Source organism: Ochotona curzoniae, unplaced genomic scaffold (assembly GCF_017591425.1).
Source record: "Ochotona curzoniae isolate NIBS_2020 unplaced genomic scaffold, NIBS_Ocur_1.0 contig_3037, whole genome shotgun sequence".
NCBI classification, from domain to species: domain Eukaryota; kingdom Metazoa; phylum Chordata; class Mammalia; order Lagomorpha; family Ochotonidae; genus Ochotona; species Ochotona curzoniae.
The window spans coordinates 5,712,710-5,783,066 of NW_024465699.1; the positions used below are offsets into that span (position 1 = coordinate 5,712,710).

The following is a 70,357-nucleotide window of genomic DNA, read 5'->3' on the forward strand; positions in this document are numbered from 1 at the left end:
TCCACTTCCTCAGCCCAGCCCGAGGACACTTCTCGCCAGCTTCCCTACATCACTCGGGTCCATGCCAATAGCCTCCTGTGTCTTTACACAGGCTGTTAAAGCATAGCATGGTTTCCAATGTTCTGTTTTAGGGCTCAAAATCATGATGAAGCCAGCACCCAAAGGGGCCCACACGAAACCCAGGTCCTCTCAGTCACCTCCCAAAGAGCCCTGTGCAGGTTTCTGAAGGTCAGTGCCTGTTTGTGAGAGTCTATACCAAATGCTCTCCTACAGGAAACAGGCTCTGCCCAGCTTCTCCAACAGCATCCCATGGTGTGGCTTGAGTTGTGCATTCTACTGCTGTGTCATGCTTTAGTTGTTGGCTTTGGAGCATTCCATGTGAGCTCACTGCAGTAGCACAGCTATGAAGATTGTGTGTGTGTGTGTATGTGTGTGTTCCTTCCTATTGGTGTCACAGTGATGCCACACAGCTCCACATTGTGGGATGTTAACTTGCTCATCTGCTATGCATCATCCAGGCAGCCCCCCAACTTGATGATGCCAATTAGCTGTTCCTTCTTCAGTGAGACAGGCCACATGACACCCTGTTTGCCCCCTCCCCCCAAACCCACTCCAGCTCAGATACCTGCAATTTTCACCTTAACTATCCGGGGTGGCTTCTGGCTTGCTTGTCTCGCTTGCCCTGTGAGAAGCACCCATCTTGATTGCCTTTGCCGGAAACTGCCCCAGGCAGCCTCCAGCAGCAACCTGTTCTGCCAGCCACTGCCATACCTTCTCTGGTAGTTGCTTTCTGGCCACTGGACCTGCCCAATCTGCAGCCACAGTCCCATTCTGGATCTTGCTTAGGTCATTGCCTCCCTGCTGTGTGAGTCTGTGTTCGGTGCCTGTGCGGGATGCAGGCAGGCCTCTCTTTCCTCAGGGACATTCTCTAATGATGTGGGTCCAGCAGCCCCTTTAGGTTACTTCCATGCCCAGTGTGTCTCATTCCGAATGCTACTGGCAGGTTCTGTCCACTGGGGCATCACTGCTTGCCGGTGCACACTGCTCAGAGCATGGCTGTCATGCTGGGATTTCTTGGGTCCTACTAATCATCATGAGATGGGATCTTCCACGGTGGTGTCGGACACCTTCAACCTCCTGCCCAGCCATACCTGGGGACCCAAACCTCAACAAATCTACCAGCCCAGGGAAGATTCTAAAGAAGCTCAACCAGGAGGTTGAGGATACACTGGAAACTTTATGATGTCAGCAGCAAAGGCACGGGTTGGGGACAATGCTGCACTATGGACTTGGTACAAAACCACAGGCTACACCTCCAAGCTGAACACCCAGCCAGTCCTGGCATGGAACCCAATACCCTGCCTTCTTCCTCTTTGGTGGGAAAGTGTGGGGAGTTGGAAGGCAGTTGTGCTGCTCCTTGGGGCTGCCCCGTGTGTTCTTGCCGGTCCAACAATGTTTAGGACAGGACTCTGTAGCTGGATTCTCTGTATCCTCCTGTGATCCCTGTATCTCTGGTCTCTATGTATTGTTCTTGGTGATCCTGACATTCACCCACATAGACAGGGGAGACACCTGATTGCTGTGTTGCCCACGCATACTTGCAAAGCAAAAAGAGTGGCCCCCCTATCCCTCCATGCTTCCAACTCCAATAACCCTGCTCTCTCTCTCACCCTCTCTCTTTCTCCCTCTCTCCCAGGGAGACACTGGGGGCCCCTTGGTCTGCTTCCTGAATGAGGCCTGGCACCTCGTGGGTGTCACCAGCTGGGGTTGGCACTGCCGCAGACCTGTCGGCTACAGCGTCTCTGTCAGGGTCACCTACTTTTCCAACTGGATCAAGGACAAGCAGCGGGTCACTCCAATACCCAACCCCTCTGCTGCCCCTCCTGAGGAGACGCCCCCTGCCATGACCAATGTCTACATTCCTGAAGAGGGCACAGCGTGCCTCAGGCCAAGAGTCTTCCTGGTGTTGCTGTCACCTGCAACCCTGCTGCTGCTGCTTCTCCTCCAGAGCCTGTGATGGGCTGACCCCACCTCCACACAGAGCCTCCACCCCAAGCCCGGACCCTCCACATGCAGCTCCATCTCATGGTCCTCCTGTCCAGCAGGGGTCAGCAGAAGTAAACCAAGTCAAGAAACTTCTCACTCCCGTGTCAGAGACCTCTGTCATTGCACTGATCCCACCAGGGCCAGCCAAACCCCAGCCAGGACTCTCCCTGGAAGGCAAAGCCAGGGCCGCCCGACATGGGCACCCTGATGTCCACTGTCCCAGACAGATGCTGCTCTCCTCTTTGGATGTGTACAGTGTCTCACTGCTGAGCCAGACCCTGGTGGCCAGACCCTGGTGGCCAGGAACCAGTCTCAGTCATTTAGCAGGGTCCCTGTAGTTGGAGAGGGGCTTCCATCCCTCTTGGGAGCAGGACCCTGGCAGACTAAGTTTTCCTAGGAGCTAAGGGTAAGTGACGAGATTGAAAGAGAGGCTATAGGCCAGACTCCCAGGCACTGGGACATCCAGGTTGGTGTGTAATGTGGACTTTGTGGAACATTGAGCTGCTGGACAATGGGGAGTTGGGCTTAGCTGAGCAAGCTCAGGTGTTACTTACTATGAGTCCTGAGCTATTTCCACACTCACTGTCAGTCTGCCCAGACCATATTTCTCTGCATCCCTGGCAGAGAACATTTCTACACATCATCATCATCATCATCTTGTCCATCAGTATTGCTGTCAGCCCTTCTGTATCATCATGAGTCTCACCTCCATCATCATCACTCACTTCCTCTGGATCTCCTCCTTCTCACAGGCGCTTCCACCTCCTCAGTGTCAGTGTCTCATTCAGCATCATATCATCCCCATGTTATCATATTGTTCCATTCATGACATTTGTCATCACATCATCATCACTGCCATCCTCCTCACTATCAACACAGTCCTCTCATCTCATCTTCCTATTTGCTGATATCATATTCTTCATCATCACAGTTTTCATCATCCTTGTCAGTTTCTCATTCTCCAACATGGTTGTCCTCATGTCATCTTCATGATCATCACATTGTTCTTCATCATCCTCCAACTCCTCCTCTTCCTCACAGTCACCTGCTCCAGAATCGTAACCAATATCCCTTCCTCCTGTCGGCATCTCTTTCCTCTGCCTCATTGTCATCACAACGCCCATGTGACTACCTCCCTGTCACATTTTCATTGGTATTCCCAACGTGATCATTCATGGCACCATCACCACCTGCATTCTCACCATCTTGTCCATACCATTATCTTACTATCAGCAGCAACCACAGCATAACTGTGGATATGTCCTTAGTCATCATTGGGATCATCACTGTCACCTTCAGTGTCAGCATCATCAGCCATTTCAAAATAACCAACATGGTGAACATCGCCATCCTCATTACCACAGTCATCATCATCCTTACCGTCATCATCATCATGACCCTCTTCATCATCAGCATCACCCACATCAGCACCATCCTCACCACCTCCCCATCATCAGGTGATGGACAGAAGAGTGCCTGCACACAGCTGACCCAAAGTCCCATTCTCCCTATGCCATTCCCCAGGGCCAGTTGTCCTGCACTGTCTTCAGGTGAGGCTGCCTTGGTCATCAGCCACACCTGGCTAGTGTGCCTAGCCCCCACCCAATGGAATCCAGATTTCTGTTACATCTCCCTGCCTCTAAAGGTTTTCATCCCAACCTGCTCTGTCCACTCAATCCAGCTTCCCTACAGAGTTCTCTTTCTATACCTCAGACCATGTGGAGAATGTACATGTAACTTGCTTTTAAGCTTTCACGTAAATTGAGGTAAAAGGTGCATAGTGTCAAGTTGACATTTTAGCCATAACTCTGTGTTCCTTTATGGGCAACAGTATCAGTTCCTTCCATTGCTGTGCAGACATCACCACCACCACCTAGCTCTGGAATGTTCTCCTCCTCCCATACTGATACCTGATGCTCAGGCCACATGAAGTCCCCTATTTTCCTTCTCTCTCTCTGTTCCCTGCCTCCTCCACCCCCATTCTGCTATGGCTTGCACACCATGGAGACAGACAGTCTTTGTTTTTCTGCAGTTGGCTGTTTCCCTTAGCATACCACCTTTGATGCTGAGCCATGCACTGCCACGTCACAACATTTCACTCCTTTCAAGAGAGAATATAAGGGCCAGTGTGTTGGCATAGTGAATTATGCCATGAACTGCAGCGTTGGCATCCCATAGGTGCAATGGTTCATGTCCAGCATATCCCAATACTGATCGTACTCCTTGCTGATGGACCTGGGAAAGCATCAGAAGATGGCTCAAGTGCCTAGACTCCTGTCCCCACGTGGGAGACCAAGAGACACTCCAGGCTGATGATGTAGCCCTGAAGCTTCAAATAGTCCTGACTGTTGTATCCATCTGGAGAGTGAGCCAGTTTGTGGAAGATCTTTCTCTCTCTCTTTCTCTCTCTTTGCTTCTGCCTCTCTGTAACTCTGCATTTCAAACAGAGAAATAGATCTTAAAAAAAAAAAACAGATTTATTTTACTCCCTGTTGAGTACCCATTTGTGCTTCCTACATAGCTGAGTGGCATGTACTTCCTGGTTATTATGAACAATTCATTGTGAATATACATGTGTAAACTTCTTTCTAGATCCTACATCCAATGCTCTGCCCTCTAAACTCCTGATTCCTGATTCCCCCGGACTTTTTGTGGGTTTTTTTTGGGGGGGGGGAAACACCATTTTTTTTCCCCAGAAACTATGTTTGTTCACTGTAAATTATATTAAATTTTTTAATGTTCTCCTGGCAGTTTTGAAGATTATCCATTTGAATCCCCAGAAGATGTTCTTTCTTTTTTTCCCTTTTTTTTTCTTTCTTTCCTGGACTGGGAAGGCCACACAGAAATAAAGCATGAACCTACTAAAACTAGCAAGCTGGTTGTTATGGGTCTGGAAAACAAATTGAAAAGATCCAAAGAGATGGCATAGCTGTTTGCTATGTACATCCCCAGGCACCTGTTACAGCTGCCCCAATGTCTAAGAAGCACCCCTGGCTGCCATGGCTCCTTCAGGCCAGACTGAAAGTTGAAGCCTGTGACCTATGCCCGGGGCATGTGGTACAGATGGTAATGAGAGCGGCCCACTCCTCACATATGCGCTGGGCTCCCTGTGGACCCCAGAGTAGTGTTCATCAACCTCCAACAAGAAGCCAGCTTTAGACATGGCTGGCTTTTTGACACCAAGACAGTTCCATGAATTTATTCAGTACTCACTCATGCCTGACCCTCTAGACTGCCAACCCTGTGGGACAGGGAGACACAAGATGCTGCTTGAGCCTCCTAAGTCCAATTAGGAAAGCAATGCTCAAGTCCCGCTCTTATTGAACTATGAGTGCATGACCTGGGAGATGCCAGGAGTTCCAGCGTGGCCTAGTTTTGTGCAGAAAAGACATTGGGAACTGGATCCAGACATGTGGCGTCTGAGTGGGGTGTCACATGAGCTGGACAGAGGCTTGGAGCCCAGAGACATGGAAACATTATGTCCATACGCTCTTCCATTTGCTTGACAAGAGCCTGAAGAGTGTCTATGCTCAGGCAAGGACAAGTGTGGGAGCAGAGGTAAGTGAGACCCCAGGAAGAGGGGGCAATAGCACAGTGCCCTCCATGGGGCTTCAAGGTTGGCTCACAGCTGGGGATAAGCTGAGTCTCTGACCCTTCCAGTCCTACACATGCCACCCTTCAACCCCCAAACTCCCACTCTAACCAGCAAATGTTTCTTTCTGGCAACAAGAATGCCTGTGGTGCTTATCTGGAGCTTGGTGGGAAAGACGTCATGGATGAAATATTTCCTCTCAGGACACATGTCCTATCTGAGGAGGGAGGAGACTGACACTGTGGCTTGCAGATCAAGTACTGGATATGTAAAGGGTAGACTAGGGAGGGGGTGGGGGTGGGGTAAACCAGAACTCAGAAGAGCACCGCATCTATAGGTCTCGAAGCTGAGCTAGGATACAACCAGTTCAACAATCCCAGCAATTCCAGCTGGCTGATTAGAGTTTGTTAACGTACAAGAAGAAGTGTCATGAAGCAAGGCCTTTCTTTTTTTTAAATATTTATTTTTATTATTTTTTATTGGAAAGGCGGATATACAGAGAGGAAGATCTTCCGTCCGATGATTCACTCCCCAAGTGAGCGCAACAGCCGATACTATGGCGATCCGAAGCCAGGAGCCTCTTCCAGGTCTCCCACGCGGGTGCAGGTTCCCAAAGCTTTGGGCCGTCCTCGACTGCCCTCCCGGGCCACAGACAGGGAGCTGGAAGGGAAGCGGGGCTGCCGGGATAGAACCGGCGCCCATATGGGATCCTGGGGCGTGCAAGGCGAGGACCTTAACCACTGTGCCACCGTGCCGGGCCCGAAGCAAGGTCTTTCTTAAGCCTGTACCTCTCTCCCACTTCTTCTTAGGAACACTCCCCTGTGAGCCTCAGGGTTGGGAACAGCACAAGGCAGTCGTTTGGTACAGGGGCCAGAAGGCACAGAATGAGTGGCAGCTGTAAGGGTGTATGCTGATGTGTGCTCCCCTGCTCCTGTGTACTGGGCTAAGTCTGTTCTCTGCAGCATTCTTACCAGGTAGCTGTGAACTGATTCCTGTTTCACTGAGTAGGAAGGAGGAGCATGATAGGAGGGTGGGGCTTATCACAGTCTGCTCACCTGAGGTTAAGCCACCCCCCTCTGATATGTCAGCACCCCAAAGCTACCCAGTATCTGTATCACACACCAAGCTGGATGTTCCAGTGCCTGGGAGTCTGGCCTATAGCCTCTCTCTTTCAATCTCATCACTTACCCTTAGCTCCTAGGAGAACTTAGTCTGCCAGGGTCCTGCTCCCAAGAGGGATGGAAGCCCCTCTCCAACTACAGGGACCCTGCTAAATGACTGAGACTGGTTCCTGGCCACCAGGGTCTGGCCACCAGGGTCTGGCTCAGCAGTGAGACACTGTACACATCCAAAGAGGAGAGCAGCATCTGTCTGGGACAGTGGACATCAGGGTGCCCATGTCGGGCGGCCCTGGCTTTGCCTTCCAGGGAGAGTCCTGGCTGGGGTTTGGCTGGCCCTGGTGGGATCAGTGCAATGACAGAGGTCTCTGACACGGGAGTGAGAAGTTTCTTGACTTGGTTTACTTCTGCTGACCCCTGCTGGACAGGAGGACCATGAGATGGAGCTGCATGTGGAGGGTCTGGGCTTGGGGTGGAGGCCCTGTGTGGAGGTGGGGTCAGCCCATCACAGGCTCTGGAGGAGAAGCAGCAGCAGCAGGGTTGCAGGTGACAGCAACACCAGGAAGACTCTTGGCCTGAGGATGGTGCCCTTGCCACCCATGGTAGTCAATGCGGGGGCCTTTTCTTCAGGAGGGGCGGTGGCAAGGTCAGCGTTGGGCGTGGCCGCCTGGGTGGATTTGATCCAGTTGGAGAAGTAGGAGATCCTGGTGAAGACGCTGGGCATGATGGGTGGAAAGCATGGAGCACTCCAGCTCGTTGCTCCCACCAAGAACCAGGAGTTGTTCAGGAAGCAGACCAGAGGACCCCCTGAATCTCCCTGGGCAGAGAAAACAGGGTTAGTAGGGGTAGAAGCAGCGATGAGCGACCTTAGGAATTTCCATCCTACTCTGGGTTGGTGTGCGGGCTACATGTTTCCTTTGTCCAGGTTGGTGTGCATGCAGACCAGCTGGCGGGAACAACGACAAAAAACAAAACAAAACAAAACAAAACAAAAAACTCCTGACATACACAGACCTCTTCTTTAAAATATGAGTCAGGCCCTGAGAGTCCCATGGTACAGAGAGCTGCTGAGGAGAAACTTGCCACCTACGGGGACACAGAGGGGAGCCCCAGGAAGCAACAGCGCTGCTCTCCATCCCTCACCGCCCTCCCCCATTGGGGAAGAAGACAAGACCTGGGACCCCACATTGTGGCCAGGTGGGTGGCCGGCTCGCATACTTGCCTTGTGACTTTGCATGAAATCCACTGCCCAGCACTGTCACTGGTAATAAATTTGCCAGCACTTCTCCACCACAAAACCAAAAGGTAACACAGAGCAGGAAGCAGACAGCCATATATCCGTGTCCATCAATGAGCTCACAGTCACAATCAAATACAGAGCTCTTGTGATTCCATGCAGAAATTGTATAATGGAGACTAGCATACCAGGAAATGAAGATATGTTGCAATAGGCATCTCTACTCTCACATAAAAGGACTCCTTCCCATGAAACAGTTAAATATATCTGGACACTAGGATATTAGATTTTCAACCTTTGTCTATACCTACAATGCCGTGATATGCTTAGATAGCACAATGTTAAACTTGTAACTGTTTCTAAAGGACTGCACTACTGTGATAATACGGGGCAAAATGGTGGGAGGGGAGAGTGGGGAGAGAAAATGAGGAATGAGGAGGGGGAGGACAGAAGCTTATACTGACAAAACTGTATCAAGGAAAACAATAATAATACTAAAAATAAAAATTAAAGCTGATGCCCACACATAAAAAAGATTGCACGCAGAACAGACACAGGCCCATGGTTGGAAACAAAACCCTGCACGTGGACACTTTCCAGAAAAGGCAATAAACACGTGACAAGGTGTTCATCCTCGCCAGTCACCGGAGGAACACACGCTAGAAGCCACACACAGTGGCTCCAGTAAAAACTGTGGATTTGTGAGCTGAGGGTAGCAGAGGACACACAGGACACTCTGAAGTCTCTCTCACTGACAGTGGGACTACAAATTGGCACGATTGAGCTGAGGGGTTGCCTGGGTGGTACATGAGAGATGAACAGGTGAACATTCCACAGCATGAAATTGCAGTCAACATGACCACGACCCCAACAGGAATGCCTGTGAACTAACACACACACACACACACACACACACACACACACACACACACACACACACACACACATATTTACAGGATGCTCATGGCAGGACTATTTGCAAAGCACTGGGCACGGAGCTTCTGAAACCTGGGCAGGGCTTCAGCAGGGCGTAACCAAAAAGATGCGAGCATGAGCAGTCCCTCTAGATGCTGTGTTCCTGAACATCCTAACATTCCCCTAAAAAGAGCGCATCAGAATTCACGTGACTCTATGCCTATGCCACGTTGTCAACAGCCTTTTTCTAAATAAACAAGGATGACACTGGGTGCAATGAACAGATGCTCTTAAAGGGATTTCAACCTCGGAGTCTTGACATTTCCCCCAAGAGTGTGCTTAGGATGAGCATCACAGGGTGCAGAGGGGATGGAGAGGGAAGGGAAGTGCCTGGAGTAGGGGCATGGCCCGGGGTATGAGGCATGTTCAACCCTGCCAGGACCCTGAGCCAGCTCACTTACTCTGCAGATGGACGGGGGATTCCGGAAGTCTGCAGCACAAATCATCTCTTCCTGGACTGTCACAATGTCAGAGGGGTCGGCATTCGGTGGAGGTGGGAAAAACGAACTACACATTTGGTTTTCCATGGTGAAGATCTTGGCCTGCTGCAACTGGAAGGGATGGGGTAGAAAAGCTGCAGGAAAAGGCACAGGTGTGAGAGCAGCTGGAGCCCTGCCTCTCAGCTCTGATGCCTGCATGCCAGTGGGAGGTGCCCACTACAGCACACAGAGCCACAGAAGGCTTCTCTGAAAATGTTCTGGGCCCAGGAGAAGAGATGATGGGGCTACCAGGATGAAGGGCGGGCCACAGGAGTGATGGGGACAGAAGTCAGGGTGACCACAAAGTAATGGAAATGGGAAGGGGATGAGGAAGAGGAGGCGTAGGACACTGGGTGACCTGGGCTGGCTGTAGCAGTGACAGGGCTGACAGGTGCCAGGTAGGCTTGGTAAGATGACAGGTGTGACTGGCCCTGTTAGAAACAGGTGGCCTGTGGATTGATATGGATCCCTTCTGAGGAGCACAGAGTGACAACGACAGCTCTTTCTTGCACAGGCTCTGCTGTGGGCAGGCTTCACAGTCGTCAGAGCCCAGACCTGGGTGCAGGGTCACAATCTTGGCCAAGGTAGGGAGAGGAGACAGAGAGGGACAACTGAAGGTCAAGTCTCTGCCTGCTGTCAGCTGCTCCCTGCCCAGGTGGCTTCTCCATCCGTGACCCCACTTGGAGCATAGCCTATGCCCATCCTCCCTTGTCTTGTCCAAGCTCTCTATACCTAATAAAACGCCACCACATTACCAAGGTAGAAAGGACACACAAATATTTATACATGTCTGGCATGCAACAACTTTTTTTTTTCTGAGTATTCTGCTGTAGAGGCCAAGGATGCAGCATCATCAACCCAGCATGTGTACAGAGCAGGAAGATGTGAATGAAAGGGAGGGAACTGCCACAGGTTGATGGCATGGGCCATAAGGCAGCTGTCTGGGTTGCTGTAATTTCCTCATGGTCTCCAGGCACCTGTCATGGCTGGGGAAGCTGGAACCCTGGACAGAGCTGGCTGTCACAGCAGGAACTCCCTCTCTGCTCACCGCCTTGGGCTGCTCACCATCCTCAGTGATCATCCCCCAGCCACTGATCCAGCAGGCAGTATCAACATAGAGATGTAGGTTGGCCTCTGGGACGCAGGCAGGGAGGATGTGCGAGTTGAAGGCTGCCTGCCGGTGCAGCTGCAACAAGGCGATGTCGCTCCCGAAGCGGTGCCTCTTGTCATACTCTGGGTGGACGAAGACCTTACTGACGGACATCTTCCGGCTGAAGTTGGTGGGCTTGCTGAGCTGGTTGTACCCCAGCAGGATGTGGTAGTCTTTTGGATTTTTAGACCTGTATACAGGGTGCTCCTCTGAGTCTTGGGCTACCCATGTGCAATACCTTTACTGTCTTCCCTCCCCACAGCAAGGGCCCGGCCCCCAAGTCTAGGTGTGTCTCCTTTCTCCCTTGGATTGGATATATGTCCTGTAAGGGCAGTTTCTGTAACTGCCTTTCCTGATGGAACGAGAAGCTTCAAGGAGCATCTTGTGTCTCCACGCCCACCCTCTACTCCCATAGTCAGCCTTCCATGGTGCCGGGCATGGGTGGGTACTGAATGAATGCATGGACCCAACATAGTGTCTAAAAGCCATCCAGGCTTGATGTTATTGTTTCCCATGTTGGAGGCTGATGGGCTTCCCACTCTAGGCACACAGGAAGCCCTGGATACACATGAGGACTGAGCTGGTCTCCTTGCCATCCGCCCCAGGTCACAGGCTGCTGGCTTCAACCCCCATTCTGGACTGACAAGGTCATGATGCCCAGTTGTGTTCCTAGATATGGAATTCTGCAGGAGGAGCAGGAAAAGCCTGCTGCTGCTCAGCTGTGTAGACTCAGGAAGCTTGTGTTGTGGCAGATGTCAGAGGTGGATGTAGGAGTGTGAGATGACAGGACCTGGTGGTCTCTAACCCAGCTCTGGAGCAAGCAAGATGCCTTGTCCCTATGAGCCTGCTCTCTGTCCTTGGAGGTGATCTCCTAGAACTGGCACTGTGACTTCCTGCCGGAAAACGAAGGTTTGTGTGTGATCAGGTTCATTGCCACCAGAAGTCACAGAGGCCCACTATCATCTTCCTGCTGGGAAGGGTGCAGACACTAAAGTGCATCCTAAAAGGAGCAGGGTTTATTCCTAGCATTCATAGAAGACAGAGCGGACTGAAATGAAACCACTTAGAGAGCCAAGTGGGTATTCTAGCAAGGATAATGAAAGCTACAGTGAATCAGATGATGGGTGAGATGTGACACAGACATGGGCATCAGATGATGTGCAGGGATGGCATTCAGCTAGGAACCTCTGGGGCCAAGGTGGGCAGTACCAGAATGCCTATTAGCAGCACTAAATCCCAAAGCCAGTCTCCAAGGACAAGGCTGCGGAACCTGCCATCCCTGGCTTCCTGCCACCCTTCCCAACAGTTGCTGGTCTGGGGTGAGGAAATGCACCTTTGGAAACAGTGAGCTGCAGATACCACCCAGTTGCTGGCGATGAGGGAGGCTCCACAGACGTGTTGGCCATTTAGAAGCAGACTGGCCTGCCATGGCCACCGTTCTGGCTCTGCCCTCGTACCTCCGTAGATTCTCCCAGTTTTTCCAGTCTTCCCGCATACTGTGGAAGGACAATGTGAGCCATGAGGTGCCTGCTTCCCAGACACCAGCCCTTATGTGCAAGGTAGGAACGGATGGTTTTCAAGCAGGGATATCATTGTGGTCCACCCTGCGTCATCAGTCCTATAGAGCCACCTGTCTGATGAAGAGGAGGTTGGGACGAGGGTGGTGGATGGTAGAATAAAAACTTCAGCTTTTGGCTTGAGTTTTTAGATCTGACTGGGAAGGGTACTCAGGGGCAGGGTAGTGCTGGAAGTAGTAGGAGGAGCAGAGAAAGATTAGACCAAGTCCTCTTTGGCCAGCTTCTTTCCCACCCTCCATGTAGTTAGTCCTCAGCGAGCCTAGATTGACACTTGGCCGGGCTCGGGTTCTCCAGGTTGATGTTCAGACACAGGTGGCAAACGCAGGAAGCAGGAGAGGCGAAGGGGACCCCTATAGCCCTCCTTCCATGGCCGCCCCTGTCCACTCACCTTCAGCCAGGTTTTGATTGGATGGCGTGGTCTGGGCGCTCAGCGGTGGGAGGCGCAGCCAGAGCAGGAGGGCAGCCAATGCGCAGGCCCCTTGCCAGCCCAGCCCTGAGCGCCCCTTCCTGCTGCCCCCCATCCCGCCTGTCCGCTTGTGCTTCCGCACCGGAGTGGATAGTGAGCTCGCGACCAACCGTGGATCGCGAAGAAACCGCTTCCATCTGTGGTTGTTCTGAGCACCCCAGCACCTCGAGGGACACAGGTCAGAAGGAACCAGGGAGATCCCAATGCTGATGGCAGAGGCAGGGTGTCTGATGCGCGGGGTCAACATGCTGGTGGTCAACTACAGGTTGCGGAGGTTGGAGCACCTAAGAGGAGCCGGAGAAGGTCGCCAGCCATGAAGAGGCAAGTGTGCCTGGAGACCCTGCTGGTGGGCGGTAGGTCTCAGGGATTCCTGGCTCCAAGGTTCCCAGGTTGGTGTTTGATGGGGGAGGGATCTGGCGTAGCAGAAGAGGGGAGTTGGGGCAGCTGTGGCAGGTGCTGGGTCAGCCAATGCTTATCTCATCTCGGATGTTTTCTGTTTATTTCCCTGGGCCCATTCACTCAATGGCAGCAGCGACTTAGCTAGCTTGGGCTGGGTCACGGTCAAACCTCACGTACTGACCCTCCCTCAACCCTACCCCCGGGCCATTTGGCATTTCTCACTCACCCAGGGAGAGACCTGCACACTCTCCATGGGACTAGGCCGTAGCTGTATCGCTGGCAGTGGTTCCAGATCTTGCCCACTCCAGCTGGTCCTCTAGTCTCCAGTGGCTCAGGTCCTTTCCGCATCCAAAACGTGTGTCTCCTCAGCTGCCTCACCACTCCAAACCCAGATGTGGGAAGTTCATCTTCTCCGTGGTGCAGTCTTGCTGTGTTCTGGGCCAGGCGTGGATGAGACTCCTGACTGCCCAGTTCTTCCCACTTCATGGATAGGAAAGCAGAAGCAATTGGAAGATAACAGGTATAGGGTTTTTTTGTTTGTTTGTTTTTTAACACAAAGAAGGGGCAATGCGACATGAAAAGAAGTTGCTCCTACTCTGATTCTCTACCTCACTTGGGCAAAATATGCCATTGGTTTTTAAAGCCTTGAGAGGAAGCAAGGAGTCCCTCTGAGCCCAGTGTTCCTGACCAGCCTGCCTTTTCTGTGCTAAGTTGCACCCGCTCATGTTATCATCAGAGTATTGCTAGCAGCCGGCTTCCTGCACAAAGAAGTTTATTATCGCACAATATTCAGGTGTGGGAGGCTGGCCTGGCTTGGTTAGTTGCCTGTCGAGGCTCATGGACAAAATTCCATTTCTGGCAGTGGTATGACTGGGATGCCCATTTGCTTTTTGGAGGCCACTCTCAATTTCCAGAGCCAATTTGGGTCTTTTTTCCTGCAGGTCCTCTCATCCCATCACAGTTTACTCCTGTGGAGCTCACAGTAGGATGTCCCATACCAAAGGACTTGTACCACCAAGTCACACTTGCTAAAAATAATAACCCTTTCTTAAACCATAACTTCACTCTGTATCTCTCGCTCTCTTTCTCTCTCACACACACATGTATGCCTTCATTTAGTGGGGTGGCTCCCATAAACTTATTTATCCTCAAACACCTACATTGGCCAGGACTAGATCGAGAACAGAAAAAAAAAAAAAAAAAAAAAAAAAAAAACAGGGACTTCCACATGGCTGGTGGGGATCCAGTGTCTAGCCAGCACCACTGCCTCCCAGTTTGTGCACTGGCATTGGACTAAAGCGAGGAGTGCAGTTGTACACAAAAGCCAGGTACCCAACATGCGCTGAAAAGGTCTTCACTGCCAGATCAAGCCCCTACTACACCTCTCCCTGCCACAAAGTGCCACACAGCATGGTTTAACCAGGCATGTTGGCAGTCCCTCGTGTCCGCAGTTCCTCTCATCCTCAGGGTAGGAATTGTGCAGCATGTGGTCCCTGACGGTTGTGCTAGGCTGCTGCCTTGCATAGTCTCCTGTGATTTCAGTGTCGTGATTGCAAAGCAGCAGAAGCGTGAATTTTGGTGGGAACCAGAATGGCTACAGCACAAAACCTGCAAGGTAAAATGTGGACCATTGTATCCGCTTCTACCTTATCTGCTGCTCTCCATCTCTTCAAAAAGTACTGAGCCTTGCATAGTATCTGCATTATTTTTTCTTTCCTTGCTTTTATTCTTTCCGTTTAATGTTGCACTGTAAAAAAGTTTATAAAAATCTATTTCTTGGACCCGGCGCAGTGGCGCAAGTGGTTAAAGGTCCTCACCTTGCACACCCGGGATCCCATATGGGCGCCGGTTCTAATCCCGGCAGCCCCGCTTCCCTTCCAGCTCCCTGCCTGTGGCCTGGGAAAGCAGTCGAGGACGGCCCAAAGCTTTGGGAACCTGCACCCGCGTGGGAGACCTGGAAGAGGCTCCTGGCTTCGGATCGGCATAGTATCGGCCCGTTGCGCTCACTTGGGGAGTGAATCATCGGACGGAAGATCTTCCTCTCTGTCTCTCCTCTCTCTGTATATCCGCCTTTCCAATGAAAAAATAATATAAAAAATCTTAAAAAATCTATTTCTTTTTACTTGAAATGTACATTCCACAAAGAGAGAAGTAGAGATATAGAATGAGATCTTCCATCCGCTGACTCACTCCCTAAATGGCCACAATGGCTCAAGCTGAGCCAATCTGGAGTTAGTAGCTTGGAGCTTCCTCCAGGTCTCCCATGTGGGTGCAGAGGCTCAAGGACTTGGGTCATCCTCCACTGCTTTTTCAGGTCACAAGCAGAGAGCTGGATCTGAAGTGGAGCAACTAGAACTCGAATCAGCACTCATGAGGGATGCTGGCACCACAAATGTAAGCTTACCCTACTATGCATGTCACCAATTGCAACTCAGCGATTCTTTCCCCCTGGAGCTGCCGCCTGTCTGCCCTCCTCACAGAAGCGGCCTCCTGCCACCGCCCCTTGCTGCAGCTTCCACCTTTTGCCGTCCCGTTCCTAGCTCAGAGAGGCAGCACCCCAGCCCCTGCCGCCTTCCCAAGCCTCCACTCTGTCTGCTCTTTCCTTGCTGCCCTCCATATCTGAACTTGAATGCACATTTATTTTTCCCCTGGTTTGTCTCCCAGGTAGAATGTCAGCTCCAAATTTCTGATTTTTTTAAATATCTGTTTATTTTTATTGGAAAGGCAGATTTACAGAAAGAAGGAGATACAGAATGATCTTCTATCTGCTGATTCACTCCCCAAGTGGCCACAACGGCCAGAGCTGAGCTGACCCAAAGCCAGGTGCTTTTTCTGGGTCTCCCAACATGGGTGCAGGATATCAGGGCTTTAGGCCATCCTCCATTGCTTTCCCAGGGTACAAGCAGAGAGCTGGATGAAGAGTAGAGCAGCCAGGACACAAACTGCTACTCATATAGGATCTTAGCGTGTGCAAGGCAAGGATTTGGTTGATGATGTTTTTGCTTTTTGGAGGTAGTGGCACAACAAAGAACCAGGTACCTAACACAATTAATAACATCGACCTGTAGACCAGTGGGCAAGACAGCTTAGAAACCAGCCAGAATAGCGATGATGAAGAGCAAAAGAAGAGACAGATGCACAATGAACATTACTGATGCCTCCCTGCAAAGGAGCAAAAGCCTTTGTCAACCTCAGAGTTAACTGAGGAGAACAGCGAGGAAATGGAGGATAAAGAAATTTTAAAACTTGTTATAAAGCTTCTTAACAATGTGAAGCACACACAAGAATCTAAGGAATTTAAGGAATGTGTTATACAGGAAATAGCAGCAATAAATCAAATGAAAGCTGAGAATATTAGAAATTAAGAAATTCAATGGAGCAAATTAAAAATTTAGTGAGCAGCCTCAATGATAGAATGAGCAAGGCAAAAGAATCTCAGAATTGTAACATATTTCCTTCAACAATGGGGAAACAATAATTAAAAAAAAAGCTGGAATAGGACCTGAGTAAGCTAGGAAACACATTCAAGAATTAAGGGATACTAGTAAAAGGCTGAATATAAGAGTTATGGGAGTTCCCAGAAGATGCTGAAAGAGAAGCTGAGTCTAAAAATGTATTCAATAAAATAATAAAGGAAAATTTCCCTACTCTAGAGAAACAATAGGAAAACAAAATATAGGAGGAACACAGAACTCCCAATAGGATTGACCAACAGTGATTTTTGCCACAACACGTGATAATCAGGCATACCACAACAGCCCTTACCAGGCTCCAGCTGCTGCTTTTAAACTTGCCAACCTCCAGAAATGGGAGCCAAATAAGCTGCTCTTGGTCGTAGATTACCCAGCCTAGGGCATTCTATTATAGAAGCAGGAAACAGACTATGGCTGAATTTTTATTCAAGGTGACAGAAAACATCTTGAATTGCATAAGGGTAATGATTGCATAGTGTTATGAAAATGTGTAATGTCACTAAGTCGCACACTGATTGACTTGCACCCTATTGGTTTGCCTTTTGATGGGGTTGTCATGTCAGGTGGCGTCAAAAGACAGGACCATGAATAGGAGGAGGTCACGTCTGGAGGCTAGATGGGTACTGGTGTCCTGTGGTGTCGCCCACAACACCTGTTCCTGCCTTTCACTCCTGCCAGTGGTTCCCTTCTCTGTGCCCTGCTGTTGGATGGGTCAGCCTCACCTGGGACCTCACCAGCTTCTGCCCCAAGCTGTGAACCAATGAGTGCTCAGCCCAGACAATGGGGCTGCCGCTTCCCTGGCACGGCAATTCTGCGGCTTCTTTTTTCCTTTCTTCTACTCAGTTTTGCCACACGGTGGCAGAGTCTACCTGACTGATGTTGCCTTCACCAGCTCATGCCCACAGACCCAGGACCTCAGGTTCCACTTCAAAACGGAGGCAGAGAATTGGCACCTTCTTTCCCAGGTGCTCAGCCTAGGCTTCCCCTCCTCTTTGCCATTTGCATCCTCCAGGACAGCCTCAGCTCACCCCTTGGCAGTGGAACACTGCCCTGGTCCGCCCAGCCCCACCCCTGAGCCCATCAACCTGTTCTGCTCTCCCCAGGTATCCTGAAAGCTGCCCCCAGGGAAGGGCTGGGTCCCACTTGTGTTGATGACACAGCACCATGTGGCATGAGTGATGCCAGAGACAGCCTGTCCTGTACCCTGTGGCCTCTGCAATTGTGTCCCCACCCCCAGCCTCAGTGGCAGGAACAGTGGAAAGTGAAAGGAGCCTCTTGCCTGCCAGTGAATGTGGTGCAGGATCAAGCAGAACAGAGCAGGCAGGGCCAAGGGGAGCTCCCCCCTCTGTCTACTCCCGTGTACCTGACCTACTGAACTCCAACTCACCCTCAAGTGAGCAGGCTTCACATGGGACAGTGCACATATGACCCATTTGTTTGGCTGTTTTTTCCAGGTGCACTAGTAGGGAGCTGGATTGAAAGTGGAGCAGCTAGGACTCAAACCAGCAACCATATGGGGTGCCAGCGCCACAGGCAGAAGCTTGGCCTGATGCACCATGGTATTGGGTTCTCTCTTGGCTCTTTGCGAGTAGTTTCTGGGATCTCAGGCCACTGACGCTAGTAGCAAAGGTTCCTTTGCTTGGGTGCCTGCCTCGAGCAAACAAGGACACAGGAGGAACAGGTGCTATTCACACCTCCTATCTTGGTCCTGTGTCCAGGGGCCACAGTAGTAGAGACAGCTTATGCCTTGCTGCCTGTCAACATGGAGAGTCTCTTTGGCATCAAAACCTGCAAGGCGGTACTCGAGTGGCTGAGCAAACCTCGTGGCTGCTGATGGTACATTGGTCCACCCTGGGGGACTCCAAGGGCTCCTCTGCAGGCTTCGTGGTCATTCATGGTCCTTACACACTGTGGAGGAATGGCATGCAGCCCAGTGCATCTTGCCTGGTTGGCGGTGTGATTTCTTGTGCTGAAGCCCTGACCTTCCAGAGAAACATCATTGGTGTGCATTGAGGAGCTCCAGTATGCCCTGCTTGTAACACTGCAGACGGGACTCATCAATGTCACTCAGGATGCAGAGGGTGTGTGGGGCGCAGAAACACCAGGGAACAGTGCAGGGCATTTCATGGTAGGAACAGTCCATCTATGATTGATTGAAGCGTTGGTCACACCAGGAAGTGCATGGAGTGGCAGGACACATGTGTATGCAGAAAGAATGGCTGTGTGTGGTCTGGACACACAGTGTTTGTGGAGAAGGCTCAAACACACGGACAGGAAGAATTGCTCCCCTTGGGCAGCTGGGCCCATGCCAGAGGATGGCTTAAAGGGGATTGCGATTTTATCTAACAAGTCTTGGTAGGTTTGGGACAGGCATTGTGGTACGTTGGATTAAGCTATTGACTGGGACACTAGCATCTCATATTGCAGTACTGGGTCCTCTCCCAGCTACTTCACTTCTCATTCAGCTCCCAGCTAATTTGTCTGGGAGGCAGCAGCAGACAATTATGCTACAAGCACTTGAGTTCCTGCCACACATGTGGGAAACCTGGATGGTGTTCCCAGCTCCTGGCTGGCCCAGTCCCTGAGCCTTTGAGTGTTTTTAAAAAGTGAATCAATGGATGGAAGATCCCTGCCCTCTCTTTTGGTTACTTTACCCATAAAATAAAACAACAGCAACAACAAAAATCTTTAAAGAATATAGGCAAAGCATGATTCTGCCTCCATGTTATATAAGATGCCATACAGAAAAGGATTGAAAGCCAATATGGCATAGCAGCATTTGCATCTTGTGGAGAGTGGGTGCCTGAACATCTGCTCGTAGAGTTCCCAGGGCTAATAAAAGAATGCAGTATATTGATTGACCTTCACAGCCCGATGGGCTGACAAAGCACACTTCCAGTGCGAATTAAGCAGCAGAGGATGCTCTAGGTGCTAGGATGGATGGAGGGGACCCTAAACCACAGGAGACAGGAATGGAGAGGACTCCCAAGCGGCCACGAGAAGGGTTTACCAGAGAGGTAGCCAGCACCCAGAGTCAGGGCTTGGCACAGGCTGGGCCTGGGCTGGGGAGTGCTGGGGAGAGGAGCGTGGAAGAACAGCTGTATGGCATGCAGAGGGGGAGGGCAATCCTTGTGCTTGACAGAACAACAGCTGGTTTTTTCCCCTTCTGTTCCAGAATTTGCAGTCTTGGGAGGGCTTCAGGGTCAGCAGAGCAGAGTCCCTGTGACTGCCATGCATGGGAGAGGGTTTGCACAGGAGGCAGAGAACAGGTGCATGCCAGAAATGAGGAGTAAAAGCTTTCCTCTTTCTGCCCCGCTCACCTTCTGGTGTGTTTACTAGTCCACCCCAGAATGTACTGGATACCTTGCTGATCCAGTAGCTGCTAGCAATGCAAAGTGGAACTAGGCCATGGGCATGAACAGGACCTAGATCTGCACTTCTGGAGCTTAGAGAGTGAGTGTGTGTGCAGACCAGAGACTGTGAGAGCAAAGTGGAAACTACAGGATAGAAGTAGTGATTTTAACAGCATTATTTATTCATTAAAAACAAGCTGGGTTTAAGTAGCAAATACAGCCAGGATTTCCACAGTCTCCCTCCCCCCACACACATTTCAAGAAATAAGCCAGTGCGGAAAAAGAAAAGCTTTTAAATTTTTTGTTTTGTTTTGTTTTGCTTTTTATGTTAGCACACAGTGCTTGCACACAGGTGTGGGTCCCGGTGCATACACATATTTCCACCTGATCACGTTGCTATGGGAACCTATAGGCTCTCTGCCGTGATCCTCACGAAACACTCCATTCTTGCCACAGACCCTCATCTCTCTCTTGTGTTGGACAGCAAAAGACCCTCTACCCTCCCTGTCACGCCCCTTCCCAGCCCCTGGTTCACCTGTTCCATGCCCGCGTCCTTTTACGCTTCCATACATACGTGAGAACACTTGGAGTTTGCCTGTCCGTGCCCAACTCATATTGCATTTAACATAACATCCACTTTGCTAGAAATGACAAAGTCCCATCCTTTTTTGGTGACTGAGAAGTGTCCTCATCATGTACACATATCATGTTTTAAAAATATGTTTCTGCATTGGTGGGCCTTTTGGTTGATTTCATGTCTCAGCTGTTGTAAACAGCCAAAACACATTTGAGCGCTGATGCTTCTTGCACATATTGACTTTATTTCCTTGGGATAGATGCCCAGTAGTGGATCCCACAAATGTGCTGATTCTATTTCAGTTTTTGGAGGAACTGCCATACTCTTTCTGTAATGCTTGTACTGATCTACATTCCATCATGCTGTATATAGCAGTTCCCCTTCTTTCTTCCCTCCCTCCTTTTCTTTCTCCCTTCCTCCACCCTTTCCTCCCTCCCTCCCTCCCTCCCTCCCTCTCTCTTCCTTTTTAAAAAAAGATTTATTTATTTTTACTTGAAAGGCACATTTTATAGACAGAGAAGGAGAAACAGGAGAAATCTTCTATCTGCTGCTTCAATCTTCAAATGGTTGTGATGGCTGGAGCTGAGCTGAGCTGAAGCCAGGAGCAAGGAGCTTCTTTTGAGTTTCTCACATGGGTGCAGTGTCCTCCACTCCTTTCTCAGGAAGGGGTCTGGATCAGATGTGGAGCAGCCAGAACTCAAACCAGCGCCTATATGGGATGCCAGTACTTGCAGGTGGAGGATTAGCCTGTGTCAGCGTTTGAAACAGTTTTCTCTGCTACACATCTGTACCAGCATTGTGTGTGTGTGGAGTGACCTGATCTCCCTTACGGTTTTTGTTTGCAGTCTTCTGCTACCTGATAATGTGGAATATTTTTCCCGTGTCCTTGTAGGCCATTTGTACAGCTTCTGTGATCGGATCTCTGTTCACATGATTTGCCTATTTTTAAATTTAATTTTTGGTGGTTTTTTTTCTTTCTTTTTAAAATTTATTTTTAATTAATTTTTTTTTTTTTGCTAATCTGTAGTTTAACTTCCTGATGTGTTCCGAATATCCGCACCTTGTCTGTTGGTTGATCTGTTGTGTTAAGGTGTGTTCCTTTTGAACAGCATGTTTTGAAAAAAAAAAAAGTTTGTTGTTTTTTTGTTTAAATCACGAAAGAGCGATGAATCTGATGGAATGCTTTTTCTGCATCTGTTGAGATGACCAGTTAGTGTTTGTCTTCCAGGCTGTTGATGTACTGTGTTGTGCTTACCGACTTGGGGAGGTAGAAGAGCCTCCCAGTCCCAGGGTAAGGCCCACTTGATTTGATGCTGCAGCTACTGCGTTCATTGGGATAATTGCGCTATAGTGTTCTTCATGCTTTGTCTAGGTTTGCCTCTGTGGAAATGCTAGCCCTGATATTATGTGCTTCTCGTTATTTCTTCTCTCTCTCTCTCTCTCTTTCTCTCTCTCTCCTGTTCGAGAAGAGCTAGTGTTAGTTCTTGAAATGATTTGTAGAGTTCATCAATGAAGTCATCAGGTCCCATCTGGAGACTTTTTATCTCTAATTTCAACCTCTGTTGAGGTTTTCTGTGTCTTAATGATCGCATTTTGGAAGGTTGTGTGGATTCAGAAATGCTGTGGTTTGTGCTAGGCTTTCCACTTTTTTTTGGCCTATAGGTGTTATATTAAATTCTAGACATTTTTTTTGTGTGTGTGTGTGTTTGTGTGGTATCACATCTCCTTTTTTATCTTTGATTTTATTTCCTTGGGTTTTTATCTACTTGATTAGCCTAGATAAAGATTTGTTGCTTGTTAATATTTTAATTTTTGTTTCTGTTTTCAGAATACAAGCTCTTTGACCTTCTGTGCATTCTTTGTTGCCTTTTTCATTTATTTTTGCTCTGGTCTTTTTTTTCCCTTTCTTCTATTAGTTTTTGAGTTTGGTTTGTTCTTACTCTTCTGCTTTCCTGGGTTGTAGTGTTTGGTTGCTTATTTGCTATCCTTTTTTTTTTTTTTTGATAAAAGGTCCTATAGCTATAAACTTCCCTATTGTTTTCTAATATTGCTTTTGCTGCATCTTAGAGATTTTTAGCTCATTGTGCCCGTGTTTTCAATTGTCTCCCTTTTGGGCTCAGTGCAGTAGTCTTGTGGCTAAAGTCCTTGCTTTGCATGTTCCAGGAGCCCATATGGGTGCTCACTTATGTCCCAGTTGCTCCACTTCCCTTCCAGCTCCCTGATGGTGGCCTGAAAAAGCAATCAAGGATGGCCTAAAGTGTTGGGACCCTGCACTTGTGTGGGGGACCTGGAGAAGCCCTTGGCTCTTGGCTTCAGATCAGCTCAGCTCCAGCCGTTGAGTTCATTTGGTGAGCGAAACTGCAGATGGATCATCTTTCTCTGTCTCTCCTTCTCTCTGTACAATCTAACTTTGCAATGAAAATAAATAAATCCTTTAAAATATATATATAAATAAATGATAAGTAAATAATACATTTAAAATTTCCCTTTTGATTTCTTCATTGACCAAGTGGTGAGTCAGGAGGAGCATGTTGTTTAGGTTCCCTGTTTTTGTGTGATGTCTAAAGGTTCCTGTTATTGTTGTTGATTTCCAGGTCAGTTCCTTTGTGGTCAGAGAAGGTGTGCACCACAATTTTGATTTATTTCATTTTTGAATTGTCCGAGGCTTGTTGTGTAGCCTTACCACACTGTCTCTCTGGAGAATGTTCTGTGTACTGCTGAGAACATGAATTTGAATTCTGCACCTGTAGGACAGAATGGTCCAAAATATCTGTTGGGTCCATTTGGTCTACATCATAAACTTTGCTGTGTCGTTATAAATTAACATCCTTTTACATGGATTGAAAACCTATAAGTCTAACAAGTCAACATTGTCAAAATCCCTAGAATTTCAAGTATAACTCTATAAAAAGTATCATATCAGGGCTGGTGCAGTGGCATAGCAGCTTAAGCCTAAGCCTATAGCACCAGCATCCCATATGAGTGCCGGTTCATGCCCCAGCAGCTCCACTTCCAGTCCAGATTTCTTCTTGTGGCCTGGAAAAGATATGGAGGATGACCTAAGTCCTTAGGCTCCTGTACCAGCATGAGAGATTAGAAAAAGGATCCCAGAAGATAGAGAAACATTAGCCAGTGTGAAGCAGAGAGGGCACATTCCAGCAAATAGGAGAGGACAGAATTGTGGCAGAGGGGCACCTGGAGGCTGATGGACACAGACACAGTGATGTGGTGTTGCAGTGACCGATACTCCAACAGCATTCAGAAAACAACCATCTGAATTCCACCTGTGGCCGGAACTCCACCAGAAACAAGGTGGGAAGGGGAGTTCACAAATCAGGAGGTGAACCCAGACAAAGAACTGCCCATCCTGTTGGCCTGTTTGATTTGACAAGGAGCAGAGACAGAGCAGCGTCGGGGTCTCCCTGGGTGTGTTTATGCCCAGCATCCTAGGAGTGAGGTGAGTGCAGGGATGCCCCAGGACCCTCAGGACTGTCTCTGAGGATGGGCGTAGGGAAGAAGTAGGGCATGTCTATGGCGACTCAGTTGGGTTAGGGGCAGTGTCTTCTCCCTTGTCCCCGCCCTGCCCTGCCTACACAACACCCAGCTCTGTGAGCCCCAGGCAAATGCCCACTCCCCAGGCATGCCCGGCTCCTGAGATCCCACACCTGTGCCAATTTGTATTTTTCCCAGGAAGGTCAACCTCAGAAAAGATGCTTGAGGCAGGAGAGATTCTAGTGGCTTCCTTCACGGGCAGCACCCCAGTGACTTCCCCACCATCCACCATTGGGGCACAGTGTTGGGGTTCAGACAAATGTTTTCACAGGCCTCTGAGGAGGCTGAGTGGAAGAAGGGCTCTCCTGGGAGCTGGAGCCTCTGGCCGGCTCTGAAGGGAGGATGGTACTCATGCATGGACGAGGAAGGTGATGGCTCAGTCTCACCTGGGCTCCACTCCAGGCTCTGAGCCCCAGGTCCGGGGTTTAGAGAAAGCCAGTGTGTGGGGGCACAGGTAGGAAAGAGAAAAGGGGAACAGCAACTCCACAACTGACCCTTGTCATCACAAACCCTATAATTCCACTTAAGATCACCCCACCCACCAAAGGCAGGACTCAGAAGTGAGAAAGCAGCAGGAAAGTGAGGCTCTTACTGATTTCCATTCCCAGGGGGCAGTGGCCAGCTGGTGGAAGCTGACATCACCCTCAGCCACTCAACAACGTTTAGTCTTGCCTCAATAGATGCCCCTTCTTATTGGTTGAGAAACCTTGGGAGGGACAATCTTCACAGGAAGCCTGAGGCAAGATGAGGCAGGGGCAACAAGGGTGGGTATAGCTGGACAGATCCAGGGCAGGGGGAGAGGAGTTTCAGTAGAATGTCATCAAGGCACCAGGACCTGAGATACGAGAGAAGCAGCATGCACTGAATTTGCTGAACAATGCAAGGATAGCAAATGATGCATGGTTTGCAAACCAAGCTCAGCCAGCTATTGACCCACTGTGGATCTGTGACCCTCTATCCTACATGTTACTGAGGCCTAACCTTTTGGCTGCACAAAGGTTCAAGTAAATCTTCTATGAAAACACAATGTGGTCATTTTTCCCAGGCCAGAGGGACCAAGTCACTGGACCAACATTATACAGTTAAAGAGGAGGGGTAGTTGATTTCCCCTAAAGACCACACTTATGAGGCATCACCATCTACCAAGGCAGAGAAGTCAGGCAGCAGTTGTGTGATCCGTGCAGGCCTAGGCTCCAAGCCTGATGGCCCAAGTGCTGCAGGCCATGGATGTGACTTGAGGCAAGGCCTTTCACCCCAATGCCTCCTTCACACCCTCTTCTCAGGAACACTTCCTTGGGATCTCTGCCTCAAGATATTGTTTAGTGCAAAGGGAAGCTGTAGGTGTGTCAGATCCACTGCCTCCAGGCTGGGAACTAGCTGCCCAAGAGAACTGATCCTGAGAGCAGGTGCCAGGAGGGAGGACACAAGCTGATTGACATTTCCCTCCTGCTGTGCGCTGGGCTTAGTCTGCTCCCTGCAGTGTTCTCACCAGATCAGTGTGAATGAACTCCTATCTCACAGAGAAGGAAGTGGAGCACAAGAGAGGGGTGGGCTTGTTGCAGTCTGCTCACCTGGGACCCAGCCCCACATTGTACTGTCCCTGTGGCCACGGACTGCACACCAGGGCTCCACACCATCCACATCACAGAGCAAGCTGCATGGGAGCCTGACACACACCCCTCTCTTCCATGCCCGGATCTTCCCCCCTTAGCTCCTGGGAAATCTGTGTGTGCCAATCTCCTGCTCCTGAGTGGGATGGAAGCCCCCACCCCACAGGCACCCACCCGAATCAACATCAGCAGAGACTGAGTGACCCCAAATGGAGTTCTGTATAGAGTCTCTCTCTTTCCCCTGCCCTCCCCCACACACAGTCACCTTAGCTAGGCCTACCCTACGTGCTAGGGGAGGGGAGTCCAGCGTGACTAGCTCCCTCCTGCTTGGCCCCAATTCCTGAGTCGCAGCTGATCCCAGGGTGGCCAGCTCACAGCCTCACCACAGTCTCACAGTCCTGCTTCCCTGCGTCTTCCCTTCCTTCAGGGTTGTCCAAAACTCAGTCCCATGTGTGGATACTCATTGCACATCTGCTGGGAGACAGTCAGACAGGTGTAGGGGACCCTTTTAAAAGGCCACTGTGGCCCAGTTCATCATGTGTGCACAGCACCCAGCAGCTGTAGCACACAACCCCTTGAGAAACAACAAGCACGTGAATGCAGGAAGCCAAGTGTGACCTGAATTTCACCTTGTTGCTTTGGTCTCTGTTGAACAGCCATTCCTAACAACCTGGCATGTGTGTGAAGTAGGGCTGCCGGCGGGACTTTTGCAGCACAGGTCTTCCCTGCCAACCCACCCACTGAAGCTGATTCAGAACCAGCAAGTGCTGGCAAGGTTGTGGTTACTGCTGGGAAGAGTGGCTGGAGAGCTGGCCCCAGCAGCCCTGGCAGTAGCATCTGGCTGGTTTGAATCCAGGCCATGAATACTTTGTTGTACACCATCCACACAGTAGGCAACACTTTCCTGGACCTCGGAGACCTTGAGATGACCACATCTGTGCTGTCTGTGGCCATACTGGCCCTAAAACCCTGCTGCTGACCACTGCTTGGAACCAGCAGCTGCAGAGTGAGCCTCAATGCATGCTACTGGCTAGCATCCTGCTCTCAGACCTGGCTTACATTGTCCTGCACATGCACAGGTCCTCTAGTCCCCTGGTGGCTGGGATCTGGGCCAGGCAGATCATAGCCTTCTCACTAATGCTGTTTTTGCCACCTATACCAGTGCCATGCTGTCCTTCACAGCTACCGTGCTTCACACTTACCTGGAGTTCACCTTCCCCTTTGCATCTTCTCTCCTTCATGTCCCATGGGGCTGTCTGGAAGGCCATAGTGTGCCTCTGCCTGGTGGCCTGTTGCTTCCCGGAGTTCCTCCTAGCCAGGACACCAGGTGGCAGGAGCAAAGGGCTTTGTACTGCCTACTGCTGAGCCTGGGTGCCCAACATGGTGGGGAGGCCCTGGTGGCTGTCACCCGTGTCTGCAGTCTATGTATCATCCTATGCACAGCTCTCATTGCCCACTGTTTCTGGAGGATTTGCTTAGAGCCCAGGGTTTCAGGTCCCAGCAGGCAAGGCTTTTCCCAGGCCAAGGAGAGGCTAATCATCCACATGGTACTGATCACATTGTACCTTAGTACAGGACTGAAGTTCTCCCTGAATATCATGCTGACCAAGCGCCAGCACTTCGGGGCCAGGACCTTGCTGGCTGCCAACGGCAAGGTGCTCACAATGCTTCCTCGTGCCTTGCTGCCCTATCTGTATATGCTCTGCTACCACCAGATGCTGGGAATGCCCCAGGGCTGCTGCTCATCCAGGTGGCCCAAGGTCATCTGTACCATTCCCAGGAGGTACTGGGGCCAGTCTGGCTGTCCCAGGTTAAAGAGCAGGCTCCTCTGCAGCCTGATTGTGCATCCAACCAAATCCCATTGTAGATCATTCGCAGTGACCTGGATGGATGGTTTCTGACATTGGGACAGTTCATGTGTAGAGAAAGCTCTGTCTTAGTAATGCCGACATTCCATTGGAACACAGGTGCGAGCCAAGGAGATCCAACCTGGATCTGATCTAAGTGGGGCAAGGTCTTGATCTGAACCCCCATGGCTCCTTTCCAAGGCCACTGAGAGAGTATCCTTACTGAGGAACACACAAAAGGCCAGACTGAGCAGGTAGGAGACTGGGAGGCAGGGATACAGCTCTGCCAAATCCCAGAGCCATGAGATTATGTGTTTGGGGTCAGGAGAGAGAACACCTGCAGCTATGAATATCAGGGAGTGCCAGGGAGATAGCGGCAGAAAGCTGGGATCTGGGGGAAGGCGACACTCTCAGAATAAAGGGTGTGATAACAGACCCTCTCTGAAGCTTGCCTGCCTCCTTACTGAGCAGAGGACAAGAATTCTCTGAAGGTACTTCATGTAGAAGCCACACATTGGGGAGGGCTGGAACAAACTTCAGATATTTAGCAGTTAAAAAAAAATTCTCACATTGTTTGGAATGTTTCTGCAGCAGAATCTGAACTTCAGAATCAGATGCCAGAGATTTACCAAGGAAATGTACCTGCAAGAAGTGCTCTGTCACAGAGAGTCAAAGCTCCCAGAACCACACAGGGAAACAAGGCACCAGGGATGAGAGTGGGAAGAACCGATGAAGACAGTGGCATCACACCACAGCCCTAGGAATGCGCAGTCACCAAATGAACATTGCCATGCTCAAAAGATCTTAGGATATGAGCAATGTCACAAGGATGTGGCACAGTGAGTGAAGCCCCTGATCGCAGTGCTGGCATCCCATATCACAGTGCGGTTTTAAGTCCTGGCTGCTGCTCTTCCAATCCAGCTTCCTGCTAGTGTTCCAGGGAAGGCAGTGAATGATGGTTCAGGTACTCAAGCCCGTGCCACCCATGTGAGAGACTCAGATGGAACTTTTGGCTCTTGGCCTGATCCAATCCTGGATGTGGTGGGCATTTGAGGAGTGAACCAATAAATGGGATACCTCTCTCTCTCTCTCTCTCTCTCTCTCTCTCTCTCTCTCTCTCTCTCTTACAAAAAAAGTTAAGATATCCTTAAAGGAAGGGGAATTCTAGAGTTCTAGTGGGCCCTGGGTGATCTCAAGAACCCCTACAATGGAAATATGGAAGCAGATTCTGTGTGTGTAAGGAGGAAGGGGCAGGGAGATGTGACTATGATGGAGACAAGGCCAGAGACAGTGAGAGGTGGGAAGTTACTGAGCTGTTGCCTTTGAAAGTGACGGGGCCAGCAGCCACGGAATCTGTGTGGCCTCAGACATTATAAATGACAAGAAAATGAATTCTGTCCTTGATGTTAGCTTATTTAAGACCCAAATTTTACTTCTTTTTAAAAATTGCTTTATTTTGACAATCTTTACATACTTGATTAGGTCACAAAGGGTCAAGGGCTACAAAAAAGTGGGTAAGACCACTGTTTCCATATTATTACTTTATTTTTTATGTATCTGGGGTAAAGAGGGAGATAAAAGGAAAAGTCCCACCCAGTTTCCCACCCATCCCAGGTCCCCCATGTGGGGCATGCTCCAAGGGTCTTGCTCAAGTGATTTTGAGAGTTCAACAGTCCTGAATTGCTGCCAATCTTGCCATTCCAAGCCCGATTCTGCCCAGCATACACTCAGCCCTCACTCAAACCAGTGGGAGCTGCAGCTTAGAGCGACTTGCAATAACCCCCACAAGGCCCATTCCCTGCCCTGCTGCCGTGCTTGCCCGTATGTACCACAGACTTATCCAATCTGTCCCACATCCCATTCAGCTCTCCTACATGTCAAAGGGTATTGAAGCCTAGTTCAGCCCAACCAGGCCCACTATCCAGCCCATGCTGGTGGGTGCTGTTCTGGCCAGCCAGGTCTGCCCCAGTCCTGGTTTTCATGCTCTCCAGTGGGAGTGATAACCCAAGAGGGATGTGCCCACTATTTCCCTCCTGGGCCCACTCCGGCATCATGCACTTCCCAGGTGGTTCTGCAGTTAAACTTGACAGAAATAGCCCCCAAGTGCCAGCATCTTCCAGATGATGCAGCGGCAAGACCCAACCAACCCTCACCCACTTTGATTTTTGCTTGATTTTTACTTCTGCACTTCAGGACTGTAAAATAATCAATGTGTGTTGCTTGAAGCCACAATATTTTGTGTGGTCTGCCAGAGTAACAAGACATGCAAGTCCTGGCTTGGGTGCCCTTCTCTGCTGCCTACAGTGCCCTGTCCACCAGCAGGTGAGCTCCGAGCTTTCTCATATGCAACAGTAGTATTCCAGGAGATCACCAGTGACCGGGGGCCAGGAACTGGCAAGCTACTGCTTCCAGTGTATGCTAAAGGGCAACGCATGATAGAGTCAGGCTCCAAGGAGGGAGCAGTAGACTCTGTCCCATGATGGGGGCAGTTCCAAAGTCATATTGCAAGGACAAGGTTGCAGAGAAGGGAAATCCTGGGGCTAAGGTTATAATGGCTTTGGAAAACAGCAAGCTCAATGATGGCTTTATTCCAGCAATGACATTCCCACTCCCTAGAGTGTCACAGACTTGTTCACAGACTCAGCACTCTTTATTAAATATGGCAAACAACCCCCAAAATCACCTGCAGGAATGGAATGGACAGCTGCATTATGGAATATTTAGAGAGCCGAATACCATAAGGGATAAGCAGGTAGGAACACGAATGTGGGTGAGTCTCATAAGCATATGGTTGGGAAAAAGACTAGTTACAGTAGAATCCCACCTTACTCACTTCACAACCATAGAATATAAAGGAAAAGCAAATTACAGCATGTCATAGAATGTAAAGGAAAAGTAAATTACAAGCTAACACATCCATCATATATGAGTGCTATAGATTGTTATTGAGCCACCCAGTATCTGCTCTGTTGTCATGGCAGCCTGAATTGACTACTACAGAGGGAGGTATGAAAGACACCAAGAGAGAGAATGAGGGACACAAAATTCAATGACTGATGATGAGTCTGTGGGAGGAAGGTAGGTCCTCCTGGGGAGGACTGGTCCCCAGGAGACCCAAGTTCAAGTTAATCTATGCTTCAGGCAGGACTGTGGGTGTGCAGTGTTTGCTCCATTGTTGCACAGAGCCCTGAACTACGATGGTTTTGACTTTACAATGGTGTGACAGTGACATGCATTCAACAAAAACTGGGTAGCTCAAAGAACAGAAATCATCAAGTTTGCTCTCACCCTTGGCTGGTGATACATGGTGGAATCTCAGGGTCCCAGTCAACCCCACAGTCACAAGTGGGAAAAAATTCAGTACATATTGTGCCAGGTTGCTAACCCAGGATGTTCTGTGTGCTGGGCATAGCAAATGCATTGTTGAATTTTAATATTTTTCACCATCAACAGGCTTATTGAGATGTCAACCCCATCACTATAAGCCAAGAAACATTTGCACAAAGATTTAAACAACACATTCCAAGAAAAATTATTCATAAATAGGACGTGACCTACAGCCTCTCCTTCAGCCATTCCTTCTCCCCGTATTTTCTCTTGTAAGTGAGAAGGGAAGATGTGGGAAGGGAAAGAAAGTGGCTGAGCTCACTTGGCTGCTCAAGGAGCTGATTTCACACAGTGCCTTATTGTACCTTGCTACTGTGAGGAAACGGCCAGTGAGTGCTGCCACAGAGGGGAGAGTGCTGTGCTCACCTCCCAAGCTCTCTCCTCTCAGCCCTGGACAGAAACTAGCTTCTCCTGGGGTCGATGGATCAAGATGTCATCGAGGGATGGGTCCAGGTACTCATCTGTGATGCAGGAGGACATAGGTGAAGGTTAGCAGAGGGATAAAATGTTATTTGCATGTCAAACTGGAGTTACACACTTGAGAAGGAGTGTGGGCACATCTGATGGGGAGCTGCACTCTGTGAGTTTGGGAGTCTTCCCTTCATATGATCTGGAGACCCAGGAAATGGTGTTTGGAGTGAAGTGTAGTTGAATATTCATAATAAGGTGGGACTTGGGGTAAGGTTTGAGTACCATCCATTTTCATGCCCTTTTCAGGAAGTCTTATGCAATGGAATGAGGCACCTTCTGGGAGTTGAAGAGTCATCAATGTTCGTTTTATTGTATTACTCTCATGATTAGCTGAGGATCATTGCAGCAATGATTTGTGCAGCCATGTTGGCTATTTCTTGGCCAGTCCCAGTGGTTTCAAGAAAGTGGATTTGGGTAGAGTAGGCAGGGCTACAAGGAGGGTCTGGCAGCCTCAGTTTCTCTTACAAGTTACCTCCTTGCCTGAGTCAACTTTAAGCCAATCAGTGTGAGCATTTCTTGGGTAGCTAGTATTGACCCAGTGGACAGAATGTATTATAAATCATCCATCAGTGGATGGAAGGGTTTGGACATTGGTACAAGTCTTCATTTTGACCTGATGGGGTGGTTCATGGCCCATGGCACTTGCAGCCACAAGCACAGCCCTGCCCCCTCCTCTGTGGTGCTGGCATTGCTGGGCACAGAACTCTGGCATAGCCATGAAGACCTTGAGTGAAGAGCCAGTGATGACAGAAGCAAAGGCTGTGTGATTCCTATAGGCTTACCCTGCTGAGCCCTCACCATGCTTTGTGGTCACAACTCACGTGCCAGTGGCTTCAGTGACTCTGTGGTGGCTCTCCAGACCTCTTAGTGACTCTGCCTGCCCAAGAGCTTCCAATGTCTCATGAAACCAGCCTTGGGAGGATTCTGCTGTTTTTGCTGAGTGACATGGATTTATATAAAGCCTGATATGGAAGGTGGAGTTGTCACAAAGGTTTAAGCAGTAGCCAAAGAAGACTTGAGTGGCTGACGTGCTGTAGCCCATATGGGCTCCAATTCACATCCCAGCTACTCCACATTCTGTCCAGCTCCCTGCTAATGTGCCTGGGAAAGCAGTAGAGAATGGCCTAAGTCCTTAGGCCCCTGCACCCACAGAGAAGGCCAGGAAGAAGCCCCAGGCTTCTGACCTCAGCCTTTGTGTCCATTTGGGGAGTGAGTCAGTGGATGAAAGATTGATCTCTGTTTCTCTTTGGTTGTGTCTCTCTCTTTCCCCCTATCTGTCTGTAACTCTGACTTTCAAGTGGTATGCGGCAAGGAACTTAGGAATTTTTCCATCCTGGTTCTTGTCTCTCACGGAGATAGACTAAGCAGAGGCTGTTTTTTTGTATAAAAATTAGCAGTTTATTAGACAGTGAGGCAACTAAACATAGTTGTATGCAAATATGGGCTGCCCTACACTAAGAAACACATATCAGAAGTGGGCCAAGTGAGGTACCAGGTGGAAAGGATGCTGTCCCAGTTGGATGTAAGAGATGCATCATGGGAAGCCAGACATTTTGATGGACAAGTAAGGCACATGGGGTAGGCGTGGGGAGCACGGCTTGTGACTTTCAGCTCCACAGACCTTACTAGCTGCTTATCTATTTATCCATATCCACAGGAAGCTGGTTCAAAAGTGCCATAACTGGGACTGGAATCTGCACTCCCGTTTGGGATGCTGATGCACCATGCTACATCATGCTACACCATGTTCCTGGCTCCCAGCTGAAGATGTGGAGAAAATTATGGAAACTGAAGACGAACAGTTCTTAAACCAAAGAGTCTCTTGAGCAGCCAGGACAAAGGAAAAAGAACCACCAGCAAATACCTCCATCTTTTTCAATAGGTGTGTAGTGTTGTCACCTCTCATGTTTTTAATTTACATTTCTCCAACAGTGTGACGTTCCCTCGGCATATTTGCCCTCTGTAGATCTTCTTTGGGTCAGTAACTCAACTTTTTCTCATTGTGTCATTGCACTTCTTGTTGCTGAGTTTCAAGAGTCTTTCATGCATATACTCCAAATGCAAGTCTTCTGTGATTTATGCAATTTGTAAGTATTTTCTGTGTGCTTTATATCTTCATGTTCCTGACCATGTCTTTCACAAAAGCAGTTGCCTTTAATTTCCCTGGAGTCCGATTTGTTTCTCTTATTCTGTATTTGTCATCACATCTAGGGGCACACCTAACTCTGGATTTTCTCCCCTGTTGTCTTCTATATACTTCTAGAGTTTAGGTTCCACATCGATCCATTTGGAGTTGTGTTTTGTGTATTTGGTGAGGTATGGGTGGACACTTCTTGTTCTGCTGACTCTGGTTTTGGTCCATGAACATCCAATTGTTCTAGCAACATTTGCTGACAAGAATATCCTTTCTCCTTTAAAAAATCAAGTTGGAACTGAACTGACCAAGCCTAGGGGTGGGTTTCTTAACTCTCATGTTAACCTTGTGCACAGATATCTTGCTCCTGCTGCCCTCTGGTCAGAACCTGCCCCACCAGCCTTTCTGGCCACCAGCTTTTCCTACCATAGAACTTTCTCCAGACCTCTGACTTGGAGGAGGCAGATTTGAACCATGCCCCCCTTTTGGTTGGCCATACAAATTTAAGCCTTTTTTTCCCTCCTCTCCCTGCCCCCACAAAAACTAATGATATCAGCTGTTGGCTTTTATGAGTGACAAGTAGCAAACCATCTCATTCAGGAGCAAGATGACAAAGTAAAATCACTAAAACAAATTTAGGTTGGAAAACGCATCATTATTGAGAATGAAACCATGAAAATAAGGTGCTCCACAGCCTAACTGTCAGTAGTTTCCAAATGAACCCATCTCTGCTAGAAAAAAGTCAATAGAGAGCAGGAAATGAGTCAACATTTTTTAAAAATAGGAATAAATATGGGCCTGGCATGGTAGCCTAGAGGCTAAAGTTCTCACCTTACACTCGCCGGGGTCCTATGTTGGTGCCAGTTCATGTCCCAACAGTCCTGCTTCCCATCTAGCTCCCTGTTTGTGACCTGGGAAAGCATGTCTCCAATAAAAAAAATTTTTTTTAATCTTTTTTCAAAAAGAAATAAATTCAGAAATGTCAGTAGGATGGTGTATCCCAAGTTTTTTTTTTTTAAGCTGTGACTACTACAGATTTTTAAAAAGAGATTTATTTCTTTATTGCCAAGTCAGAGGTTTACACAGAGAGAGAGAGAGAGAGAGAGATCTTGCATCAGCTGGTTCACCCCAAATGGCCACAATGGCTGGCAGCAGACAAGGAATTTTACCAAGTCTCCCACATGGGTGCAGGGGCCAAGCACTTAGACCATTTTCTGTTGCTGCTCCCAGGTACATTAGCAGGGAGCTGGATCAGAAGTGGAGCAGCCATGACATGAACCAGCATCTATATGAGATGCCAGCATTAAAGGAGGAAGCCTTACCGGCTACATCACAATGCCCACCACTGTCAGATGGCTTTGTATGTTCATACTTTTAATACATTCATCTGTGTGTGTGTGTGTGTGTGTGGATTATTTATGTCTGCCATCTTAACCATAATCATTTGAACATAGAAACAATCCCCCCACAAATCCACTCATCTTTCCAGCACCCAAATACAATCATTTTTATAAAGATATTTGTTTAGAAAATCAGCATGACACAGAGTCTTACATTCGCTGGGCCATTCCGCTGATGGCCATAGTGGAGAGTGCACTGGGCCAGGCCAAAAGCTGGGCTCCACCCAGGTCTTCCTAGAGGGTGACAGGGGTTGAAACACTGAGGCTGTCATCCTCTGTTTTTCCTAGACCATTAACAGGGAGCAGAATTAGGCATGGAGCAGCAATTGAAGCCAATCAGGCCGAATACAAACCCCCACACAGACAATCCACTTAAAAATACAGCTACCAGAGAGAATCAAGATAGTGGAATACGATAAGGACACATTTAAATAGATGGATTAGCCAGTGTGAAGCAAAGAGTGCACATTCCAGCAAATAGGAGAGAACAGAACTATGGCAGAGGGGCCCCTGGAGACTGACAGACACAGAAAAGCAGCAGACACAACGATGTGGTGTTGCAGTGACTGATACCCCAGAGGCATTCTGTGAGCGGCAATCTGAACTCCACCTGCAGCTGGAACTCCACCAGCAACCAGATGGGAAGGTGTGTTCACCGGGAGCTCAGGAGATAAATCCAGACCTGTTGGCCTGTTTGATTTGACCAGGAGCAGAAACAGAGTAGCAGATCCCAAACAGGAGGTGCTCGAACAGGGTGGATTTCACAGCCCAGTCAGCCTCCTAGACCTCAAACAGATACCATTTTGTCTAGAGAGACAAAGATTATGGGACAGGATTACGCATGCACTGAGCTGGGAGTGAACTCATTTCTGGCTCAGTGAAATGCAACAATATGCATCCTACAGGTTTCACTCAAAACAGGTCCTAGTAGACCTCAGACATAATGGTCTGCAGATCAAGAACTCCACGTGGCACATAAGGCACCATTTTGTACAGTGTGGAAAAACTTTAAAACTGCAGGGACAACAGTGAGCTGTGCGTGTGCTGAGCTGGGAGTGAACTCACTGAGCTCAGTACATTGCACTGTTTCCACAGGGAAAATAATACCAACAGTACGGGTCAAAATAGGTCCATATGGCCCTCAGACCTAATGGCCAACAGGTTCTGGTAAGATCAGCACCAACAAAAATCTAGCCTTGTTGGATACCTGGTGTCTCCCTAATCTTGGGAACTGCTCTAACAGGAAGTGGGAGAAAAGTTGTACAGACAACAGTGCAACCTCAGCACAATATCAAAGGAAGTGGAGAGTGGTGAGCCAGGAGCTGGGGCTACAGAGACTGTGGTGAAAGTCTAACATAAGAACCCAGAGCTGGAACTCACTAGAGGGAGTGGCACAACTGACTTCAAACCAAAAGCCATGTGCCAACCATAATAAGTAAAATCTAATTGTAGACCAGTGGGTGCCACAGCTTAGAAAGCTGCCCCAAGGAGAAGAATCTGATAACTAGAAGTACAATGATCAAGAGCAAAAAAAGAGACAAAGGCACAATAATATTCTGAAAACTCCACTGCAAAAGAGCAAAACCTTTGCCAACCTAAGAGTTAACTGAGGAAGACATTGAGAAAAATGGAGGACTACTTCAAACAAAAAAGCTTCTGTTCAGCAAAGGAAGCAATTAACAAAGTGAAGAGGCAACCAACAGAATGGGAGAAAATTTTTGCAAACTACACAAGTGATAGGGGACTAATCTCTAGGATTTACAAAGAGTTTCAGAAACCCAGGGACAGCAACAACAACAATAAAACCCTATAACAAAATGGGCAAAGGAATTGAACAGACATTTTTTCAAAATAACAGATTCAAATGGCTAACAGACATATGAAAAGATGCTCAGACTCCCTAGCCATCAGAGAGATACAAATGAAAACCACCTTGAGGTACCACCTAACTCCAGTGAGACTGGTCTACATTCAGAATTCAACTAACAACACCTGCAGGCGTGGATTTGGGGAGAAAGGCACCCCCTTCACTGCTGGTGGGAGTGTAGGCTAGCATAACCACTGTGGAAATCAGTATGGAGAGTGCTTGGAGAATTGCAAATAAACCTGCCATATGACCCAGCTATCCCAGTCCTAGGAATATATCCAATAGAAGTGAAATCTGCATATGAGAAGGGGATCTGTAATCCTCTGTTTACAGCAGCACAATCTACAATAGCAAAGACATAAAAACAATCCAGATGTGCATCCAAGGAAGAGCGGTTAAAGAAACTGTGATACATCTACTGTATGGAATATTATTCAGCTATTAAGACGAATGAAATTATACTATTTACTAGTTGCTAAGAATGAAATTACACTATTTATAACTAATGGTCTCAACTAGAGACCATTATGCTCAGTGAAATGAGTCAATCATGAAAGAACAAATACCATATGTTCTCTCTTATATAAGGAAACCAGCATGGAAAGTGTAACTTCAATAATCCGATCCATACTGTTTTTCGTTTGTTTGTTTGTTTGTTTGGGCTGTATCCCAGGTGTTTTGATGGTTTTTATTTCAGTTTTATTTATTCCAAATAATTTCTTTTCTCTTGTCAAATTCAACACTGGCTCATGGATTACACGGTGGCATCATTTTTCCCAAGAGACTTTTTTATATTTCATTTTTGTCACTCACATGTTGGTCACTCAGTGGCGCGTTTTTTTTTTTTTCATGCTGCTGAATTTTGTTGTTGATGTTATTGTTGTTGTGGCTGTTCTAACTCATACCAGTTGTTGACCTTGTTTTATGGCTTCTCAATTGTGGAAATGTATAGTGATGGAGTACTGGGGTCTATCATGCACAGACGTGGGGGTACAATGGAACATGCATCCCTGCTTCCAGACGCAAAATGAAACTGTTGGACATGTGTAGACAATGGGATGCTAGAGTGTCTGACATTGTCTGTGCCAACAATGGTGGGATACACTTAAATAAGAGACTGATAGAACTATGATTCCTTGTGAGGGACTAGACTACACCATTGTACTAAAATGGGGAAAATCTGTTGGGGTGGGAGTTTGGGGGGTAATCCCAGCCTATATGAAATTTTACCATATAATTCAAAATTCAAAATAAAAATATATTTAAAAAAGGAAAATGAGGAATCAGAACTCAGAAAACACTCATTATGAAGCTTCTTATCAACAATGAGAAGCACATAATACAGGAGTTCAAGAAATTTAAGGAACATGTACACGGGAAATAAATGAAATGAAAGCTGATATATCAGAAATGAAGATTACAGTGGAGCAAATTAAAAGTACAGTGTAGAGTCTCCAAAATAGAATGAATGAAGCAGAAAACTCTCAGAATCGGAAGATATTTCCTCTCACCAGGAGGAAACAAACAATAAGCTGGAAACAGAGCTGTGTCAAGCTAAAAATAGTATTTAAGAATTGAAAGACACTATTAAAAGGCCAAATATAAGAATTATTGATGTTCCAGAAAAGACAGGAAGAGAAAATGGGCTTAAAATATATTTAATCCAATAATAAGGGAAAATTTAGAGAAAGAATTGGCAAACAACATCCAGGAGGGGGACAAAACTCCCAACGCAGTTGACCAACAGCAATGTTCAACACGACACATGATCATCAAGCTCTCTTCAATTGAACAAAAGGAAAACATCTTCAAATGTGTACGTGAAAAAATTCAATTGGCATATAATGGACATATGACTGTGTATGAAGAATGATACTTTAGTAATAATATAGGGAAACTCAATGTGGGGTAAGGTAGGAACTAGGGGAGAGAGTAAGGAAAATCCCAGGGCCAATGGAAATGTATCTTAAAATGATAATAATAAAAAAAAGTTTAAAAAGATAAATGGAGCAGCCAGGACATGCATCAGTGCCCATAGGGGATTCCTGTGTCCCAGGCCACAGCTTTCCCTGCTACGCTGTAATGCCAGCCCCTACAACCATTCTCAACACCTTGACATACGTGAATTTGCTTCTTTTATAGGATCGAGACCAGATGGTATCTATTTTTTTAAAACAAGCTTCTATTTAGAAACATTTCATGCATATTTTCAATGGTTGCATCATCTCCCACTGTATACCAACATTTATTGAATCATAATCAGTTTGGGGCCTGGAAAGCTGTGTCCTCTTCTTGGCTGCAACACTGTCATTTTTCAATATGTCTGATGATTTTCCAGCTCCCTCTCCTGCCTTATCTTTCTCCATAGCCAGCCAAACTATTGGCAACCAGATTATGTACTGATTTTATTGGGATGCCAACCTCTCCCAGTTGGAACACAAGTGCATTGATAGCACAGCTTTTTATTCCACCCAGTTTGTTTCTCCTGTCAAGAACAGTGCTCAAGATACAACACTTAGTACGTAGGTGCTGAATATGGATCGATAGAGGACATGGTAGAAATAGCAGTATGAAAGAGGTCGTAAGATGGGGAGGGCGGAAATGGAGCCAAGCAAGAAGTTTGTGTGAGTTCTCTGGGTGATCAGGGTCACTCGAGTGCCTGCAGATGCTCGGTGTCTGCTGGGCTCTGCGCTCCAGGCCAAGGGGGGCCACCAAGAGATTCCCAATTTGTTGGAGGAAATGACCCCGTCACATTCAGCTCCTAACATTTTGCTACATGGCCCTTTTAGAACTTACAATTGGGAATAGGAGGGATAAAGACAAGCAAAAAAAAAAAAAAGTAACTAAATCAAAGAGCCCTGACATTAAGTTTTTTTTAAAAGAAAAAGATGTGTCTGCTTTCAAAAGTTGACTGCGACAACACCATGGTACTAGAACAAGGTAGTGTGTGTGTGTGTACAGATAAATGTATGGGGGCCAGTACAGTGGCTTAACAGGATAAGCTCACACTTGTGGTGGCGACATTCCACACTAGTGCCAGTTAGAGTCCTGGCTGCTCTGGTTCCCATCCAGCTCCCTGCTTATGGCCTTGGAAAGCAGCGAAGGATGGCCCCAGGCCCTGGGTCCCTGATCTGATATGTGAGACATGGAGGAAGTTCCTGGCTCCTGGCTTTACGTTTGAATCGACTTAGCTCCACCTTTTCAGCTATTTGGGGAATGAACTAGCAGATGCAAAACCTTTCTCTGTCTTTCTCAGTGCAACTCTTACTTTACGATAAATACAAATATGTCTTTAAAAAGATAAATGTCTGTATGAAACAGGGATCCCAAAATAAACTCTCATGTATGTGGTCAAATTTTTTTCAAACCGGTGCCAAGTCTGTTCAAAGGGAAACGGTTCTTCCACATTGGTTCTAGAAAACGGCAAATTCACATGCAAAATAGTGTAGTTGACCCCTTACCTCACACTGGAGACAAAAACTGTTGCAAAATTGATGAAAAACCTGCAAGTAAAAGCTAACATGGTAAGGTATTTCGAGAAAGCCAGGGGGACATGCTGATGACATCAGCTCTTGCAAAATTTTCTTTGCGACAGTCAAAGCACAGGCAACAATACAAAAACTGGTTCCAGAAGACGTTGTCTCGCATCTGCAAGTCCGGGCTGTACCTTCTCCCAAATCCCGGGTGGGATTCCTGACGAGGCTCCGTGGGGTCCCCAGGCCCCTTCTCAGAGGATTGGGGTCTGCAGGGCCAGGCATAGCGGGCTGCGAGGGGGGTGGTGGGGGCGGAGGGAGGGGCACCCAGACACCTGCTGGCTCTCAGGAGCTGGGGGAAGTCGTGAGGCCGCAGTGCGGGCAGGAGGGGCCTGGGATGAGAACCTGCGGCTCCGCGGAGAGGAGGAGACGCGGGGACCGAAGCGGGAAGCAACGCACACAAAGCGAGAAGGCCCGAGGGCCGGGCGGCGGCCGCCCTCCCAGCACAGCCCGCTCCGGGGTCCCGCGCGCGCCACCTCGCCCAGCCCCGGGGCCTGTGGCCGGCGTCCCACGGGTTGCGGGCCCGGTCCCGCCCCTGCCATCGCCCGCTGCCGCTTAACCCTCGCCTGGCCGCCCCCGCGCGCCTCCGCCAAGCCCCCCGGGCGGCTGCGGGTGGGCGCGGGCGCGCCGCCTCCCTCCACCCCGCCGGGCGCGCGGCTCCGGGAGCTGACCGTGGTGCCGAGCGCGCGGCTCCGGGAGCTGACCGTGGTGCCGAGCGCGCGGCTCCGGGAGCTGACCGTGGTGCCGAGCGCGCGGCTCCAGCTCGGACGCCGCGCCCGGGTGCCCAGGGGACGGCCGCGCCCTGCCACAATCCGGCCGCCAGCGGGTAAGTCGCCGCCGCCCCGGGAGGCTACGAGAATCCGGGTCGCGGGAAAGGTGGACTTCGGTGGGGATGGGGGTGGGGAAGGGAAGGGAGGGGATGATTTGTAAATATTGGTGCGTTCTTTCGCGCGATGGGCGGCACCCTGCGGGATCCAGGGGGGGATACTCTCTTCACCCAGTGGTGCCCAGCGTAGATGCTGCGAGTGGATGTGAAACCCGTGAGGTGGTGACCCTTTGGCGTACGAGCTAGGGAAGGGGAGAAACCCTCTTTCTGGAGACGCGAATACTGGGGAAGGCTCATCTTTCTGCTGGGCAAGAAGACCCAGGGGCTTCCTCAGAGAAGGTGGGCTGGGACTTTCGCTCCCCTAAAGTCTCTTTGTCTGCCAGTGTGGGGGGTTGGGTGGCTCGCTGATGCTCTCATCCTAAGATTCTATTTCTGTTCGATACTTCACCGCCTCCCCCTGAACACGGGAGCATTCCCTTCCCACAAGGGCCTTCACTCCACCCAGCAGGTTTTAAGGCAAGCCTCCTCACTGGGGTGTACCAGGCCGGATTTATGGGAAGGCCTTGGGCGGGGCTTGCTCCTTGCACCTGCACTTTTTTAGCACCATGTCCCTGTTTGTGTTACACTGTTGTGACTTTCCTTTGGTATCTGGGGGTGGGGGAGTGGGGGTTATCGATGAGGCATAGCAAATACCGAAACTATTAGTGGCTGTTGTCTTCCTCTGGGAGAGCTTTATTTTGCCCCCTGTGGAATCAGACACCCAACTGATGTGTGCTGAAGAGGGACAGAATTACCTTCTCCCTGGGAAGAAGGATTCCTAGGCAGCTGAGCCAGTTCAGTCATCTTGTAGACAAGTAGCCAGTGGATGACTTCATTTGCTCCATTTGCAACCAGTCCACGTCGGTGTGGGTGGCATGTGCCAGGCATGGAGATGGCAGGTGTGCAGGCACTGGAGTCTCCGCTCGGCTTCTCTCTGCTGAACCCTGCTTCCGCCCGGCCCCACCCCCACCTGCATGCGTGTTCTGCTTTTCCTTTATCCCTGTAGCTGGAGTCACCTGTGAAGGCTCAGACGCAGGGCCTATCACTCCCCCCTGAAGGATGTGTTCCCACAGCTCACAGAGTAGGCCAGGCCTCCCCGCTCATCCGGTCTGTCAGGCAGGCTGGGCTGCATTCAGATCTCTGCAGACCAGGGCTTTTTTTTTTTAATGTGAAAAATAGATTTATTTTGATACAGAAAGATTTTGAAATCCATCTAAAGCACAGGGTCTTTGAAGAATTCATGGGGGGAAAAAATGTGCAATATGACAAAGTTATCCATGGACTTCACTTTTTTTTTTTGAGACTGAAATATGCTTTTGCTTTAATTCTAAATTCACTGCTTTTAAAGAATACCCTCCTATCTCCTTGTCATGCTCCTTGGGGGACTTGGGGAAGGGTGTGTTTCCTGCCTGAAATATACCATCTTTTTCCTGGCTGTCATCTGCTATCTTTTAGGTTTTGGATAAATCATATCTCTGAAGCAGAACGGATGCTATACGTGTGCTGTGTGGTCCCTGTCTATAGATGAGTCTAATGTGCAGGTTTGTCTTAGACAGTCCGCATAGGGGCCTGGCGTCTTAGAAAATAGCTCATATGCACACTGCCTTCTTTGAATCCCAAACCCCAGCAGGGTGGTTAGGTGGCACAACAGGTGAAGCCTCCACCGGCCATGCCAGCATCCCACATCAGGATGCCAGATGTAGTCCCAGCTGCTCAGTTTTGGTAGCCTGGGAGATCAGCAGAAGATGAACCAAACATGTGTGCCCCTGCCATCCATGTGGAAGACCAGGATGGCTCCCGACTTGGTCCATGCCTGGCTCTTGCGAGCATTTGGGGCGTGAACCAGCAGATGAAACTCCTCTCTCGCGCACGCGCTTTCTGTGTGGTTCTCCATCTTTCAAATAAGTAAATCTGCTTTTAAAAATGATAGAATTCCAGACCCATCATTCTCTTTAGGAAGCTTAAATGACCACACTCAGCTAAGATGTTTGAAACCCATAAAATCAGTTGTTTTTGTAAGTCCAACCACAGTCTATACTGTTGGAGCCCTGGACCCAAGCATATGCTCCTTTTCGGTGGGGAGCTGGACCAAGGGACAGACTCTGTGGCTACTGAGCGCCTGGTCAGGAAGATTCCAGCAGCGGGAGGGCGGGTCTGGCTGGTCCCTTGTGGAAAGCCATGTGGATGGGGCAGCATAGGGGAGAAGCTAGCCTTGTCTGGGCTGGGGATCCAGTGACTGAGTCTGTAGCCATGGGGTTACAGAATGTGCATTTTTGCAAGTGAGAACTTGGCTGCATTCAGCTTCTGCCCTGGGGTGGTGGCAGTGTCAGCATCTGGCTGTCCACACACATCCCACTCTGCCTCTGAGAGCTGTCGTGGGAGGTGACGGCTCAGTCTGTTTCTAGCCAGGCAAGGGTGGGTGGTGCTGTTAGGAGTGGGAGGGGTGCAGTAGCTACTACCCACATCACTTACAATCACACATTTCCAAAACAGAAGAGAAACCCTGATCAGACATCTTACCACGGGAGCACGCAGGATTAAATACAGTCTGCAGTTCACGTGGCTGCTTCAGCATCAGTGCTTGTGCTTCGCTGTCTTATCCACAGGCAAAATGACAACACGGCAGCAGGTCTGGCAACCGCTTAGGGACACCGAGTCCAGTCATCGCAAGCAGTGACAGCCGTTTTGCAGGACTGTTTTCCAAGTTCAGAAGAGAGTGAAAGCCCCATCTGTTCATGATTTGACATCAGCTGATTGCTTTGAGAACCGCAAAGGAGGTAGTCCTCAAATCAGCCACCGTAATCTTTGCAGCAACAAGGACTCTGCACACGGTGACAGAGTGGCCCGCTTGAAGTCATTCATTTCCAAGGTTATAGGAACACAAGAGAAAACTCCTCCCCTTTCCCCAAATATAGAAAAGGGTAAGTGAAACAGAGGCCTCCTAGTGGATGCCTCCACAACTTCCTGTCATCAAAATTTTACTACCACGAGTTAAGATTTTTCTAAGTTAGTGTTTGCTGCTTGTGGTCTTCATTTGGTGCTTTTTCCAAACTTCTTGTGAAAATACATCTGTTATTTTGCTTCTGGATTTCTCATCAGAGACTGTGAGCAGTTGGCTCACATAGTGTCAAGTTCAGAAACAGACAGGGCTTGGCTCCACCTGGGTCCTTTGTCCCCCATGGAACCTGGGCTTTTCTGAACCTGAGTTTATCCTTTAAACAACAGCGGCTGTAAAAATCCATTCTCTTTTCTCCAGTAGGGGAGTGTGTAACCAAAACTCAAGGATCCTCTGATACCAGGGCCAGGTCAAAAGTGCTAGGCTGTGGCTCTAAGGGCTCAGGAGGGTCTGGGAGGCCTTATCTAGGCTGCAGAGGAATGCGCTGAGTGGAAATGGAGGCTGCGGGTGCAGGGTGGGAGGGCTCTGGGCACAGACCATCTGGCAGGAGGCAGAAGAGCCAGCACACAGCAGGCAGCTCAGGGCACCGCCCCCTGACCTGGGTGCTGCTAGGGAAAGCTGAGCGGCAGCTGGCACGAGGCCTGCTCCTCCCCCTCTCCTCCTGCCAACAGCCCGAGGCACCTCCTGGAAGCCAGGAAGTGATGCCCACGGGTGGCAGCAGGTGGGAGCTGGTCAGCTTTGATTCCGTGAGCCCTTCCTTGCAATGCCAGCTTTGCCAACTGGGAGGTGAGGCAGCCCTTCTGTCCATCCAGGACCCCGTGCAAAAGTGTCTCAGGGACTTGCGGCTGTCATGTAGCTGTCCGGAAGGTGTCCCATGGGTTTCCAGGATGCAGGGGGTGGTGGGGTGAGTGTGGAAGACAGCCTTGTGACAGAGCTGCCTCCTTTCATCCTGGTGGGCAGCTCTGCTCACAGGCTGGGAGCCAGGGCGGGGAGGCAGTGACTGGGTCCTGGGCAGAAATCAGACGCAATCTGTCAGACAGAAGGAGGACTGAAATCCATGCCTTTGCTGCCAGGGCAGGTGGTAGTGGAGGAAGAAGGTGGCACTAGCACAGAGTGTATTTCAACTGAAAAGACCCGGCGGGGTCAGAGGCCATGTGGATGCCCGAGGCAGTCTTTGACGGGCCCATCCAGCTCTGCCCTCTTTCGCCGAGGCCTTGGACACCTCCTAACCTAAGAGGCTTGAACCAGACAGGAGTCTGTCTCTCCCAGAGCAACTTTCAGTGCAAGTTCCCCCCCCCCCCCACCACCACCACCACCTTGCTTCACTCCGGATCTCCCAGCTAGCTTGTCTCTCTCCTGCTTGCTTTGTTCCCTTCTTTCTGGGAGACCTCAGCGTTGATAACCCCTTGCTGCTTTAACTCCTTACGTGGCTGCTAAATCCCTTGACTTCACCCTTCATATGGTCCCTCCACCTCACTCCCTTTCCTCAGCCCAGGGTGATGGTGTACTGTGAGCCCTCAGTGTCCCCACCTGTTCGCGTCCTCACTTAGATGTAAGATGCAAGCCAACTTCTCTGTTAGAGCATCAGCTTCACTGGTGCCCCCTGCTTCTGCCTACCATCAACAGACTCCTGAAACCAGGCTGGGCATCTTGCATCAGCTTTCTCACTCCAGTACCTTTTAAAATATATTTATTTACTTATTATATGAAAGGCAGATTTACAGAGAGAAGGAGATACAGAGAGAAAGATCTTTTGTCTGCTGGTTTACTCCCCAAGTGGCCACAATGACCAGAGCTGAGCCAATCTGAAGTCAGGAGCCAGGAGCTTCTTCCTGGTCTCCCACACGGTATGGGATCCCAAGGCTTTGGGCTGTCCTCCACTATTTTCCCAGGCCACTCCAGCATCCACTCCAGCATCTTTTCCAGGGAGCCCAGGGACTCTCTCAGGAGAGCACCTGTCGCTTAAATGTGTATGGCAGTTGACCACAGCTGCCTGTCCATCCACCCAGTGCCATGTGTCCCCATCAGCCTGCTCCTCGCCCCACGCTGTCTCCACTGGAGGTTCACACTTCTTGCCAGCTTCCAGCTGGGCTGTGTATTGTCTGTGTAGAGGCCCCTGTGCAGAGACCCAGGCCTGTTGGGGAAAGGTGGGTACAGGGAGGGTGTTCCCCAGCTGCCTTTGACCCAGGAAAGCAGACAGGTTTGGGTCAGATGTGGTGTGAGTGAGTTAAGGGGCTGTTGGTACGACTCCTCCGGAAGGTTTCGGAGAAGCTCAGAGGTGCTTGGATGTGTCTGAGTCAGTTCCCGTTTAGGTTCCCATGGGTAGCATAGCTGCTCTGGGTAGCCACTCTCTATGAAGGTGGAGGTGAGAACAATGAATAGGGCTGTCCCATCCCCCTCTCTCGCCTCTGCTGGGTCCCAGCTCCTGCAGCCAAGCCAGAGATGCAAGCAAGGGTAGGACCCTCCCGCCTTGCATGCTTAACACCTGCTGCTCTTTCTCTACAGTGACTAGGACCACTGGGGGCATGGAGCTGAAGCGAGGAAAGACCTTCATCAAATCCAGCCTGCAGATTTCCCATGAGAAAGCCCCAGACTCAGCGGTCACCATTCCAACAAGAGAGGATGTCAGCCCCAGTGAGAGGGGCTCCCAGGCAGGTCAGAATGTCCACAGCTATGATAGAGGCCCTGGCAAGGGGGCACAGTCAGACCCGGAGAATACGGCCGTGGCTTCTGGAACCTCCTTCAGACTGGTTCGGAAGAGCAAGACTCATGACAATGTGTCCGGGGCCAGCAGGGCAGCTGGTGCTTCCGGGCAGCTGGTGGCCAGTGCCAGCTTCTCTGGGCCCTCTGGTGGCCAGCGCATGATCGACTACCGCCACTTCGTGCCCCAGATGCCTTTTGTACCTGCTGTGGCCAAGAGTATCCCCAGGAAGAGGATTTCCTTGAAACGGCCCAAGAAATGCTTTTGGAACCTATTCCACCTGCGCAGGAACAAGGCGGAGGGTGTGGCCTCGCTGGTGGCCAAGGGCAAGAGCCTGGCCTCCCACGGGGGCCTGTTGGATGTGGCAGGGCGCCGCAGCGCCACTTTCCTGCCACTGGGCGAGGACCCGGGGCTGGACAGCCTGTGCCAGGACCTGTGCGATGGTGACCTGATGCTGGATTCGTCCCTTGAACTCTGCCGGGCGCTGTGTGAGGATGTGGCTTCGCTCAAGAGTTTTGACTCGCTCACTGGCTGCGGGGAGATCTTTGCAGATGAGAGCTCCGTACCGTCCCTGGAACTGAACGAAGAAAACCCTGATGGCCCAACCCGAGTGTCCCAGAGCCCGGGCTGCAAAACTACTGGAGGCCCCGTCCAGGGCGGTGTGGAGAAGCTGGCATCCCCTGCCCAAAATGAGGCATCGGACTTCTCCAAATTCTGGGACAGCGTGAACCGCAGCGTGAGGCAGCAGCACCGCGCCCTCCTGGCCCCGTGGTCGGCGGCAGGACCCCAGGGCCTGGACACTGATCAGGCCGGGCCAGGGGATGCTGCTGGGCTGGCCGAGTTGCCCTTATGCCCCTGTAGGGACCCGCCCAGGGGCTCCAAGGCCAGCTCCATAGACACGAGCACCCCAAAGAGCGAGCAGCCGGAGTCGGTGTCCACCAGCGACGAGGGCTACTATGACTCCTTCTCGCCAGGCTTGGAGGAGGACAAGAAAGAGGCCCCGAGCCCCAGCACACCTGTTGCCACCTTCCCCCGCGACAGCTACAGTGGGGACGCCCTGTATGAGCTCTTCTACGACCCCAGCGACAGCCCTGGGGGGCCGAGCCTGGACGATGACCCGTGTGTGTCCGAGAGTCTGTCGGGGCCAGCCCTGGGGACACCACTGTCCATGTGCAGCTTCCACATGGGGGCGGAGGAGAACCTGGCTCCTGCACCTGGCCCTGACCTGCTCAGTCAGGGTTTCCTGCAGAGCACCTGGAAGGGCAAGGAGTGCCTGCTGAAGCTCTGTGACACGGAGCTGGCTATCACCATGGGCATTGTCAACTGGCTCCGCCGTGCCCCTGAACCCCGTACCCCACCCACAGCCGTCCCCTTACTTCCTGCACTTGAGGACCCCATGGCCCCGCTGGGAGCTCCCAGGGAGCTGGTGGAAAAGCTAGGAACCAAGGGGTGCCAGGCCCCTGAGACACCCAGGGCCACTGTGTGCTCAGCGCTCAGCAGGCAGGAACTGTGGGCACATCTGGGTACCCAAGGTCTGATCCCTGGAAATAACAGGGTCCCAGCAGGGGCTGTGGAGGCTGTGGGCACTCCACCCAGGGACCCCTTTCTGGAAGAAGGGAGCCGGAGCCCCCCTGATGGTTGGTTCTCCTCTGTGGAATCTGTGGCTGCAGCAACAATGGAAGCTTCTAGAAAAACCACAGCTCCAGTGTCCCCTACCTGGCTCAGCTTGCAGAAAGAGCCCCAACCCTCAGGAATGCTGGGCTGTTCTCACCTGACCAGGAAGCCTGCTGAGAAGCAGAGTATTCTGAGTGCAGAACCCACATTGATAGACTGTGCGGTCCAGCTGGGAACCCTGCGGATTGACCCAGAGGGCCAGCTCCCAGCCACACAGCCTGCAGGGCAGAACCTGGTCAACGGGCTCTTTGGACAGCCTCGGGTCAGACCCCCTCACAGTCCACAGCAAGAACAGCCCAGCAGTTTGGCAAGCAAGGCTGAGTCCTCCCCAGCCAGCTCACCAGATCTCAGGCATGCAGACTGCACCCTGGACCCGAGCTGGCTCTCGGCAGAGCCAGCAGGGCCAAGCCCCCAGGCCTGTGCTTCTGTGGAGGGCCAGCCCATGCAGTGCAGCCCCGGGGCTGTGGAACGAGCAGCACAGAGGGGTCAGCTAGACACTGAGCCACCATCAGCTACTGTGTCGCGGCAGAGTCCTTGGAGCCGACCCTCAGAGATCTCAGGCCTTGCTTTGCAGAGTCCGTGGGGAGGGTTGCCCTCTGCAAGTGCCCCCAAATGCTGTTGCAGCCTGCTGGCCCATGAGGATCACCTTGTCAGCCAGCCAGAAGTGAGGGCTGCCCAGCCAGCCACAGCTGAGGCACACCTGTAGCATGGGCTCACACTGAACTTGGGACCATGGATCTCCACCTTGGCCCTCCTGTGGAAGACCGGGGTTAAAGGGGAGGAGGTGGGACAGAAATCACGTGGAGGAGGGCAGGCATCTTTATCGGGGGCTTCCTTGTCTGGACCGGATGCCATGGACAGAGCAATGTCGTGAACCTGACTGCTGCTCAGACGCCAGACTGATGGGAAGGAGATGGTCTGAAATGCTCATGAATGGGACATGTTCTGCCAGGACATGCTTGGGGCGGGGGGAGGGGAGTGGAGGCTGAATCCCAGGCTTGGGGTAAGAGAGACAGAATAGGGGTAAGGTCTGGCAGGCCACGAGCCCCGCCTCAACCTGTTCTCTGCCCAAGATAGACAAGGGAGCAAAGAGCTCGCAAAAGCCTTGATCTAACATGGCAGCCTGGCAGAGCCCTGATGGTGGCTAAGTTCTCTTTCCCTGACTGCTCTGCACCGCCGCCTCCTGGATGTGTGCTCTCTTAAAACCAAAGCTGTGTTTGACCACACACCATCTCTGGAAAAACAAAACAAAACAAAACCAGTGGATGCTTCCCAACACTGCCGGTTATCATTCAGGGCAGAAGCCTCCCACCAGACTGCTGCTGCTTCCACACACGAACTGTCAAGATCCATGTCCCTGACTGTGAATTGCAAAAGTTCACCTTGGCTTAGAGCTTATATGCCCAAGACCCCGAAAGCCACAGCACAGCCAGACACGGCCCTCATGCATTCAAGATCCTGATGAGCAGAGGCAGCTGGCATGCCTGGGGAAAGGCCAGCAGGTGCAGGGGAGACAACCCAGTCACATTATCCAAGATCAAATTCTACCTCCGCCGAAACACTGCAGCGTGATTCCAGCAGACACGTTGCCCGCCAAGAGCAACTACCAGATTTGTTCCTGGAAGAAAGGCCCATGGGCAATCTGCCTGTGGTGGACAGGTCTCATTCCATGCTGAGCTAATAGGGAAGCTGGGGGGCTCTGCTTTGACCTCGGATGCAGGCAAGGAAGGATTCCTGCAGAGGACTGCAAGCTGGAAGGTGGCACAGGTACCAGGCACCTTCCGACCATCACTTGGTCTCAGGCTGGCAAAGCCCCTGGATACTGTGTTCCCAGCAGCTCAAGGGCCTTCTACTGGTGGGCTGCAGGAGGTTCAGGGGTCACCCCTCTTGGGAAGCCCTCTATTGCTCCCCCAGAACCTGTACACAGGGTCATGACAGTGTCACGAAACTCTGCCGGCAGCAGCCTGCATACTGGTCATTTCCCCTGACCCCTGCCTCCACCACAATGCACTTCTCGCCTTCATCTTCAGACTATGAGGTGGGAGGTCCAGGTGGGCGAGTGACTCACCCCACGTGTGTGTGTGTGTGTGTGTGTGTGTGTGTGTGTGTGTGTGTGTGTGTGGCTGTCGGCATGAGACCCCCAGGGCTGGGATGCAAGGCCTGGCTCTCAACTTCCCACCGAACTCCTGTGGCCATCAGCCTTTCTGAATTCTTTCCCTCTCCTACTTGTCCCTTCCATTGTCAGGCATGTGGGAGCCCAGGGGGGACAGCAGGCACCCTCCCTTGTTTACAGGGGTCTTCTCACTCCCCCTGACAGAGTAAGTGTGCAGTGTATACTCGCTGAAAGAATAAATGTTAAAAGCCTTGTGTCTGCAGAGAGATGGGAACTGATGTTTAAACAAGACCCTGGGTTGACATGCCCCTTTGCCGATGCAGAGGGACAGGATGTCTCCTTGCTGCAACAGTGACACCCCCCCCATGGCGGATGTCAGGGTGGGAGGCAGCAGCCAGGCCCAAGAGCAGAGTGGGTGGGTCAGGCCCAGGCATCAGGAGAGCTTGGGGTCAGCTGGAGACTATCAAAGCCCCTCTGCTTCTCTATCACCCCAGGATCTGGTGGTCATGGCAAAGGGAGGCATGCAGTGACCCAGCAGGCTGGCCCAAGGCTCTGCACCTGGCAGGGCACCCTTTAAGCAACTGCAGTGCCCTGAAGAGTCTCAGCAGTCAGGATAGACCTGTGGGTGTCTTGCTGGGAGAAGGGGTGGTGGGGGCAATGGGAGGGGCTGGCTTCTCCCTGCGATCTGCACCCCCCACAGACAGGGAGCAGGCACTGCCCACCCAGCCAGGCTCCTCCGGCCCCTGGGGGGCAGAGAGAGTTGACACAAGCCTGCAGGGCCAGGCCCAGGCTGGGAGAGTCCTGCCTCAGTGGACGTTTTCCAGGAGTCTCCAGTTGTGTCTGAGCCTCTGGCTCACGCGTGCAGCAGAGGTTCCTGCAGGCTTTGTCCGTGGCATAGGGCATCGTGAGCCCTAGATCCAGTGACTTGTGCCAGGCCCCCACAGCCCTGGTGGTGGAGTTAGGAGCTGGGTGCTGTTCTTCCCAGCCTTCATTGGGGCACTGGGGAAGGAGGGCATGGCTGGGAAGGGAGTGTGGTACAAGTGGGTTAGGGGTGAGAGCTGATAAGAGAGGAAGAGAGAGGGGCTGCAAGGGGTGCCTGGGAGAAGCAGAAGAGGTGACGTTTGCACAGTTCGGGAAGAGCCTGGCCTGTACATCGCATCAGGGAGCTCTTCTTACCTTCCCCAATTTCCTCTTCTGCTTTGTTTAATTTTATGGAATGAGATTCCAAACTAACAAGTCCCCAGGATCAGTGGCAATCATGTCTCCTTGCCCCCTCCCTTTCCTATCTGTTGCTGCAAAATCAATTTTCTCTGTGACAGGCACTCCCCAGAACTCCAAGTCCCTCGGCCCATGGGACAGCGGTGTGTGTCCCAAGACCTTGTCTGGTCTGCTTAGGAGGTTTCGTCCTCTGTCACCTCCTGCATAAGGTACCCCTTCTCCTCTCCCATTCCTGGAATAGCTGCCCGCCCCGCCCCTTAGCCTTCTGCAGGCTGCAAGGATTTTAAACATTCCCAGGTGGATGCACAGGCATTCATGCTATTTTTCATTTCTGCTATCACAGGATCCATGGAATGTTCCCTGGCCAAGTCCTCTTCACAGCTGTCCAAATGCAGCTCACCAGGCTGGAGATGCACTGATTACTCCACAGTGCCTCCTGCTGCTGGGACCCTGTGTTCTCACCTGACTAGCCCCAGGCCCCTGATGCTGAAGCCCAGGCCATGTTCAAGTGAATCCTGTCAAGCAGAAGGCACAGGTGGCTTTCTGTCACGATGCGGAAACATCTTCCCAGTTGTCATTTCCAGCCTTAAGAGAAAAAAGTGACAGGGGAGGCTTGGACCCAGTAGTTAGAAAGAGTCACGTCTCATATCAGTGTGTGTGGGTTTGAATCCCGCCTCTGCTCCTAACTCTAACTTCCTGCTAACTTCCTGCCCTGGGAGGCAGCTGGTGATGGCTCAAGTCCTTGGGTCCTGGACACTCATGTGGCAGGCCTAGATTGAGTTTCTAGCTCTTTCTTTTAGTCTGACTCCACCTCATGTGTTCCAGGCATTTGGCGAGTGAACCAGTAGATAGAATTGAACTCACTCCTCTTTCTCTCTTTTTTTCTGTGTGTCTCTCAGCTTCTCAAATAAAGAAGTGAAAAAAAAGTTTAAAAGTGCTGGGATACAGGGTGAAACCAACAGCATCCCGTCTCGGAGTCCAGGCTGCTGTGCTTGGGATCCAGCTCTCTGCTAACACCTGGGAAGGTAGTGGAACAGGGCTCAGGTCCCAGGGCTCCTTCCACCCACACGGGAGCCGAGGATGGAGTCTTGGAATCCTGCTTCTCTCTGGCCCTGTCCCAGCTGTTGCTGCCATTTGGGGAGTGAACCAGCAGATGAAAGATCTCTCTGTCTCTTCTCTCCACCTTCACCCTCCTTCTTCCTCTCTGTTGTCTCGCTCTGTGCTACTCTGCCTTTCAAGTAATTCCAAAAAAGCGTAAAATCAAAACCAGCGACCATTCTGAGCCCAGTAGAAAACTGAAATTGTAGGACAAATGGCCTATAGAAACCTGGAGAGGTAGGGGCATCGGGAGAAATACAGTAATAGATCTGGGGTCTGGAGCGGAAGTCAGATGTCAAGAACGGGGCAACACACAAGAGAAACAGCTCGGACAAGTTGAGGCAGGCTGGGTGGAGAGCGGGAGGCGGGGCTTACCCAGGAATCACTCTGCTCTTATCAGCTGAAGATGCCAGAAGATCAAGGGGAAGGGAGAAGGGTCCTTGAGAAGCCCCTCTAACAGCCAGTCTCCCCAACACAGGCCTCCCTCGCAGGGGAAGGGCGACCTCAGGAGGTTGTACTGAGGCCTTTCCAAGCTGAGCAACAGACACCCCCCAGCCTCCAGTCTTGCCCAGCCCTCCTGTGCCAGAGTCAGGAAATGTTTATAGCTATGATGAATACACACTTTAAAAAAAGAAATCATCTCAAATCAATAGCTGAGTGTTACCCTTCAAGAGAGCAGAGAAGGAAGAGGAAATGAATTGAGAGAGAAGGGAGAGAAATGATATTAGAGAATAAATGCAAATGATCGGTGAAACCAAAAATTTAGGTTGAGAAGATTAAGCCACTTGGTGGGCGTTGAGCTAGATGGACTGAGGAGAGACGAGGGGATGACTCAAGCTGCTAAAATTAAAGATGAAAACAGGGACATTGAGGCCAGTTTTACAGAAATATTTCCATGAACAGTTTTTTTAGAGATTGGTTTATTTGCAAAACAGAGAGACAGAGAGGGAAGGAGAGGAGTGAGAGAGAAGGAGAAGCCAGGAAAGGAAGAGAGAGAAGGAGTGGTGGAGAGAGAGAGAGAAAGAGATTTTTCATCCACTGGTCTGCTCCCCAAATGGCTGCAACAGCCAGGACGTGCCAAGCCAAGAGGTTGGAACTCCCTCTGAGTCCCCTGTGTGACTGGCAGGTACAGGAGCATGTGAGCCATCTTCTGCCACTTCCTCGGACTTATTAGTGAGAAGTTGAATCAGAAATGGAGCAGCCGAGATTCAAGCAGGAGTTATTAGAGCAGAGGATGCTGGCATTACAAGTAGTGGATCCACCTATACCAATACCAGTCCTGCTTTGAACATCTGTATGCCAACAAATGGGATAACCCAAAAGAACTGGACGAATTCCTAGAATACACATCTACCAAAATTCAATCATGACAAAATTAAAAAAAAATCTGGATAGAGCTGTATTTAGGATAGTGGAACAATAACCCTGTCATGCAATAAAGAAAAGCCAAGGACGAGAAAGTATCAGTGGTGAATTCTACCGCTTAAAAAAGTGCTTCTCAAAGTCTTCCAAACAGGTGGCGAAAAGAGGAAACACATCCTAGCGTGTCCCCTGAGGCCAGTGTTGCCCATATACCAATGTCAAACGAAGATTGCGCAAGAGAACTCCGTACCGATGGCCCTTGTAAACACACAGGTGGGGGAAAATCCTCTACAAAATACGAACAAGCAAAGCCCAATAGCGTATTAAAAACACTGCACACCAAGGCCAAATGAGTATCATTACTGAAGTGCAAGCATAGTTTGGTATTTGAACATCAAACTATGGGCGGGGAGTTTGATGTAGCAGTGAAACCATTTGTTGTATCATGTCCTCTGTCGGCAAGGTGACAGTGATTGATTGGGCCCCTGCCACCCACATTAACGACCTAGATGCAGTTCCCAGAATTGGCCCTGACCCAGTCCCTGTCTTCATAAGAATTTGGGGGAATTCGGGCCCGGCGCGGTGGTGCAAGTGGTTAAAGGTCCTCGCCTTGCACGCCCGGGATCCCATATGGGCGCCAGTTCTATCCCGGAGGCCCCGCTTCCCTTCCAGCTCCCTGCTTGTGGCCTGGGAAAGCAGTCGAGGTCGGCCCAAAGCTTTGGGACCCTGCACCCGCGTGGGAGACCCGGAAGAGGCTCCTGGCTTCGGATCGGCATAGTATCGGCCCTGGCAGTTGCGCTCACTTGGGGAGTGAATCATCGGACGGAAGATCTTCCTCTCTGTCTCTCCTCTCTGTATATCCGCCTTTCCAATAAAAAAATAATAAAAAAATAAATCTTAAAAAAAAAAAGAATTTGGGGGAATTAACCAATGGATGAAAGTCCTTTGTCTCTCTTAAATAAATTTTAAAACTAAAAAAGGAAAGAAAAAATCAAATTATAGACCACATTAAGAGGATGAAGAAATAAATTCAGATAATCATTTCAGCTGATGTGGAGAAAAACATTTGATGAAACCCAGTATTCTCTTGTGATAAAGACACTGGAAGACATTTTTTTTTTTCAGGGTGCTACAGGAAATGTAGGAAAACTTCACAGCTTCCTTCACCCTCAAGCGTAGAAGCCTTGCTCATAAAATCAAGACCAAGATAAGGAGGTACATTGTTACCACTTCAACTTAACAAAGTGCTGAAAGTTTTAGCCTGAGCAAGAAGGCAAAAAAATAAGTAAATAAATAAATAAATAAAAATAAAATACATCTAAACTAGGAAGAAAAAAATTTTTTATCTGTCCCTAGGTAGCATGGGATTTTATATATAGGAACTCCCATAATCTCCCCCTCCCCACCTTCGAAACCTGTTAGAACTAACAAATTAACTCATCAAAATTGCAGATAGGAAATCTACACACACAGAAATTCGTTCCAGGGGCTGAAATTGTGGCGCAGAGAGTTAAGCTGCAGCCTGCAGCGCTGGCATTCCATGTGAATGCTGGTTCAAGTCCCACCTGCTCCAGCTCCTGCTCCAGCTCTTGGTTAATGTGCCTGAGAAAGCAATGGAGGATGACCCGAGGGTTTGGGCGTCTGCATTCTTGTGGGAGACTTGAGTAGAGTTCCAGGCTTTTGCATCTAGCCTGGCCCAGCCCTGGCCACGTGGCCCCTGGGGAGTGAACCATCCTTCCTCCTTCTGCCTCTGTAACTCTGCCTTTCAAGTAAAATACTTCTCTCTCTCTCCCTCAAGAAACCGGCTGCATCAACTTTTAGGATATTTATTTATATAGTTATGAAAGATTGATTTCCCATTCACTGGTTCCCTTCCCGAATGCCATGCAGAACTGTGCCACGCTGAAGCCAGGAGTCAGGGACTGAATCCTGTTCTCCCTCATGGGTGATCATGATTTGAACTACTGCTTTCCAAGATGTGCATTAACAGGAAGTCGGAACTCGAAAGAAGGCGGGTAAATATGGAACGTGGAAGTCCCAGTGGCAGCTTAACAGCTATGCCAACTGCTCACCACAAAGTTGACTTTAAAAATGTATTTATTTTTATTTTAAAAGCAGAGAGAAGGAGAGACAGAGGGAGAGATCTTCCATTTGCTGGTTCACTCCCCCAAATGGCTGCAATAGCCAGACCTGGGCTGATCTGAAGCCAGAAACCAGGAGCTTCTTCCAGAGTTGCCAGCGTGTGCGCAGGCCCTCGAGCCATCCTCTGCTGATCTCCCAGGCTGTTCCTCATCAGGGAGCTGGACAGGAAGCAGAGCAGCCAGGACTCGAACCAGCACCCCTCTAGGATGCCAGGACCACGATCCGAGAATTAGCCTTCTGTGTCATAGCACTAGTACCCGATTGTGATGCTTTAAAAAGTGTGGTGACCAGTGTTATAACATTGTCCCACGCGACTCCACCATCTCACACTGGAGTGTCGGTCCAAGCCCCAGATGCTTTGCTTCTGATCCAGTTTTCGGCTCATGTGATTGGGAAGGCAGTGGAAGGTGGACCAGGGGCTCATCAGAGACCAAGGTAGAGTTCCTGCTTTCCATCTTCCGCCTGACCCACATCCAGCTGCTGCAGGTGTTTGGAGAGTAAACCAGTGGACGAAATATATTTCTAGCTCCCTTCTCTCTTTCACTTTCAAATAGACTCACCTTTAAGAAATACAAGGTGTATATCCTGCTGTTAAATTCATCCCACAGATTCTTTTTTTAAGATTTATTTTTATTTTTATTGGGAAGTCAGCTATATAGGGAGGAGGAGAGACAGAAAGGAAGATCTTCCATCCGATGATTCACTCCCTAAGTGGCCACAATGGCCAGAGTTGCGCCAATTTGAAGTCAGGAGCCAGGAGCGTCTTCCTGGTCTCCCATGCATGTTCAGGGTCCCAAGGTAAGGAAGAGGGAAAGGCCCTTGTCTCCACCTCAAGGAGCAAACAGAGACCTCGCCGGGCTCTAGCAGGCCGACCCCGTGTGGCAACAGAGAAGGGGGCCACGTTAGCGGCCCAAGCATTCTAACAGGAATTGGACAGAAGCCAAGCTCGTGTGAGGCAGCATCTTATCTGAGGCGTACAATGTGCATTTGTGTGTTCACAGGCGTGTCTGTGTTTGTGTGTGAAGGAAGAGTGAGATGGAGTGTTCGGGTACTGCAACCAGTATTGCACAATACCTAATTGTTGTTACTCCAGTGGGAGAGGATGGGGAGAAGAGCCCCCAGGTACTTTTACCAAGAAGCCCCCTGCACTTGTACAGTTTCTATTCTGGGGAGGAAATAGTTGCAAGGGGAGCCAGGGAGTTGATTTTAGCGTGGCTGGTGGGCAGATTCAATTTCCTGACACAAACATGGTTGATCTCCTGGAGTGTTGTTGAAGCTGTTTCCTATTAGCAACATTCTGACAAATGCAATTTCCTGAAACAAGCCTAGGAACAAGGCTTGTGGATCCAGGTTACAGATGACAGGCACGTGAGGACAGCTGTGATTACAATTGCTACAAGCAGGGGTTCCTTCATTTTTCAGAGCAAGCCACGCTGCTGGTGTGTCAGCTAGTGTATCGCCTTACAAGGACAAGATGGAAACATCAAAGCAGACCTTCCGGAGCCCTTTGCCCCAGGACTTTATACCCTGTTAGATCTAAATACCCAAAGTGTCAAATTTCGTGAAATATACAGGTTGTATTTTTGTATCACTGTGTCTTTACAGGAACTAAACCGTATTGCCATCCCCCTTGCGGTATCACAAAGAGTAGGATTTGGGTGTGGCTTGAGCGAGCATTCTTCCTAAAGATCCGGGTGCTGGGCGCATCGTGGAGGTGTCGAGGGGATGTTGATTCCTGGAGATGAGGCCGGGGCAGGTGTGAGCAGTGAGGATAGTGGTTGGGTCATCGACTTATCCTGTTGGGATGTTCCTGACTCCCAACTTCCTGCTCAGGGGTACTCTGGGGAGAGAGATGCTACAGGGCTCCTAGCTGAGGCGGCCCAGGTGCTGCATTGGGGGCAATGAATCGGTGGATGGCAGTTTTCCCTCTGTCTAGTTCTCAAAATAATAATAATAATAATAATAAGGTAGTGGGAAACGTGGGACTCGGCAGAAGGCATCGATGCTGGTTTCACCGAGTGTGTTGGTTTTGTTGCGGGGTGCGAGCGAGATCACACCAGACATGTCTAAGGTTGATTAAAGAATCTTTATTAACCAAGCTTGGTGATAACAGAGCGCACTAGAGATAGCAAATCACAAGTCCATGTGGTGATCCAACCAATCATAATCCAACCAAACATAATCCCAAAAGGAACAAATGGCCATTACCCTGAAGTCCATCCGTTAAGCTGAAAACCTGTGTCCCAGCTTCCCCAACAATATAAATTATGCTAAGAGAGACATGCAATGAATAACCTGGACACACTTACACAGGTGCAGACATTGACCTTTCCCTGGCTTCTCTGCCCACATTCCATCACTGCTAGACCTCACCTCTCCTGGAACTCCTGATAGTGCACAGACCAGACACAACATTGCTATATCCATTGTCCCATCTCAGCAGTACACAGGGACCATGCTCAGGGGATTACCTGTCCTGGGTCAGCCAAGAGTCAAGGTGCCAGAGTAATGGAAGCACCTGACGAGAGAGAGAGAGAGAGAGAGAGAGAGAGAGAGAGAGAGAGAGAGAGAGAAACTCCCTGACACCCCCCCCCCCCCAGCTTCCTGGGCCTTTTAAAGGGGCTTGTGAGGAGAGTGGTCACAACAACGCAATACTGCCCCCTCTCAGTTGACAGGTGAGTCACAGGTGGGCAGGAGCCAATACCTAAGTGCTGTGGGCTGAGGAGTTGATTAGTGCTCCTTGGGATGGGCAGAAACAAGAACTGGGCTTGTAGCTAAAAACACCTAGACTGGGCCCGGCGCGGTGGCGCAAGTGGTTAAGGTCCTCGCCTTGCACGCCCGGGATCCCATATGGGCGCCAGTTCTATCCCGGCAGCCCTGCTTCCCTTCCAGCTCCCTGCCTGTGGCCCGGGAAAGCAGTCAAGGACGGCCCAAGGCTTTGGGACCTGCACGCCCCCCCCTCCCGTGGGAGACCCGGAAGAGGCTCCTGGCTTCGGATCGGCAAAGCATCGGCCCGTTGCGCTCACTTGGGGAGTGAATCATCGGACGGAAGATCTTCCTCTCTGTCTCTCCTCTCTGTATATCCGCCTTTCCAATAAAAAATAATAAAAATTAATCTTTAAAAAAAAAACACCTAGACTAATTGGACTCATCTGCATCCAATATCCTGGCTAAATTAGGACGTGGGGGGAGTGGCTGAGGATGGAGTTCCGTTGCCATTAAGACCCACCTTCAGGACAGAGGGTAGGGGACACAGCCACATTCATTTGCCCGCTGTCAGTGGGTGCTGGCTATCACTGGCCGCACCCCATAGCAATTTTTCTGGCAATGAATTGGCATAAAACAAGTTCAGCTGTCTGTTCTCTGACCAGCTCCCTACTGGATGGTGTGCTGTGTCCCTTGCTTGCCCACAACACAGGTGACACCAGCCGTGGCGAGGCCTTCTCCAGGGCTTAGCAGACACCAGTGCCATGTACCAGGGGTTCCTGAGAGCTCAGCTAAGCCAGCCTGTCTTCTTCAGGAAGCCATCCAGTCCTAGGTAGGTTGTTTTAGGAATACACAATGGACTAGAACAGTGGGGGTGCTATGGACTGGGTTGCGTCCCTTCAAAGTCACAACTGGAAGCCCTCGCTCCCAGTATTGGTCATGTTGGGGCAAAGGGCCTCTTAGGCGGTAACAGGTGAAACCAGGAGCCAAGTCCACCCTAACCATGTGCTTCCGGGTTGAGGCAGCTCACTCCAAGCTCTGATGTGGTGGCTGTGATGGGCAGGCCTGTGTGGCTGCCTGTTCCCCTGCAGTGGCAGCTCCAGGGAAAAGGACAGGGTAGACCCCCAGCTTGGCAGGGGGGTCCAGCCATGGGCACAGTGTGGGGTCAGGCCCCAGGCGGCCATCAGGTCCCTGGAGGCATACTTGGACAGCTAGACTAAGAACAGGACAGTTGGGTAACAAGGACGTATGGACAGAATTTTCCTTGAGATGAGCCCAGTCCTTGAGCCACTTCAGCTGCCCCCTCCCCTGGCCAGACCACCTTTGGTAACAACCCACAAGCTGAGAGTAGTGTTCTATTATTATTATTATTAAAGATATATTTTATTTTTTATTGGAAAGGCAGATTTATTGAAAGGAGAGACAGAGAGAAAGGTCTTCCATCTACTGCTTCACTCTCCAGGTAGCTGCAATAGCCAGAGATGAGCCGATCCGAAGCCAGGAGTTCGTCAGGTCTCCCACACAGGTGCAGTGACCCAAGGCTTTGGGCCATCCTCAACTGCTTTCCCAGGCCACAAGCAGGGAGCTGGATAGGAAGTGGAGCCACCTGGACACGAACTATTGCTTATATGGGATCCCAGCACATGCAAGGTGAAGATTTACCACTGGCCATCACACTGGACTCTGTATTACTGTTGTTGTTGTTGTTGTTTGAAGGGTACAGTTACAGAGAGAGAAAAGGAAATCCTTCCAAACAGTGGCTGGAGCTGGCCCAGTGCAGAGCCAGGAGCTTCTCCCAGGTCTCCCGTGTGGGTGCAGGGCCCAAGGTCTTGAGCCAGCCTCTATGGCTTTCCTAGGCCGTGAGCAGAGTTCGGGATGGGAAGTGGAGCAGCCAGAGCTTGAACTGGCACTCGTGTGGGCTGCCAGCACCACAGCCAGAGGCTTCACCCCTAATGTGACACTGACCAATGTTGCGCACACCAGTCTCCCAGTCCTTTCCGTGGTTGTGGCATTGGACAAACTGCATTTACTTTAACCCGTCTTCACTTGAGGTCTCAGTTGTTTTGCTACTGTTACACATCAAGTAGCAATGGATACTGATGCACGATGTTGATGTGGACTCCTGCTGGGGCTTCTCTCGGGTAGACACATCCAGGAGCGGAACTGCTGGGTCCGTGGATACCCGCTTGTTTACCATTTTCCAGAAACACCCAAGCTCTTTCCTCTAACAGCCACACCGCTGTACATCCCTCCCAGCAGCCTAGGACATCTCAGCATCCTGGCTCTTGCCAATCCGCTGTGCCGGCGAGGATGCAGTGCGAGCTCACCGTGCTGATGGCGCCGAGCATCCTTTCCTGATCCGATCAACCACTTTAGGAAACGTGTGTTCACATCCCTGCCTGTCTTAACTGTCATATTTGTCTTCTTATTGCTGAACCGCACGAGTGCTTCATGCCATTTTCTATCTTACCAGATACCATTTTTGCAAACTCCGTGGACTGCCTTCTCATTTTATTGATGAGCTTTTCAAGCACAAAGCTTCTACTTCATTTTAATGCTTGTGAATTTGTCAAGATGCGTTTATTCATTTGAAAGGCTGCGTGATGGGGATGGGAGACAGAGGGAAGACAGAGCAAGGAATTGCGAGATGGCGTGAGCTTTGTCAGGCCCGCTGAGTCTGCGCGAGTCTCAGGGTGAGCGGAAAAACCAGTGTTCAGTTAGGGACACATCTGCTGAGCCAGAATATTAGAAAGACACCTACTATATGCTTAGAACCTTAGCTAACTGCGAAACCGGCTTTCCTAAACCACATTTGTTTTCTCGCTTGCTTCTTTCAGCCCCCTCTCTGCTTCACAGGCTGTAGCCTTCATCCCTACCAACACTTGCCCAGGGGATCGCTCAAAGTACAGGCTACAAATGCATCACCAATAAATGTTACATATTCAATCAGAGGCCACATCACACTTTTTAAAAAAACACTTTTATTATTTTTTTATTGCAGTGTCAAATATACAGAGAGGAAGAGAGAGACAGAGAGGAAGATCTTCCGTCTGTTGATTCATGCCACCATGAGTGGCCGCAACTGCCTGTGGTGTGCCGATCCGAAGCCAGGAGCCAGGAGCTTCTTCCAGGTCTCCCACGTGGGTGCAGGGTCCCAAGGTTTTGGGCCGTCCTCGACTGCTATCCCAGACCACAAGCAGGGAGCTGGATGGGAAGTGGGACACTGGGACCCTATCTGAAGGTTTTTAGGCCTTAAAATTACATCCTGTTTGACAGAGGCCTTCTAGAGAGAAAACAAAAACTTAGCAACATAATGAACAGTCTTCCTGTTTCTCCTCCTGGTGCCTGGCAGGTGGGTTGCAGGTGGGTCCCCCTTCCCCTTAGCCTCAGATTAGCACTCAGCTACAATGTGGCCCCTGAAAGTCCAGGCCAACACACGGGTCTCTTATACGTTCCTCACCACCCTGCCCAGGCCATGGACTGGTTCTGAGCTGGGGAGTTCCCATGCATCCAACAAGACTCCCTACGAGGAAAGTGTCCACCCTTAACAAGACAGGAAAGATTCCTGCCAGCTCCCCCTTCGTCCCACTGTGCCAATGTCAGTCCACCTGGTCAGCAGTTGGTCAAGCGGTGTAGCTTGCAAGCCCCTAGGAGCAGCTGTCCAGCCTGCTCCCTTCTTCCACTTGCGGTGGCATGGAAATAAAAACTCCCGCGCTTCTCAGTCTGCCTCTATTCTGGAATAGAATCGGTCAACTGCAACAAGATCGTCCATCCATTGGTTTACTCCCCAAATGACCACAAAAACCAGGACCTACATAAGTGCAGGCATCCAGGCACTTGGGCTACGTTCCACTGCGCTCCCAGGCCATTGGCAGGGAGCTGGATGGAAAGTGGAGCAGCCAGGACTAGAACTTGACCCACATGGGATGCCAGTGTTGCCAGTGGTAGCTTGACATATTTTGTCCCATCAGCCCCTATTCTGTCTCTGTTTTCCAAAATGTGATTCCCCCCAAACACACACACAAACACACACACACACACACACACTCACACACACTCCCTCTGCTGGTTCATTCCCCAGATAGCTTCAAGGACCAAGGCTGGCCCAGGGTGCACCCAAGATCCTGGAGCTCCATCCGGGTCTCCCACATGAATGCAGGTGTTCAGGTACTTGGCTCATCATCTCATGCCTCCCCCCGGGCACAATAGCAAGGACCTGGATAGGACGAAGAACAGCTGGGACTTCAACAGGTATCCCTTTGGGATGCCAGCTTTAGAAACAGAAGCTTCATCCGCGGTGCCTATTCCTATCGCTCTCAGCAGCCTGTGGGCAGCCCTATGACCCCCTTCCCTCGCCGTGCCCCTCCTTGTGGGAACAGACTTGCTGGACTGAGGGGAGGCTGCTCCGGCTCCAAGCTTCCATCCTTCCATCCCGGAGCACACAGCACTTCCCAATGCCAGAAACTGTGGTCTGCTGCCCTCTGGTGGGCATCAGGTAGTATTTCATTGCTATTTTCATTTGCTGTTTTCCTAGGACCAACGAAGCAAAATCATTTTTCATTGATCTTCCTGGTGGGCATCCCGGTCTCCGAGCCTCCTTTTTGTGTGCAGTGAGCTTCTGTTGCATCCTATGCGTGTTTCTCTGTGTCTTACTGATATCTACAAGTCTGCCATGCACTCTGTATATTCAGGATGGCCACCTGATGTCATCCCAGGGTCCCTGATGTGGAGCACGTTCTGAGGGCACTGCTCAAGCGGTTTTGATCTGAGATGCTGTTGATTTTATTGCTCCAAGCTCAAGGAAATCCTTCAAAGGTCCATTGGCCAACCCAACCCACCTTAGAGTCTCCACTAGCCCAGATATTCGCTGTCAGAGCTTGGCTGGGAGAGCTGTTTGACTGATTCTGCCTCCTCAACGAACTGGCTGCCACGTCCCCTAGTGAGCATCTGGTCATGCTGTCCGCTGCAAAGCTTCAACAAGCCAGCAGTTCCAGTTCTGACACATGCGCTCCGTAGTCAGGTCACGGATCCTGTGATTTCCCCCGTGGATGGAGTTCTGAGTCCAGTTGTCCAGGGTGTGTGGACATCACCAGAGGTGACCCCGAGCCTGACTCCTGTGTGTGCCAGCCATGCTGGGGTCCGCCTTTGTCGCTCACCCACATCAGCCTACACGCACACTGGTGGCCGCAGTAGTCCGGTGAGTTCCATCACCAGCCCCAACTCATACACAAACCAAAAGAAAAAAAAAAGAAGCAGCAGCAAGAATTGGCACACTGATATGGTTTGGCATTAACCAGGCCCAGGATGCCCGCCAGCTACCAGCTGCGTTTCTCCCAGCAGTGTAACACTTGCCTAGGCTGGGGACACACTCTGTATTCATTTATTGTTTTCCTGAAGTTTGGTTTTTGTCTCCTTTGCTGTTTTCTGACACTGCAGTAAATTTCATCAATGTTTTCCTGTATGATGTGTCCTTTTTAAAAAGAAATTAATTATTTGAAAGAATGACAGATTAAGAGACATCTTCCATCCGCTGGCTCACTCCCCAAATGGCCACAATGGCCAGAGCTAAGTCAGTCCGGGGTAACGAGCCAGGAGTTTCTTCAGGGTTTCCCACATAGGTGCAGGGGTCCAAGAAACCAGGTCATCCTCCATTGCTTTCCCAGGTGCCTTAGCAGGGAGCTGAATTGGAAGTGGAGCAGCCAGGACTCGAACCAGTGCTCTGATTTGGGATGCTGGTGCTTGCAGGCGGAGTTTAGCCTGCTATACCTTGGGGTCAGCCTTGCAAGCGGTGTCTGAATCCACTGTGCCACAACATCCATCTCTGACTCGTTTTCATGTGTCTCATTTATGAAGCCCATGCTAACTGCAAATTCCTAACTATAGTATGTGGTAGTTTCTCCTAGCAGTTTTAAACATGGCTTTTCAATCTTAGGTCTTTAATTCACCTGCAAAGGATTTTTGTTATGGCTTCAAGCAAAGACCCAGTTCTACTTCCCATTGCATAAACCTCTGCCCAAGTCTCCCCTGGCAGGGACAGGCACCACCCGTACCACCATCCACATGAGGGGAGAAGGAGGATGCCGGGGTCTGGGTGTGCTCCTTGGCCAGTGCAGGACCTGGAGGCTGCAGAAGAGGCAGCACTGGGCTTCTGCCTGCCTCTGACCTCGGCTGGGAACCAGCAGGTGGCTGGTGCTGGGACAGGTACCTGTAAGACTCCTAACGGAGTCTGCTTGGGGGCACCCAGGCTTGGCTGCTGGCGAGCAACGTCCAGACCAGGGGCCTGCTATGGGATGCCCCTCCCTACAGCCCCACCTGCTTGGGCAGTGCCTGCCTGCATCTGGCATGGCGCATGGGGACACAATGCCCGGGTACCTGACGGGGAAGGGCAATCCTCCAGGGTCATCCTGGGTGAGCATGCAGGCACTATCCTATTCAACATGTACAACATAAGGTCAGAGGGACGGACAGGACTAGCCAGCCTTGGCATGGCAGCTCAGGACCTGGGCAACCCTTCCTGCCTTCTGCCTGTCTGCCGTGGGGCTAGCTCTCTTCACCCTACAGGGACAAAGGAGGCAGCCAAGACTAGTACCAGAGTCAGAGCAATGGACAGAAGGGCAGGGGCAGGCACCGCCCGTACCCCAGTGTCCCACATTGCCACTCCTCCCACCCCTGCCACACCTGTGCGTTGTCATTGAGACTTGGTGAAAGAGAACACCGACTTGGGCATGCTCAGCGGGCCTCACCTCCAGGAGGGACTCTGCCAGATTACAGGGCCAGCCATTCTCACACTCACACTCATCCTCAGCAGGCAGGCTGCAGTGGACGGAGACTCATCAGCTGCCACAAGCCAGAAACAGTTCCAGAAGGAGCTGTGGTCGCTTGGCTCACACCATCCGGCCTGCTAGAATGCTTGTCCCGCCCATAGGTTCTCACCACTCTCCTGGGGATTGGGCATTGGACTAGCGGCTCGCAGGAGTCATGACCGGAACCAGGACTCGCACCAGACCCTCAGTATGGGATGTCATTCCAAAGAGAGGGAGAAGGGGTGAGCGTCTGGCGTAGCAGCCACACCCCAGCTCGTGACTGCGGCTTCCTTCTCCAGGCACCCTGAGATAGCTCACAGGTGAGGGCCCCTGCCACCCACCTGGGAGATGCAGATGGAGTTCTGAGCTCTTGACTTCTTCCCCTGGGCATTGCCCTGCATCTGGGGGAGTGGACCAGTGGCCGGAGTCCTCTCACCCCCTTTCTCTCTCAATCTGGGGTTTTCTGCCTCCACCAGAGCTGATATCTACATTCCTGGGGGGCTGGAAGGACAGAGGCCAGAGGGGCTCCCTGCGGTCCTAGGCGGCTGCGTTAGCAGGCGGGAGGAACCAGATTCGGCTTCAGTGGGCTTGGGGTGGACACCCCAGTCCAGAGGACACGAGGGCGTGTGGACTGGAAGCTGAAGCAGCCACGCTGGCCTGTCAGGGTGCGATCCCACTCGTAGCCACATGAGGGCGCCAGAGCCCAGCAGACGCGAAGGGGAAGCCGGCCAGGAGCTGGTGCCTTCCAAGGTGTCCGGCGCCCTGACCTTCTTAGAGAGTGGGGTGCAGGGTCCCCAGCCTGCGGGCTTTCCTCTGCTGCTTGGGGAGTCGGAAGGACCTTGAGTCAGAGTGGGGTGCAGGGTCCCCAGCCTGCGGGCTTTCCTCAGCTGCTTCCCAGCTGCTTGGGGAGTCGAAAGGACCCTGACTCAGAGTGGGGTGCAGGGTCCCCAGCCTGCGGGCTTTCCTCTGCTGCTTGGGGTGTCGGAAGGACCTTGAGTCAGAGTGGGGTGCAGGGTCCCCAGCCTGCGGGCTTTCCTCTGCTGCTTCCCAGCTGCTTGGGGGGTCGGGAGTGGAGCAGCTGGGACTCACCCGGCACACATAACGGATGTAAAAGCCAGCCAGTGGCCTACCCAGCTGCACCACCAGGCCCGTCCCCGTCTTTTCCACATCAGTTGTGCACTGAGGCCACTCACTTTTTGTTTTTAAGTATTATTTATGTGTTTCTTATTGGAGAGGCAGGTTTACACAGAACAGGAGAGTCAAAAAGAAAGATCTTCCATCTTCTAGTTTACTTCCCAAATGGCCACAACAGCCAGAGTTGAGCTAATCTGAAGCCAGGAGCCTCTTCCCGGTCTCCCACATGGATGCAGGGTTCCAGGACTTTGGGCCATCTTCCACTGCTCCCCCGGGCCATGACTCCCAAAGGGAGTGAACCAATGGATGAAAGATCTCTCTGTAAATATGCCTTTCTAATAAAAATAATAATAATAATAATATATCTTTTGGGGGAAAAAGGCAAATGGGAGAAAAGGTTCCCTTTCTGCTGAGGACGGGTTCGGGCAGGCCCCAAGGGCAGGGCAGCTAGCCAGGTCTTGGTCACACCCAGACACACACACACACACACCCAGCCTGGGCTGGCTCCCAGCCCACCGTGCACCACGGTGCAGCTGCCCAGCACCCAGGCAGGGCCAGCAGCAGGGGATGTCCCTTGGGACCACCCACACCCCAGCCCTGGGACTGGATCACTGGGCTCCCTTGGCAGGCGCACAAGGAAAAGATTGCCCCCTGCCTCTCAGAGCCCCCAGCCGTGCTCCCACACAGGCGCCTGTTGCACTCATGGTCACGTCTGGGACTAATTCGCACCGCTCTGTGCCCATGTGTATGGGCAGAGGGCAGCCGCCTTAGGCGGGCGTTGATGACCCCACACGCAACACAGGAGCATTCAAACCCTACCTGGAGAAGTTCTGGTGTCACGGACCCTGTGTGGGCGGTAACTCCAGCTTGCGCCAGCGCCCATCATCACAGCTACTAGCTGGGATGCAGGTGGGGGCGGGACAAGGGCAAAGAGAGAAAAGCAGAGCCCCAGAGGAGGGGGCTGCACGAGGCACGGGCTCTACCAAGTGTCTCAGGTGGCAGAGGTGTGTCGGGGCGAAGGTGAGGGGCTGGGGGGCTCTGTGATGGGCTGGGGGCTCGGTGAGGGGCTGGGGGGCTCGGTGAGGGACTGAAGGGCTCTGTGAGGGGCTAAGGGGCTCTGTGAGGGATCCCAGGCGCCGCTAGGACTTTCCTCCTGGGCAGAAGCCTCTCAACACCCCCATCACGGAACCAGCCTCTGCTCCCAGGTCGGCAGCCAGGCTTGGGGTGGGAGCAGAGGTTTTGCCCGCAAGACGCTAGAGCACTTTGTTTTTCCCCCTGCTGACTCCCAGCTCCCGAGGTTGCCGAGGTCTGCCGGCCTTGACCGGGTCCCTGAGATCCACGGCAGTCTCGTAGCTGCTCCTAGCCAGCCTTTGCACACACTGCAGCCCACCCCGAGCCTGCGACGGAGCAGGTGTGTGGCCTGCAGTCCCCATCCCCACCCCACTGCCAGCCGAGTCAGCAGTTCCTCCCAGACCAGCAGCAGCCTCAGCTCTGGGGTACACCCTGGATAGAGGCACACAGGTCCCCGCCAGTCTACACTGACAAGCTCAGCCCTCGCAGACGTGGGGACGGCTACCTCTCTCCACGTGGCCGATCGCAGGACCCGGCAAGCCTGGGCGGCGTGAGGCTGTGTGCAGGAAGGCCCGCACCCGGAGCTGAGTGCTGTGGTTGTGACCACCAGCAGGGAGGGGACTCAGTGTCCTTGGGAGTTAGAAGGGACTTGTGGGGGGAGATCATTGGAGGGCCAACATTGTCCTGTAGCAAGGACCACAAGCGTGCCTGTGGTGGCTCAGTGGCTAAATCCTTTCTTTGCAAGTACCAGGAACCCATATGGGTTCGTGTCCTGGCTACTTCACTTCCCATCCAGCTTCCTGCTTATGACTTGGGAGAGCAGTAGAGAATGTTCCAGATCCTTGGGACCCTGCACCCTTGTGGGAGACCCTGCACCCATGTGGGAGACCTGGAAGAGGCTCCTGGCTCCTGGCTCCTGGCTTCAGTTCAGTTTGAGCTCTGGCTGTTGGGGTCATTTGCAGAGTGAACCAGCAGGTGGAAGATTTTTGTCTCTGTCTCGCCTTCTCTTCATAAATCTGATCTACCTTTCCAATAAAAGTTAATCAAATCCTTTTTTTTTTTTAAGTGCTGAGGAAGGTCGTGTAGCAAGAACCTGGGACGAGTATGTACTTGGTGCTGGAGAAACAGTGGGGATAGGGGATGAGGTCAGTGTGTCCCTTTTGTGCCCATCTCTGCCCAGCCAGGCCCCTGCACACTGCAGCTTAGCCCGGTGACAGCTGGCAGCCGGGGTCCTCACCTTGGCAGACAGAGGTCATTCAGCATGTGCAGGGAGCTGGGAGAAAAGCCACACTTCTCTGCTCTAAGTCCACCTGCTGCCTTTGGCACCCTCGGGTGGCTCTCTCTGTGGCCACACCCTTCCTCTCCCCACTCCAGCCAGCAATGAGGACAGCATCAGCTTTAGTGCTGTGGCCTTGTATCCAGAAAAAAAAAAAAAAGTGAGGTTGGGCAATAGCAAGCAGCTTCCCAACTTCGCAAAGAGAAAGTCAAGTGGGATGGCAGGTGTGGGTCTGTCTCAGTCTGTTCTTCATTGCTCTAACAGAGCACCGAGCCTCAGAACTTGATAGGCAATACTGAGTCATCCCTCACAGGACAGCAGACAGGGCTGTCCAATGGCATGGGGCCCGCACCTGCTGGGCACATGGTAAGGACCTTAACTCGGTGCAGGGCATCCACCGCGACATCGGGCAAGCTGCCCGCTCGTCTTACCCAGCTGCTCTCACGTCCCTCCCAGATCTTCTGTCATCAGCTTGCGAGCTCAGCCGCAGGTCTGGCCTTGCTGTGTCTCCAGGTGTCGGTCTAGAAGGCGGTGGCCGGGGGTGGGTATGAACCTAGTGGTTGAGCTGCCCCCTTGAACCTCCTGCATCTTGCTTCAGAGTGCCTGGGTTTGATTCCTGGCTGTGGCCTCTGCCTCCAACTTTGTGCTAATTCAGACTCTGGGAGGCTGTGGTGATGGGCACCTGCCAGTCACGTGGGAGATATGGATGGTCACAGTCTCCTCTCTCTCTCTCTTTCCCCCTCTCTCCATCTCAAATGCACTGGCCCCCGGGAGCCTTGTCCTTGTTGCTTGCTAGCGCCTTCCCCAGGAGCGTGCACTGCGGGGGCCCACGGTGGATGTGTCCAGCCACATGCCCACCCTATGTGAGCCTTCAACAATGACTGTCCCCTCGCGGCTACAGCCCCATTTGCATGCTCCATCCCCTGCAGGAAGTCCCACCCTGCCCACCTGCTTCCTGGGCATATATACCAGCAGGCAAACAGGGCGAGGGAGTGCTTCAGAAAGGCCTCAGCTCAGGCTCAAGGGCAGCCCAGGTGCCCAGTTGCTGGTACTGG

At 50.9% G+C, this 70,357-nt stretch overlaps 4 protein-coding genes across 4 annotated transcripts in view; 3 read left to right on the forward strand and 1 right to left on the reverse strand.

Moving 5' to 3' along the window:
- LOC121155704 (serine protease 40-like) overlaps window positions 1-2,017 on the forward strand; it is a 10,339-nt gene extending 8,322 nt beyond the window's left edge. Inside the window, exon 6 of the mRNA XM_040979164.1 lies at window positions 1,697-2,017. Coding sequence (XP_040835098.1) covers window positions 1,697-2,017 — 321 coding nt within the window. The remainder of the gene's footprint in view (window positions 1-1,696) is intronic.
- A 5,244-nt stretch (window positions 2,018-7,261) lies between these two features.
- LOC121155705 (serine protease 40-like) lies at window positions 7,262-12,695 on the reverse strand. Its single transcript, XM_040979165.1, has 5 exons — window positions 12,563-12,695; window positions 11,902-12,093; window positions 10,496-10,770; window positions 9,370-9,519; window positions 7,262-7,573 (listed from the first exon to the last, which is right to left on the reverse strand). Exons 1-5 carry the CDS (start codon window positions 12,693-12,695, stop codon window positions 7,262-7,264), a joined length of 1,062 nt encoding a protein of 353 aa, XP_040835099.1.
- A 13,768-nt stretch (window positions 12,696-26,463) lies between these two features.
- Window positions 26,464-43,785, forward strand: GPR148 (G protein-coupled receptor 148). Its single transcript, XM_040979166.1, is given in 7 exon segments — window positions 26,464-26,572; window positions 26,575-26,694; window positions 26,697-26,818; window positions 26,820-26,916; window positions 26,919-27,371; window positions 40,536-41,069; window positions 43,715-43,785. Coding segments are annotated over 7 exon segments (1,506 nt in total).
- A 2,744-nt stretch (window positions 43,786-46,529) lies between these two features.
- AMER3 (APC membrane recruitment protein 3) lies at window positions 46,530-49,085 on the forward strand. The gene has a single exon (XM_040979168.1). The coding sequence runs from the start codon at window positions 46,530-46,532 to the stop codon at window positions 49,083-49,085; it is 2,556 nt and encodes an 851-aa protein (XP_040835102.1).
- The last annotated feature ends 21,272 nt before the right edge of the window (window positions 49,086-70,357 follow it).

Bases quoted from the DNA above. Each gene is read 5' to 3' on its own strand.
- LOC121155705 (XM_040979165.1), bottom strand. From the start codon at position 12,695: ATGGGGGGCAGCAGGAAGGGGCGCTCAGGGCTGGGCTGGCAAGGGGCC. The intron at 10,771-11,901 runs GTTGGGAAGGGT...AAAATCCAAAAG, and splicing joins CTCACCCCAGACCAGCAACT to ACTACCACATCCTGCTGGGG. The intron at 7,574-9,369 runs GTAAGTGAGCTG...TTCTCTGCCCAG, and splicing joins ATCCCCCGTCCATCTGCAGA to GGAGATTCAGGGGGTCCTCT.
- AMER3 (XM_040979168.1), top strand. From the start codon at position 46,530: ATGGAGCTGAAGCGAGGAAAGACCTTCATCAAATCCAGCCTGCAGATT.